At 35.2% G+C, this 72,089-nt stretch overlaps 1 long non-coding RNA gene across 3 annotated transcripts; it reads left to right on the forward strand.

Moving 5' to 3' along the window:
* The first annotated feature begins 15,015 nt into the window (after positions 1–15,015).
* LOC135970388 (uncharacterized) lies at positions 15,016–47,819 on the forward strand. Of its 3 annotated transcripts, XR_012434350.1 has the most exons (4): positions 15,016–15,172; positions 33,573–33,627; positions 40,068–40,199; positions 45,688–47,819. It is a non-coding gene; the product is annotated as an uncharacterized lncRNA (long non-coding RNA). The 3 variants fall into 3 exon arrangements; XR_010586065.1 differs by lacking the exon at positions 33,573–33,627 and having other exon boundaries at positions 45,688–47,813; XR_012434351.1 differs by lacking the exons at positions 33,573–33,627; positions 45,688–47,819 and adding an exon at positions 40,958–41,093.
* The last annotated feature ends 24,270 nt before the right edge of the window (positions 47,820–72,089 follow it).

Raw genomic sequence — 72,089 nt, forward strand, 5'->3', positions numbered from 1 at the left:
GACTGAATGGATACTGAAGTTTGGGAGAGCAATACATTTCAGAACCTTCCCACTGATCAAAATTGGACTCCTGATATACTCCTAGGCACTGCTAGGAATTTGTATCATCCCATTGGAATGGAATGAGTCTGAAGTTTGAAAAAGTTAAAAATTACAGGTGGATGGATTTGGCAGAAGGCAACAAATAAGATGTCCTGTAAAAATTAGTTGATGTGTTTGTATTAAAGTGATTAACAGAATGAGCAAATGTAATCCTTATTTCCATGCCCATTCAAGTCACAGAATCTTAAAATTCATTTAACAAGTATGTTTCATTACTTACATTTATTTTTCTTATTTTTGAATAGCTTATCCCTAAAGATAACTCAAAATTTTAAACATACCAGGAGACAATCTAATGAGAAATACATGCCACTCTTACTTCAATTCCATTCTTTCTTTTTTTTTTCTAAATGGAAATTGCTGTTTTTATGTATTATCCCAGAAGTATTCTACCAATATATAAGCATACACTTACAGCATTTATGTATCGTTAAGCATCTACACCCCAATAGTGTGATGCATGCTATTCACATCATGCTTTTTAAACTTACTATCAAACTCAGAGAAGAATCTATGTTAATGAACATTTTAAAAATGGGTACAAATGTATGAATGTACCATAATTTATTTAGTCCTTTTGATGGATAATGCAATTGTTTTTAATCTTTTGACAGTATAAAGAATGCTGAAATTAATATTATTGCACACACTTTAATACAGATGCAGGTCTATCTGCAAGATACAGTTTCTTAGAAGTGAGTGGCATTTTAAATTTTGATAGATATCGGCAAACATTTCTACTACATGATCTGGTTAGTTTATATTCATACCATTAGTGTATGAGGGTGCCTGTTTTCTACTTTCTCCCTGACATAGCATTTTATTAAACTTTTGGATTTTTTCTAATCTCATAAGTGAAAACAGCACCTTGTTTTAATTTCTATTTCTCTTATTAGGAATAATAGTTTACATTTGTTTAAATTCTATTTTTTATTTCCTTCCTTGGAACAATCTCTTCAAACTCATCATTAGATTGTTTTTTGTGTGTGGGACATGGGGTTGTTGATTTTTAAGAAATCTTTGTATATTTAAGAAATTTTATCCTTTTATATAATGTAAGTATTCTCATCTATTTGTAGTTCGTCCTTTAACTCTGTTTATATTCTTTTAAGAAAATGTCTTTAGTTTTATATATTTAAATTTATTGATCTTTTATGGTTTCTTTGAATATATGCCATATATAGACTCTTCCTATATTCATGCTATGAAATAATCTTTTACTTTTTATTAAAGTAATTTGATATTTTTAGTTTTACTTTATATATGTAATCCATCTGGAATTTATTTTAATATAAAGAGAGAACTAGATATTCAACTTAGCTATTTTCCAGGAAAAACTGGTTCACCTCAAATATTTTATTGATCAATCTATTTTTCCCTCAATAACATGTTGTGTTACCTGCTAAATTTCTGATACATTTACATTTGTTCTGAACTATTTTTATCACAGATTTTTTGCTTACTTTTTATACTATTATAAATCTAATTTTGGTAACTTTATACTATATGTAATACCTGGCATGGCTACTTCTTCATTATCCTTCTTAAAATATTTCTAAATATTCCTGTGTGTTTATTTTAACATATACATTTTGTTTTTATTTTTCCCATTGTTATTATTATGAGTTTTGATTAGGTGTCCATTTTGTGCTAGAAACTGAAAGAATACCCTGACATAAATTTTACAAACAGTTGTATTAATTCTAAAAACATATTTTTATTGTATAATAATTGTAAACATAATACATTTTATTAAAATATATTGAAGAATACACAAATGGAAAGATAGGTTATGTTCATGGATTGAAACATTTAATATTTTTAAAATGTCCATACAACCTGAAGCAATCTGTTCAATGCAATTCTTATCAAAATTCCAATGTCATTCTTTACAGGAATAGAAAACAAATTATTAAATTTGTATGGAACCATAAAAGACCCCAAATAACTAAGACAATCTTGAGCAAAAAGAACAAAGCCAGAGGCATCACACTTACTGATTTCAAAAAATATTGAAAAGCTATTGTAATAAAAAATCATGGTCCTGGCATAAAAACAAACATGTTGACCAAGGGAATAGCATTAGAAATTCATAAATAAACCCACACATTTATATTATAGTCAAATAATATTTGATAAAGTTGCCAAGAACACACAATGGGGAAAGGACAGATTCTTCAATAAGCAGTGTTGAGGAAAGGATATCCATATGCCGCAGAATGAAATTGGATGCTTTCTCACACCATACATAAAAATCAGTTCAAGATGCATTAAAGATTTAAATATAAGACCTGAAACTGCAAAACTACTAGCAGAAAACATAGGAGAAAAGCTATATAATATTGGTATAGGCAATGATTTTTTGGCTATGACTCCAAAAGTACAGGCAACAAAAGCAAAAATAAATGGGATTGCATCAAATTAAAACACTTCTGCACAGCAAATAAAACAGTTAACAAAGCAAAGATGCAACCCATAGAGAGAAAAAAAAAACTTTTGCAAATCATACGTCTGAATTTGCCTTGTTTTACATGATCAAGAATACACTTAACTTCTCTGAAGCTTTGTTTCTTTATCTGTAAAATTAGAGAACTTGGTTACTGGAGTTCTAATGCTCTGTCACATAGTAATTTGTTATAATCTATGAAAGTTAAATTGGTCAAAGATTAAATGAATTTTGTTAGGTAAAATAATAACTTTCTGGCATTAACAATTAAAGGCTAGAAGAGGTTACTTGAGGAGGCTGAAATGTCCCATTTTCAAAGTCCACGAAAAATCTATCATTTCATGTACTAGTATAATTTAAGATAAACCCTAATTGAAAATATCATATTTTGAAGGTAAAATTGCAGGTCTTTTGCTATTTTTCTCATTGATTTAAATTCATTTCTACTTTGAATGTAATTATAGGTGGTGGAATCTACACAAATGTATTATTATTATTATTATTAATAGAATGACAAAACTTTTTAATTACAAAAAAGCATCAGCATTTGTTATTGACTTACTCCGATCAAACTAGTAAGAAAATACCTCTTTCAATATCTTCAAAGATTTCATTTAGACATAAGTCAATTAATTTCATAAGAAGCAAATATAACAGAATGTCAGTGCTCTTGAGATTAATGGGCTGGCTGGAAGGAAAATACTACCAGAAGTATGGTTATTTCAAATAATTCAAAAGACAATAGTCTCTTTCTCCCTTGTTCCCACTTGTATTCTGTTCTATGACAACTGACTCCTCACTGACTTGTAAGCACAGCAGTTCTCATAAAAATACAAATCTTTAATTTCTCCTAGTTTTCTTGTTATTCTCTAGAGGTAAAACCAAACAAATTTCAATAAGCTAAAAAATAAAAAGAAAAAGAAAATGAACTTGCCAAATTAAGAGCTGCTTCATGAGACTGGGTTTGCTATGTGTTTAAACAAAGTCATGATTCATTAACTATGGACTGTAACAATCAAATAAACAAAACCATGCTCTACAAGGCATCCATTAGCACGTTTAAGTGCATAAATCACAACCATGTGACTTACGGCTTAACCATTTGCAGAAAACAGCTGTTTTCTCAGTTCAAATAATGAAGAGAAAAAACAGCTGAAGCCAATTAGTGGATAAGCATTGATTCTGAAATATCTGAGACAGTTGAGTGATTTGTTTTGCAGGCCAGATATGTTGTTATCCAGATCCAAGGAAGAAAGCTCCTTTTACAATAAATTGAAGGTTTTACATTAACCCTTGTTTGTATTAGGCTCTCCTCCAAACAGCAAGCAGAGCAACAAACAAACAAACACACAGCTGATTAAAATCCAGTGTCCTTGAAAGCATTGCAATGCATTATTTATTTAGGATTGTTTGTTTTGTTGTTCATGGAATATTTTAAGTATTCATGAAGACTAGGGCAAAGCAAAATATCTACTTTCAAGCAGAAATTATGTTTATCAAAGGGAAGTTATCTATCAAACCGAAATAGACTCTAGAGAAGACTGAGCATATTTTATATACTCAGATGCTGAAAGGAGACCATTTTCAACCATGGAAAAACTTTAAACATTGCATTTTAGGTTGGAATTGACACTATTGTCAGCAAAATTATTTATTGAGTTTTAAGTTGGAACCCTCCAATGAAAGATTTTATGCAGCTTCTCCTGCTACAGTAAGGGTATAATCTGGAACTTCCCTTGCTTTGACAGTCCTGAGAATTGAATTAATATCATTCACTAATAAAAATTCCAGAAACATGACAGATTTCCCTCGAAGGAGTCATCACCAGGCAAGGTACCAAGACACAATCTTTCTTGTGAAGACTGCCTTGTCACAGACAGGAAGGAGAGTTGGCTTTGCAATCAGATCAGCTGAATTCTGACTGGGCCACTTTAGTTGGGCAACGTTTGTTAACTTTTGGAATCCTTCTGAACCTCAGTTTCTTCACCTATGTAACATAGATAATTGCATCTCTCTCAAAGGCTTACGAGTTTGTATTGACATTTAAATAAGTCATTTACTTTTTGATGAAGTTGACATAGTATGAGTTTAATCCAAAGGTCAATTCTTGCCTAGTGAAATGTGAAAACATATTTTAAAAATGGTTAACATTCTGCCTGTTATAAAATGAGCATTCAAAATAAGTGGAAGTTATTTTCATTATTTCTCACGGAAGTCAAATGTCATGGGTTGTCTGAGAGAGACTGAACTTTTATAATTGGAGAAGAATGGATTGATCATTAAAAGTTCCAAGTTTGATTTTCCAGAATAAAGATATGATTTTGCCTTTCGGAAGGACACTGTCTCTCTGGAGGGATCTCATTAGTTATGCTGATAAAGACAGTACCTACCTACTATCTTTGGGAGGACTTGAGAATGGTGAGTTAACCAAAGTGCCATTGCGTCAAAGAAAATGTTAGGTATTGTATTAGGGTAGCTCGTCCTGGTGGAAGCCTAGGAAAAGTCCACCTTCAAAATATAGGGATGTGGGACTTCTGTGAAGAGAATGGATGGTCTTATTGCCAGTGATCTGAAAAGGACAGAAAAACAAGGAAAGGACTTAGGGGTGAAACAGGAGCATTCACTCTTTTGGGGTCTGAAGGGGTTAGGGAATGAACTGCAGTTAGGGGAGAGATGCTCATGGGCAATCCTACTGGAGGAAGACGAGTTGGCTATTGTGAAAAGGTGGCAAACCTGAAATAGGAAGTATTTTAGTAAGGAAGTAGAAGCCGAGGAACCCATTAGAAAACCCTGGGTACCGTATCTCACTCTCCAGCAGTGTATAGGAGTTCCCATTTCATTATGCCTTGACTGTAGTGATTATGCAAAATAAAAATTAAAATATTTGCAAACCTTACATATATATTGACTATAACCTGACAGTGCCACATAGATATGAGTGCTATGACCCTGCTTTATACTTGTAACTGCTTGGTTTTCTGGCAAATCTTTATTTTTTCTGAGACATAGGAAAACTAAATTTAATCCGGAGACTCAGAGCAATTGAGTTGTTCTTGATCTAGTTTAGTCACAAAACTTTTGCTCTCTATCTGGTACAGACTCCCCATCTTGGAACTTCCCTATTTTTCTGCCATATTTTTCTTTCCTCTTCCTCTAATTGCTATTTGCATTTCACAAGGTGTTATGTATGTTGGTTTTCACATGTCAGGAGTGGAGAGGCTACATATCTAATCTGTTTGTTCTGCCTTCTGGTTCTGGCCACTGGTGTCCTCTGGTCTCTGGCATAGTGTGGCTGAAGGCAGGGGGAGGAGAGAGGAGAAATGGAGAAAGGAAAGACTTACAACTATGTCACATCCATGTTGTGGGTAGGCAACCGATGATATCTACCTGCCTAAAATTTGCATTTTGATTATTGATACAAATGAAGATAATTCCACTTGTTAGCTTGAGTTTATTTATCTTTCGAAGATTATTTTCCTTTCTTCTGCTATCTACTGTGGTTTTGAGGTTTTCAGTTTCAATTTGTGCCAGAATTTGATATAGAAAGGATATTAATGCTTTATCAAGCAATTTCGTGTGAATATTCTATTTTTTTCGTTTGCCTTTCAATTTTATGTTTTCCAAGCAGAAGAATGCAATCTATTCTTTGTTATTACTTATAAATTTAAAGGCATTCTTTATGTTAGGAGATTAGAATATATAAATTTTAAATTTTCCAAATAAAGACAAGTAACAATTCTTTTTCTAAATTTACAATGCAATGAAACCTTTCCTAAAGATAAAGAAAAAAATTCTCATTTAACATTACAGATGGTGGATAAATACCATAATACAATTAATTCAGATTAGAAGTAAAATTCAATATAATTGGACAAATGAACTGAGAATATGAACAATTTAAAACAAAAATACATGGTTCTATGTATACAATAATCATAACTTCAATAATATTTGTATTCTATTTACTGTTTATTTGTATATATTTTTAAAATACATGAAAAATTTAGTCTTTCTAGAAAATTAAAAACAAACTCAATCTAAGTTAAAGAAAATGATATAGTTCATATGTAAGAAAGTAGACAAATTGTTTAGGGTGAGCATAATCTTTGTTGAAAATATTCTTGCAAGACTTTGCTCTTATTAATTTTCAGTAGAAGTATAATTACTAAACATTTTTAGAAAAGCAATATGGACATTTGTAATAAGAATGATAAATAAATCTCTTGGTGCAGAAATTCAAGATTGAGACGTTCATACTAGGAAAATAATTCTGAATAAGCCAAAAAGCTATAAGCTATGAATATGATTGTATTATTGATGGCATCAGCTATAATGGAAAGCAAGTAGTACTCTGTCTTATAGGAAATTATTTAGCACATCATTTTTTAAAAACAAAATGGAATATTATATACCTATTAAAATAATAAGTGTAAGAATTGACAGAAGTAGAAAATACACTGGCAATGTCAAGTGAAAATATCAAATACAATATACCATATACAGTCTGTGTCAAGCTAGGTATCATACTTGCACTGTTGCATAGTTGGATAGCTGAAAATTCATTTTATTACATTTACTTTAATTTTTTAGTTTCTTTTTTTAATTTAATTTATATTTTCCAAATAATTAGCAAAAATATAGTCATATTAACGAGATAAGTAAAGTAATAATTGTAAGATGTGTATGTTTGTTTATGACCATGGTATTCCTTGACATTGAAGGTATTTCCTTCAGTAATTAACTTCTCTCACCAATTTCCTTGTCTTCAGCAGAAAGTCCTCATAATCAAAATGCTAGGATTTAGAATTCACCAGGCCATTTAGCTTACTTTTGTAAGAAGTTTTCATTAGGGTAGACCCATTATGTGCATTTAAATGTGTGTTTCAAGAATAGGGGAGTACTGTCTGGGATTCTTGTTTTGGTTTTTGCATTAGAGAATAAAAGATTCAAAACAAGACTCTTTGTTTGAAAATCTTCTTTTGGATTCTACTTAAAAGGTGGAGAAATGATCAAAATAGCATCCCACAAGCATTCTTGGCAGGGCTGATATGTGTTGAAGTTTTCTTTATTCTCAGGATGGGCATTTGTTGAAGAGCTTTTCAAAGACAGTAGATACATTAAAGAAGAAAGCGCTTTCAGCTTCAACTAGTATACAGTTAAATTAATGAGTGATTTTCTGACCTCTGGATCTGTATTAGAGTAACATTAATTATCTATAAGACCTTTTCACATCCTCCACCACTGACCTCAGCCAAGGAAAAGACTTCCTTCTAATACAGCACCGGTGAATTTTTTGTGACTCTTTGCAGATTTATATCTGTAGCAAGGATACAATTTCATAAGATACTTTAAACTAAAATAAATAAAATCACTGTTATTTTAAACAAAATTATATTAGTCGTTGTTTTTTCTTGAAAGGGAGAGATGAAAAAAATACAAGAGCCTCTTTGGTAGACCTGTTGTTGGCTTTCCTCATTGGCTTTACTTTAAAGTCATTTCTCCGGTCTGAACTACTTTGATTTATGGTCACTTGAAGTGATTCCTAATGCCCCTCCTTTGTTCCCACTTCCTATCTAGTTGCCAACCCTCTCAACATAGTCTATTATTCTGGAATTGGTTTAGTTGTGCTTGAAAGGAAGTTTGGTTTATTTGGTTTCAGAGCTTCTCAGATCTGCTTTTTTTGTGTGTAATACACTTAGGAAGAGTTGGAGTTCACCATTGCAATGTAGTGTTTTTTACAATCCTCCAGACCCCATACTTTCCATGCAATATTATTTCTTTTAGTTAAACATACCAAAATAGCTGCACCCTTAATGGAAACTTTATAAGCCTAATAAATGTATTTAAATTTTTGAACTAATAATTTTTAACTAAGTTTCAGAGCATTGCAATAGTTTCTCTCATGCAGAAAAAAGTTTTGTAGGAAATTAGTTCAAATTTAATGATTTTTCCACCAAAATCTATAGGTCAAGCTGCTTTATTTCTTTATATAGTTTTCAATAGGTTGCAATCCGAATATGTTCTTAGAGAGGTAGTAGTTTCATAGAAGTAAAGTGGAAAAATGTCTCTTCCATTTCTTGTTAGAGGCACATGAGACAATCAATTGTAGACTAAGCTTCAGGCTTTTGTTCTTCAACTTCTAGAATACACAGGAGAAATCATTCACTGGATTGTATCCTACTTTGGGAGCATGCTGACCTAAGCATTTTCAAAAAAAATTTTTTAAGAAGTATAAATATTTACACAATAAATTCAGAAATCGAAGTCCCACCATGTATTTTCATCGTTTGGGAAAGATTCACCAATCGCTCTTCAACACTACCTTTCCTCATGGAGAGCCAGTATTTGATAGAGTTGCTCCTTTAAGGTCACTGCTATGCTGATTTAGTCTTGAGTTGTGGATCTTTTCATGGGTGAATATTTTATCTCTCTCTTCTGACTCCATATCTGTTCCCATCCAGTCTGGTGTCTCAATCAGCGCTTTTCAAACCTCATTGTATATACAAATCACCTGTTAAAATACAAATCTTGTTAAAACACTGATCATGTTAAAATGCAGATTCTGGTTCAGGATTCTTGGTGAGTCCTGAGATTCTACATTTCTATTACCTTCCAGGTGGTGACAATGCTCCCAGTCCATATTTTGAATTAATAACAAATATCTGGATTATCAGAGACCATTGACCACTCCCCCTACATACTACACATTACTACAAGAGAACTTGAGAGGTATGAGACCATGAAAGCTTCCTGATGCAGTCTTCCATTCTTTCAGTCCAATTCTGTAGAGCATCAGCTCTGATATTCAGATCTCACAATTCCTCTAGCTGGCTAAAGCTTAACCATCTCTAAATGTGTTACATTGCTAAAATTTGATTGGGAAAGCACCTTTTGATGGGGAAGTTAGCTGGGTAGCAAAATCAATCAGGAAGCAAAATTTAAAGCTACTTTGAGGTTACTGACGTAGAGCTAAGGTAACAGTCTAGAGAGTGACAAGCAAAAATGTAGGCTGAAGAAGATACCAATTAAGGCTAGAAATTGCTGAACAAAAGTAAATAAAACAAGTCACAGGTCACATATGCTTGGCCAAGGAACAGGAAAAAATGCTCTAGGTCAAGCCTAGCTTGGTATTCCCAAGAGACAAATTAGGGTAGACTACAAAGTTGTTGTTGAAGTTGTCATTTAAAATGCCCAACAGAGCTGGGCCTCTGTATGGGTCCATACAGGTAGCGCAGTGAACAACTCCAAGGGACATCATTTACCTAGATTATGATGTGAGTGGTGCTTCCTGGAATTGTACAATGTCATCTTTGGTCTCACTCTTCTGACTCTCAAAGCAACAGCTTGAGGATACAATTGGGTTATTATAGCTACTAACATAATTTCTAAAAGAAATCCTCTTGTTTTCTATTCCTTTGTCCTTGAGATAGTTGTTCCTAACCAGAGAAATAACCAATGTAATTTCTTGACTTGCATGAATTAGATTAAAGGCTAGACTGCCTAATAAAGATGCCCAACCAGCATTGACATCTAATGTATTAGTTAGGGTTATCTAGAGGGACAGAACTAATTGGATAGATGTATACATAAAGGGGAGTTTATTAAGGATTATTAATTCACATGATCACAAGGTCCCACAATAGGCTGTCTGCAATCTGAAGAGCAAGGAAGCCAGTCTGAGTACCCGGACTGAAGAACTTAGAGTCTGATGTTCAAGGGCAGGAAGCATCCAGCATGGGAGAAAGATGTAGGCTAGAAGGCTAAGCCAGTCTAATCTTGCCATGTTCTTCCACCTGCTTTTATTCTGGTTGCCCTGGCAGCTGATTAGATTGCACCCATCCAGACTGAGGGTGGATCTGCCTCTCTGAGTACACTGACTCAAATGTTAATCTCTTTTGACATTTGAGTCTTCACAGACACACCAAAGAACAATATACTCTGCATCCTTCAATGCAATCAAGTTGACACTCTGTATTAACCATCACATCTAAGAACCTTGAAGTTTCCTTCTGCCTCATATAACAGTTCTGAAGTGTACTTTTCAGATGCGTGAGTACCGTGCCCCATACGGTAATTTAGAGATCCAGTCTGGTGGTGGATCTGCTACCTTCAACAGAAGGCCTTCAAGACTGTTCCAGTCATTGCTTTTCCATCCACAGAAAAGTAAGCTTGGTATTAAGCCAATCAGAAATTGCACACTTATATCCACTCATATTTTATTTGTAAGAAATAGTCACATGGCCATAGTCAGCTGCAGATTACTGCTCTAAATGGGGGCTGTGGATGGGCTACTTCTCAAGTACAACTACTATTATCGAATAAAGAAAGAATTCATTTTTCTCGACAGCTAGCAATATCTATATGCCCTATAAACCCACCTTAGTGTCCCACTGTTACCAGGGGTCCTTGATCCCAGAGCTCCCAAGATGGTGGCAGGCTGCTTCTAAAATGGTGGCAGGCCACTTCCAAGATGGTGGCAAACCTCGTGCTCTCTGACTTGGGGTTCTTGGCCTCACAGATTTCAAGGAATAGAATCTTGGGCCATGCAGTGAGTGTTATAGCTCTATTAGAAGCCGAGGGTCATGGGAGAGAACTGTGGAACCCAGTGAACACTGGACGAATCCAGGTACTTAGCCATGCAGGAACAATGGCAAGCCTTTAGCCTGATTGGGAGCGGCAGTGGGCGCCTCACTGGATCAGGAGCACAGCGGACACCCTGCGGATCCGGAGGGATGGATGTCAGTGATGGGTCTGCTACTGCGGCAAACAGCAGTGGTGGATGGTGAGCGAAAGCTCAGCTTGAGCCATAACAAAACACAGACCAGAAGAGTGCAGTTTGCAAGATTTAATAGAGTGAAATAGAGTGAAGACAGAGCTCCCATATAAGGGGATGGGACCCAAAGGGGGTTGTCCTTGTCGGCTCAAATGCCTGGGTTTATATCCTGATCCTTATCCTTCCTGCTGTGCTCTCAGGCAATAGATGATTGGCTATTTCTTTACCTCCTGTTTTTGCCTAATTAGCATTTTAGTGAGCTCTCTGATTGGTGGGGTGTGGGCTAAGTTGCAAGTCCTGTGTTTAAAGGTGGATGCGATCACCTTCCCAGCTAGGTTTAGGGATTCTTAGTCGGCCTAGGAAATCCAGTTAGTCCTGTCTCTCACTATAATGAGTAATTTTTTTACTATTTATTTATTTATTTATTTACTTATTTATTTATTTTTCAGAAGGAGTTTCACTCTTGTTGCCCAGGCTGGTGTCCAATGGTGCGATCTTGGCTCATTACAACCTCTGACTCCTGAGTTCAAGAGATTCTCGTGCCTCAGCCTCCCAAGTAGCTGGGATTACAGGCATGTGCCACCATGACCAGCTAATTTCTTTGTTTTGCATTTTCAGTAGACATAGGGTTTCACCACGTTGGCCAGGCTGGTCTTGGACTCCTGACCTCAGGTGATCTGCCTGCCTCAGCCTCCCAAAGTGCTGGGATTACAGGTGTGAGCCATCACACCCTGCCCATACAATTCTTATCCTTTGCATTCTATACCTTAATGACTTATCATTTATTTCTGCAAATATGTATGGGCAAGATCACCTTTTCAACTTCAAAAAATTTTTGGTATGTGTTAATTTTACATGTTTATTGTGCCATGAATGCCTTTTTGTGAAAAGTGCTAAAATATTGGCCAGGCGTGGTGGCTCACACCTGTAATCCCAGCACACTGGGAGGCCAAGGTGGGTGGATCACGAGGTCAAGAGATTGAGACCATCTTGGCCAACATGATGAAATCCCATCTCTACTAAAAATACAAAAATTAGCTGGGCGTGGTGGCGAGCACCTATAATCCCAGCTACTCTGGAGACTGAGGCAGGAGAAATGCTTGAATCCAAGAGGTGGAAGTTGCAGTGAGCTGAGATGGTGCCACTGCACTCCAGCCTGGCAACAGAGCAAGACTTTGTCTCAATAATAAAATAAAACAAAACAAAACAAAACATTGGTTGAAGGACCTATGGCCGTTTAGTACAAATAAAAAACCTACATTTTTTTCTAAGTATATAATAAAAATATTTATTTGACAATTCCAAGCTAAATTATGATTTAACAGAAAAAAAAATCTCTTGCTAGTAATTGTCTTTAAAAATCTGAATTTGAATTAAAATTTATGGTATTTTTATATAATAGGATCTCTATAGGACAGAGTACTTTCCTTGGAAAAAAAGTACCCTATCATTGTTAGAAAAATTAATAAGGAAGAGTTGGAATAAAGCCAAAGTTGAATTATGTGTGCCTCTATGAATAAAACTAGATCCCCACCAGAAGTGTTAGTATTTTCTCCCAAGTCCCAGTATGATTTATATTCACACTTCAGAAATATGTGTCTAGAGAGAATTTATTTTCTATCAAAGGGTGTCTTCTTTTCAAGAAGATGTTTCTGTTGCAAAGTAAATTAGTTATCTTGAAGGTTGCTGGTATATTGAGGTTGGGATGATTTATTCAGCCTTTTGCAATTCAAACTTGGAGTAGCATAAGTAAAATATACATCACTAACCTGTTTGTGCTCAGTAATGACGGTACAGAATTGCTTTGAATATTATGTCTGGTTTCTTGCCAGAGCCAGGTGTTGGTATGCACAAAAATGGAGCACGAGATTAAAGAACATGTGGATGCAAATGAATCTCAGGAATTTCAAAGTGTATTTGCATATTAGGTTCTCGATAGCAAGATACAGCTGTAGTCCTCTAAAATGTAGCTACTCACTATTTGGTCCAGGTCCCAGAAAATTTCTAAGATGCACATTCTGTAGAATTTATGGGCAGGCTCTACCTTTCATTTTAAATCTGACTGTCTCTGAGTGATTGATCTGATGCATCAAAAGAATAGTTTGCATAAGTGAATTCACATGTGAATGCCTCTCATCCTTACCCATCTTATCCTGTAGCATGCTTCCATGTCCTCTGTCTTATCAAGGTTATCACGTGCTCTCTTGGTCAGAGGTCATGCTTGTCTGTCACTTTCTTGCATAATCCCTTCATCTGAGAAAGAAGTGGGTGGGGACACCTGGTTTCTACTTATTGAAGGACATCCATCTTTCATAATAGTAGAAAGAGGAGAAATAATGCCCTCATACAATGTGGGTTTTTAAATGATTGTAAAGCCTTTGAAAAAGTTCGATAACTCCTAAACAGTGGTAAACACATGTGTAAAGTTTGGTGGGTCAAATTCAAATTTTCGCCAGTTAAAATACTATCACAATTTGAAAGAAACTTATAGGCTAATGTGCAAATTGTGTGTGTGTGTGCGTTTGTGTGTGTGTGTGCATAGTGTTTTGTCACTGACTCTGCTATTATATGACTTACAAAACCTAAATTGAAGAAAATAAAAAGTCCTTTTAAGACATAATTGGCTGGGCCAGTGCTCACACCTGTAATCCCGGCACTTTGGGAGGCCGAGGTGGGTGGATCACTTGAAGTGAGGAGTTCGAGACCAGCCTGGCCAACATGGCAGAACCCCCTCTCTACTAAAAATACAAAAATTACCTGGGTGTGGTGGCACACACCTGTAATCCCAGCTACTCAGGAAGCTGAGGCACGAGAGTCTCTTGAACCTAGGAGGTGAAGGTTGCAGTGAGCTGAGAGTGCCACTGGCCTCCAGCCTCCAGCCTGGGTGACAGAGTGAGACGCTGTTTCAAAAAAAAAAAAAAAAAAAAAAAGATTTTGTGCATCATAGCATTTACCCAGGATTAGTGAACTATGCTTTCTAAAAAAAAAAAAAAAAAGTAAAATTTCTTCCTGAGGTATTAATCAGTATTTCATTCATTGAGTAGATAATTCTCAATCACTTTTTAGGTGATAAGTACTCTTCCCAGCACTAAAAATACAAAGTTGAACCAAACAGACATGGTCCTTGGCTTTCTGGAGCTTCTATTCCAGTAGAAGGAGACAGTCAAGATCATTTCAGTGTTAAATGCAATAAAGGAAAAAAAGAAACGGTGTCTAGGGGAGAATTTTCTGGGGATTACTGGAGTTACGGTGGTCTGAGAAGGACCTTGACAAGCTAATTCCTAAAGAATGAGAAACATTCAGACAGTAAAGAGCCAGGAGAGTGTTTTAGCAGAGGGAAATGAAAATGCAGAGGTCTTTAAAGGGGATCGTATAATAGTTAAAGAACCAAAAGAGAGCATTGTGTGTAGTACTGAGCAAGGAGAGAATGAATGAGGTAAATTGGAAAGATACGCAGAGCTCAGATTATGTAGCTCCATGTAGGCCATGGTCACAGTCCCAGGTTGAATTCTCAGGAAGTGGTTTCTCTCCGACGGAAATTAGCATGTGAGGCAAATTAGGGAGTGCTGTTAGGATCCACTTTGGAAGGTGGTGATGACGCAGGGTGGGGCAAAGGGAGAGGAGGAGCTGCACTGTAGTCCAACCAAGTGTCAGCAACTCCTTGGGAGCTCTGGATCTGGGATGGCTCTTTCGGGTTGTCCCAAGTCATATTGCAATGGTGGTTACTGGATATAGGCCGCTCCTGAGAGGAAGTGTGATTTTGGGGGAAGCAGTTTTCCTCAGCCAAGACAATCCATCAGGAAGTCTGATACCTGAGAGCTGACTTGGCAGCATTCCCAGCAGTGAGTGAAGTAAGTCCTTCATTCCTGGAGGGAGATGGGGGCATGTGGATATTATTTCAAGCACAATGGGGAGCCACTGCAGAGTTCTGGAAATGAAGCCTTGTAGTCTGATTTACATTTTTGTATGGTTACTCTGCCTGTTTTTGAAGAATGGACGATACAGAATACAGGGTTAGAAGGGAAATGAAGTGTAATATTGGTGTAAAAGCAAGAGATTCAGTCAAATTTGGCCCATATTATTTTTATCTTCTTGATCAAAAGTTATAAAATTTGGAAAAATCAAGGGAAACAATTTTTATTCAGACTTAGTGATATCAGTAGTAATAAGAGGACTAATATAATTGAATTGAATGTTTCTTTGCTCATTCTGTCCTGAGAATCGTTGAAATGAGAAATTATCTACAGCTATGGTTTTAGTGAATGCATGAATGTGTGTGTGTGTGTGTGTGTTGTGGATGTGTGTTCATAAGAGAGAGAGAGTTTTAATTCTTTTTCTCTTCTTTATAATGCTAACCTAAATTTTTGTCTTTCAAGTTTTTTCCCTGCAAATGTCCGCATTTTGGCATCTAACTTCAGAGACCCAGGATGGGTCACATATGATAGATCCTTATAAAGAACCATTAGACTCCCTTCTTGGAAAGAATATCAGAGTTTGTGCTAGTCTCACCATGAGAGGTAAATGCTTACCGGCTGATTAATCTATTGATAAAAGTGGTGGTAGATGTGGCTACACGACCGCTGCGCAGAAGCACGAGGGAAATCTTCATGGTAATGGGATAGGTCTACATCTTGATCGTAATGCTGTCTGCACAGATCTATATGTGTGATAACTTGGTATAGAACTATCCATATAAATTGTACATGTATCAATGGCCTGGTTTTGATATTGTTCTATAGTTATGCAAATGTAACCACTGGGAGAAACTCGGTGATGAGTACATAAGACCTCTTTGTAACTATCTTTCAAACTTCTTGAGAAACTATAATTATTTTAAAATAAAATGTTAAAAAACTTTCTTTTCTGCATGACAAAAATGCTAGGCATGCCACTGTACACTCGTCTTGGATCATTGTACCCACTATGATGACTTAAACTATTGCAGGCACATTGCAGACCCAAGAATCTTTATTTTAGTCAGACATGCTCCCTGAGTTCCAGACTACATAACTCTCAGGCTGTCCCATGGGTACCTCAAATTCAAGATGTCCAATGTGCATTCTCCCAAACCACAAAATAAATTTCATCTTAAAAATAATATTGGAGATATATATATATATATATATAATTTTCTCAAAATACTTTTAAAGTCTTATTTAATGCTCACAATGTCCTTCCTAATTGGTTAGCAGAAATACTATTATCCTAATCTAAGAGTTAAAGAAATCAAAGAGAGTTGTTAAGTGACTTGTCTAAGGACTCTGGTTAATATAGCAGAAGAGTAAATATTAAACCCACATATCTTGATTTATATTCCTGTACTTTTTTCAAAATACTGTTATTGCCATCTCAAGTCAAATGCTAGTGCCTCTTTAATATATTATAACACATGCAAGTAACTTAAAAGTAGTGTGTTAATACTTTTTTTCTAAAATACCTGGTTCTCTAAAGAAACTCACATAAAGTAGGTCTATATTTTTGGGCATTTTAAATGGGGCACTGAATGTAATATTTCTCGTCAGTCATTCAGCCTATGATTACTCTCATTTTTGACTCTGTTTCTTTGTGTTTTAATTCTGGATGATAGGTGCATTTAATATGATAGGATATGGTATGAAGCTTTTTGCTTTCTTAGGGGTTTAAGACCAATAGAAAAAAATTAACCTTCCTATAGAGGAAAAAATTCTGGAATACAAAGTCTCTGACATCTGTTTCCCTCGTTTATTTGGATCTTTTAAGATTAGCTTATCTCTTCTTGGCTCCTGGAGTCTTAAATTGAAAACACTGCTTTGATTTATGTGTGTCACTATGATTTGCACACTGTTAAAATGAATATCAGATGGTTTTACATTTTTGCAAAGGCAATAGCTCAAACAGGTAAACTTTATCTTATGATCTGAAAACCAAGATGTTGAGACATGGATATCAAAGAATATTGCTTAATTGATTTAAATATCTTAATATTTTAAAGACTTGGCCTTAACAAAAATTAATTTAAATTATGTTGTACATTATAATATGTATATCCAGCACACACTTATTAAGTATCTGGACACAGACAGGAAACTAAGAAAGGCCTTTCACCAAGGAAGTTAGGCAAAGCTACAGATAAATTCCATTTTAAAGAGAAGCAGATGACTGGTGGAAAAGGCACCACCAAAGAGAAAGATATACTTGGATTGTATGAACTATGAAATGGACTTTGCAACAGCAAGAAACCCTCAAGAGAGAAACAATAATCAAATAAACACTAACCATTAAGTAAAATGCCTAGAAAAACTCTTGTAAGATGTTTTCACAGGAAATTCAAACATGGTAAAGCATAAGGAAATCCACAGAGGTTGCTAGTAAGTCTTGATTTGCAAACTTATTCATGTTTCTTTCAGATGAATGACATGATGACAAAGTCAGAAGACACAAGAACCGAATTGTCCCTTAATCCACTGTTCCAATAGCATATGTGCTCCTGCCTCACTTGACTAGTGAATAGTAGATTAAATTGATTTCAGCCAACCATTACTTTTATTTAATGAATGTCACATCTGAGGTCAGGATGCCATATGTGTGTGTATTGCAGCGGGTAGCTGTAAAATGGCATTGATGTAAGTTTTGTTGTTGCACCCCTAGGTGGTAAATACCCAAAGTATCATTGAATCCTAAGATTTTATGTTTGCTTGTTTCATGCTACACACAAACCTAAATTAGTGAACATGAAACATTGCAGGAAGGTCTTTCTAAACAACATAGTGAAACTTGTGGCTCCACTAACTCTTCAACTCAACAATTTGCAGCTCTTTGAACTAAACCTTATAATTTGTGTGTGTTATTACCCACTAGAGATATGAGGCTTGTTGATGTGAAATACATACTTTCCACTCAGATTGTAAGGCCTTGAGACTGTGTCATGGCATAACTAGATTTAATCATTGAGAGGCCTTAATGACTATCCTTTCTCTTCCTTCAAAGCCAGTCCAGTTAAATTTTTGTATAGTGGTGGTGGTGAGAGTAGAACAAAGCAAAAAGGGAAAGGTACAGGAGGGAGGAAGAAGTAGCCACATTCTTAGCCTTACAGTTTTACTCAAAAGTTTCTAGAAATAGAAGAAGGTTTGAGCATACTACTCTGTAAAGGGGATGGAATGAAAAGAAAGAGGCCACGTGGCTCTAATAAAGTCATCTGGTGGGATACCTGTTCCTCACACGTTTCTTCTGTTCCTGTGCCTACCACATGCCTGTCTGTGTGTGACTGCGTGGTGACTCTGTTCTAAACAAGGGTATGGAGCTAAGAGGAATCTAGGATATGAACATTTCTCACTTTCGAATAATTTCAGTCTTGAAAAACAGGCTACAAATTTGACTCTGGTACTTTACTTTGAATTTTCTGATTTAAGGCAAACATATTTTTTTCTTATGATACAGAAAATAAGAGAACAGAAAGATAAATCGAGGCCAAAAGAGCAAAACAAACAAACAAAAATCCCGAAACAGCAAAGCCACTAACATTTGTAAGTATCTTCATAATTATGTAGGGAAGTATCACTTGAAAATCTATATGGATTTTTCAATAAAAACAAGAGCAGGCTGGGCACGGTGGCTCACGCCTGTAATTCCAGCACTTTGGGAGGTTGAGGCGGGCAGATCACCTGAGGTCAGGAATTCAAGACCAGCCTGACCAACATGGAGAAACCCCATCTCTACTAAAAATACAAAATTAGCCGGGCGTGGTGGAACAAGCCTATAATCCCAGTTACTCGGGAAGCTGAGGCAGGAGAATAGCTTGAACCTGGCAGGCAGAGTTTGCAGTGAGCAAAGATCGTGCCATTGCATTCCAGCTTGAGCAACAAGAGCAAAACTCCATCTCAAAACAAAACAAAACAAAACAAAACAAAACAAAATGAGAGCAAAACAATTATGATTCCCGTTGAAGCTGGTTAATATGCACATACGGGTTAGCTTCATGAAAAATATAATTTGAACATTACAGACTACAGGATGATAACATTTTGTTACATCATCTGGATTTTATTTTTCAGGATGGGTGAATAATAATAAACTTAAAATAATAACAAAGCTTGCAGTAACATTACATTTGTTTTTTAGCTTATTTTTGGTGATGTATTGATTAATGCATGTACACAAGAGAAAAATGATAAAAGCTTAAGGAAATTTTTTTCTAGCAGCATTAATTCAGCATTATGACTATATGATACTAGTAGACAGATGAAAATAAAGTTTTTAAAAAATCAAATTTGAATAAAACAAAGACATTTTGATATTTTTGTTCCAATTTTGTCATATTTACTATTATCACTTATAACCTGAAAGCAAAATTCAGTAGTATTCCTGTTTTTCTGCTTCCGGAATGGACTATTATTTTGAGTTCTATAATTTCAAAATTAATTTGATTTTAAAATTGAGCTAGTATTTTGTCCTAAATGTTTTTAACATTGTGACATCAAATACCTACGAATAAGCTTCAAAATCTATTAATTTAATATGGTTAATATAAATCACACCAAATATTGCTGTTAAAATGAAAAGACTACACTGTGGACATTTTTTGATACCCAACTCTTTGCTTTGTATGTTTGTTTTGTATATTTTCAATTATCTCATAATTCACTTGCATGGTTTATACTTATTTGCATTTTATTTAAATCTCTTGGCACAGTGTTGATTTTGCTTTTGTAAGTGAGTTTTTCTGGCATCATTGTAATAAACTTTTACAAGTAGGTATTACAATAATTTCTTTCATACTATCAGTGCTGTACATTTTATTCCTCGCCATCAATATCAGAAGTTACTAAGAGAGAGGGTTGAAAATGAGTTGTCTGAATATTATTTCAAGTTACGTGGAATACACCCTACTCTCATTTTTGACATATAATAGTACAACTAAAATGATACAATGTTTGACTTTTTATACTGTTGCACAAAACACTGAAATGCAGTAAGCAGTGGCACAATCTTCATTTTAAGGAAATAATAGACGATTTTCTGACCATCTATTTGAATTTAAGCAATGTAGAGTGAGAAGGCAGTGAATCTTTGTTTATATTTAAAGTGCTACAATGATTAAAAAAGTATGGGGAAGGGCATAGATTTGAAGCAAATACGTTATCTGACGATACCTATTTTAATACAGCCTACTTTCCATGGTATTAGGAAAAGTATAATAAAAAGAAAGAGTGATTTGAAAGGCCTCTGATCAAATCCTCTCTGAATTATTCCATGAAACACTTGAAAAACACAATTATTGTTTAGATGTTAGGCAGGCCTGAACTGAATTACTGCGTTAGTACTCAATCTCTTTGAATATCATTATTTTCCAAAAATATGTGAAAGTAGGGATAGATAGAAATTAATTGACTGAACATTTAATCATCTACACTGAATGGAGACAAATAATGTTCTTGAGGGTTGGGAGAGTAAAGAAATTGTTCAACTTCCTTTTTTCACCCATGATGATTTAGAACAACTAATGGGAAGAGATATTTTACATGAGAATCTCTGATTCTGGGAGGATTAGTCTCCAAGCTACAATTCAATAAATATTTCTGAGGCAAATGTTAATCTTGAGTATTCAAACCAGCTCAAGAGAATTAATATCAATTCAGCCTCTGTTCATACCTTAAACTATGACCCAGATTGATGAATTTGAATCTCATTTCTCACAGAAAGAGCACCTTTTAAAAAATGTAATGCCTGTGGAAGAAAATGGATTAAAAGAGACCCTATTGCTATTCCCATTCCTTTACCAGACTATGTCTTTTATTACAAATAGCTCAGAAATAACATTGTGATAAAATTCACACACACACACACAAACACACACAGAGAGACACGTCTAGAGCCTGAAAATACTTTCATTTTTCTTTTTAAAAGGTAATAAAACCTAATTACATGAAAATAATAATATTAACAGCATTCGTACAATACAGTAGTTCCTCTTTTATCCTCGAGTTTGCTTTCTGCAGTTTGTTACCCGTGGTCAACCAATGTCCAAAAATATATAATGGGAAATTCCAGAAATAAACAAGGCATATAAGATGTAAATTCAGTGCCATTCTGAGTAGTGTGATGAAATCTCAAACTGTCCTGCACCTTTCTGCCTGCAATTTGAATCATCCCTTTGTCCAATGTATGCACAATGTATTATTCACTCTCTGCTCATTGGTCACCAACACTGTCTGCTCCTGACATCCAGTGACATCCTCATGGCTTAGTGATGTGGGATCACCTGAAGCAGACAATCCGTCTTCTGATATAGCATCAGAAGCTCAATAGTAGCCTAATGTTATGTCACAATGCCTCCCTTTATCTCATCACATAGGCATTTTATTGTTTCACATCATCAAAAGAAGAAGAGTGAGTACAGTAAAATGAGATGTTTTGAGAAAGAGGTCATGTTCACATAACTTTTAGTGTAGTATAATTATTCTATTTTGCTATTAGTTATTGTTAATCTCTTAATGTGCCCAACTTATAAATTAAACTTTATCACAGGTATATATGTATAAGGAAAACCATAGTATATGTAGGGTTTGGTACTACTCGTGGTTTCAGGGTAGTAATTTTGTGTAGAAGGAGGGGGTACACTGAGGGGAAATCTTAGAACATATCCCCCACAGATAAAGGGAAATGACTATCGACAGTAGTTTACTAATCATTACTGTTTATTTGATTTTATTCTTACAATTGAATTTCATGCATACTTTATTTTTCATCACTAATATCAGGGGCTATTGATAAAATTCATTCTCTTAATAGTAGCCACGAATTCTAAAATATAAAGTTTATGTGATACGTGACTATTTCAATTCATAGGTTTGGAAACTGGGACTATGAAATATGAGGCAACTTTCCAAGGCCACTTTTGCATCAAGTACTATAGTGACATTAGGCTGGGCCTTCTTAAGTCACAGTTGTTTTCTTGCCTCCTGTCATGCTATAGTGTGGAGTTCTCCTTACTATAGCATGACAGGAAGCAAGAGATCTATATTTATGGAGATCTCCAGATGTCAGTAGATAACACGTATGCCTATACTTACATCCAAAACCCTGTCTCCAAAACAATCTCAGATGAGATTCTCATGAGAACACAATTTGTTTGGAGAAATTAGCATAGGAATATAAGTTAAAATAAACATTTAAAAACTGTATTTTTATTTTATTTTTAAATAAAAATCATTTTACTGTTAGATCTATTTTCAACATTAGAAGTATACACAAATGTATAGAAGAATTCTAGTAACATAAATTTTATGAAGACCTTTAATTGTCTTTATGAGGATTACAAGTATCCTGTGATTTATTTAACCAGTAACTCTGTATTTAAGTAAAAACTTGTTTATTTTCAAATGGAGAGGTTAATATCACCTTTATTTTTTATTCTGATTTTCATGTATATTGGCCTAAGGTAAAATTACATCTACACAGAAAGTAAGATTTAATGACTAATTCATATAAATAATTAAATAATTTTGCATCAGGAGCTACATCATTAGTTTTAAACAACTGTTCAAGAATCATAAAGCCATTGAAATCAAAGCCAGAGCGGTTTGTGTGATCATTCCTGTTTTTGTCATGTTACTCAATAGTAGATGCCAAAAGTTCCTGGAATGTTTATTAGCCAAATAACTAGAGAAATAATATAATCATTTTAAAACCCAATGTCAATTATTATTCAAAAAAATGTTATTCCGCACCCAATTATATTCTGATTCACTTTGCCAAAATCCTTAAGGGTCAAATAGTCATTCTAGAAGGATGACTGAAATTACAGTAGAGCATTTAGCAAGGCTTTGTTGATGCATGAATGGATGAATGAAATGAAAGAACAAATGAATGAAAGGACCCCTGGTAAGTTTCCTAACACTTTTTAGTTCCATCCTGCATAAAGAGATGGAAGTAAACATATTGAATGAAGCTTCTAGTATGAAATCAACACAACTTTCCTTTCACCAGAAAGAATAGGGCAGACTGGAAAATAGCATAATTTTTGAAAAATGAGTAACTCTAACTAAAATTCATTTGTATTTTACTTCTTCCAAGTGTTCCTGGGAATCTATATAATGAGCATACCTTGGTCTCTTGTGGGATTCTGCCAATAGTTTAACTTCACCTACCCCTCAAAAGATAACACCTGCATGCTGCCCAGTTACGGAATCAATTAATGAGAGCATTTCACATTGTGATGCAGAGAAACATGGCAGGTCCTATATGGAAAATATCAGTGTGCATATATCATTTTAAAGTTACATGTTTTGCTTTACTCTAAATTCCTTCCTGGTAACTTCAGCTAGGCTCTTTTTTTGGGCTTGTCCCTTCCATTATACAACTATATAAGTTCTTGCAGCAACCAGCGCCCAATAACTTGGAGTCATAGTCATTCACAACAGTTCAGGACTAGCTATATAATTTGTCAGTCCCAGATTGCATGCTACCTGGAGAGAGGAAACGGAAGTGTTTATATAGGAACTCCAGTCCATGACAGAATGAGGGCTTCTCCCAGAATAAGGGCTGCTCCCAGGAGCGTTAATTCCTTGACTGTTCTGATCTGCCATGTTTCTGGAGGTGAGAGAACATCCTGAGGCCGAGAAGTGCAGTATCTGGCAGTTAAAGGTTGGTCTGTGTGCATTCCAGTGTTGAGGGCAAGGGACCTCTGATGGGGCACAGATATATTGCCCACTGGGCCCAGAGTCAAGCCTCCTACATGGAAAATGTTGAGCTGGTGATCACACAGAACTTTCTCTGTTCCCCTAACTTTCTCCTTACCAGAATTCACAGAGACACACTGGAGTCAGACTAGAGGTATGGGGGATTGTTTGGTGTATACACAGCTCCTACCAGTTCTTCAAATCAATCCCGCTCAGTTACCTTTATCCAGTTTGGTCAGCTTTCCTGGACTTCTTACCTATACAGGAAAATATGTATAGGTATCTGAACACAAATAATGAGCTAGATTCAAGTTTTCTCCTCCAGGATACCTCTAGGGATGTGACTGTAAACTGTGCATTACTTTCCCTAAGCCTTTCACGACTATTGAGCATCTGGAACTTTAGGTAGGGGTGTGATTTATGCAAAATATCTAAAATGCTTTTGATAAGCAATGTGATAAATCTATGTATTCGAGGTACCATTTACTTTCTCTTCCTAACAGAAGAGTAACAGAATTCTGAGTTGACTTGGTGTAGCCATGTGCCTAGCTAAAAGACTGTATTTCCTGGTCTCATTTGCAGCTAGGTGTGATCATGAAACAAAATTATGATTAATGAAATAGAAGTGCAAGTACTTCTTGGGACTTCCCAGATGACATTTTAAAATAAATAGTGTGTTATCCTCTCCCTCCCTTTCTCTTTTTTACCTTGCTAGAACATAGAATAATTGGAACACTAAATGTAATCTTGGGCCAGGTGTTGACCTTAAGAATGCAAGAAGTATTCTGTGGCTGAAAAACAGACAGAGAGGAAACTAAGATGTCAACTATACTATAAAGTCAGTTTACCAGTCTTAGACCATCTTTCTTAGGAATTATTTTTATATAAGAAAGAAATTAATGTTTGACTTGCTTTTGCCACTATTATGTTTCCTACTATATGTAGTTGAGCATATTTTTAACTAATATGGAAGATATTATCTATACTTCCACACCAACCTACCCAGGTCTAATCTCTACCTAGCTACCATGTTGTTATACAAAATTTCCATAATACTATTTTGTATTCTGATTTTCATTTCATGGTCCTGTTATCTCACAAATAGTTTTCTTTAATTGTTATTTTTAATGTTTTTCACAAGTTTTCTTGATCATCATTTTTTAACGTATATATATAAAGTCATCTGACAAATTGGTGACTTTCTAATTTATTGAACTGTTACCCCAATGTTGGACACAAAGTTGTTTCCATTCTCTCATAGTTATAGATAATACTGTTAATATCTATAACAATAAGTATATCTATAAGAATAAATTATTATGCACAGATTTGTGCATATTAGGCTCAATTTTATTTTTGTTGATAACTTCTCTCTAATGAAAATGCCATGAGTAGAAAATTTTGGAGGCTGCCCTTTATATTGTCATTTTAAGTCACCCAATCTCTCTTGTCCTCTCCTTTCCATTTCAGGGTCACATTTCTCTTTAGATTACACATGTCATCTTGTGATGCTGCTCTGGTCAGCTGATTTCTCCTTGCCTCATTCCAACTTCTATTGTCAGAAAATTCTTCAATATTACCACATTTTTTCACAACAATATGCTAAGGAAGATCAATTATCTATACAAGGCTTTGGTTTTAAATTTATATTACTTCATTGGATCAATCTTAAGTATCTTTGAGGAGCACTCATACATAGACCGGTTTCATCTGCTGATTGCATAAGGAAAGTAAGATTTTGAATATCTTCAACTTCAATTAATGTCACTTAAATCACTGAGCTGGAATGGAGTTGAAATGGGTCACCTAGACCAGCAGTTCTCACATCTGGCTGCTCATTGACACCAACGGTTGAGTTTTGTAAAGTTACCAGTTCCTTAATCACATCACAAACCTACTGAATCCAATTTTCAGGGGAAAGAGTGAGAAAAAGTGAATGTTAGGAAATCACATTACTAAAAGCATCGCAAGGTGATGGTGATGGATAGTGGACTTTGGGAATCACTGGAAGACACAAAAAAATTACTCACATACCAGTTGGTTTCCTTTGTGTTAAAAAATAATATTCTTTTTATTCTTCTCTTTCTTTGCAGTTCTACTGTCATCATGCCAGATCAGATTTTCATTGGCACTTACCTGGATTATTAAACAACTTCCTAACTGGTTTCCTTTGGTCCTTCCTCCACTTGGCCTTTAGCTACTGTGGTATCACAAGGCTCAAGTGCTAGACTTCTACTCTTCTTTAAACTGTCTCCCTGCGAGATCATACCCACTTATACACAGATGACATACACATTTCTTTATTCAATCCAAATCTCTCAATTGAGTTTAAAATACAGCTTTACAATTGACATTTGATATCCCCTGTTGAACGTCTTGAAATTCAATGTAACCAAAGTGTTATCACCATCTTCTCTCCAACTTCCTCCATATTTTTAATTTAAAAATTGACACATAATAATTGTACGTATTTAAGGTACACAGAGGTACATAATGATGTTGTGATACATTCAATGTCAGTAATCAAATCAGGAAAATTAATATATCCATCATCTGAAATATTGATCATTTCTTTGTATTGGGAACATTCAATATCCATCTAGTTATTAAATGTATATATTATCATTAACTATACTTATCCTTCAGTGCTATAGAACAGCAGTCCCCAACCTTTTTGGCATAAAGGACCAGTTCCAGTGAAGACGATTTTTCCATGGATGGTGTGTGTGTGGTGGGAGGGTAGGGTTTAGGGATATCAGGTGCATTACATTCATTGTGCATTTTATTTCTACTATTATTACATTGTAATATATAATGAGATAACTATACATCTTACCATAATGCAGAATCAGTGGGAGCCCTGAGCTTGTTTTACTGCAACTAGACGGTCCCATCTGGGGGTGACAGAAGATAGTGACAAATCATTAGACATTAGATTCTCATAAGGAGCACACAACCTAGATCCCTCGCATGCACAGTTCACAATAGGGTTTGCACTCCTAGGGGAATCTAGTGTGGCTGCTGATCTGATAGGAGGTGGAGCTTAGGCGGTAATGTGAGCTATGGGGAATGGTTGTAAATACCGATGAAGCTTCGCTCACTCACCTACCGCTCACCTCCTGCTGTGTGACCTGCTTCCTAACAGGCCACAGACCAATAGCAGTCTGTGGCCGGGGGATTGGGGACCCTTGCTATAGAACACTAGAACTTATTTCTCCTACCTAGCTGTAACTTTGTATCCTTTAACAAATCTCTCCATTTATTCCCACTTTCCCTTACCTTTCCCAGCTTCTGGTATGCTCTGTTCTCGTTTTTACTTCTATGAGATCAACTTTCTTTTTAGCTTCCACATAAGGGTGTATATTTGGAGTCGAAGTTTCTGTTCCTGGTTTATTTCATTTAACATAATGCCCTCCATTTCCATTTAACATAATGCCTTCCATCCATCCATGTTGCTGCAAATGACATGATGGTATTCCTTTTTTTGGTAATCTGTTGTGCTTATATACATTTTCTAATGCAGCTAATAAAGCATCATATTGGTCGTAAATATCAATAGTTCTTCTTCTTCTTCTTCTTTTTTTTTTTTTTTTTTTTGAGACGGAGTCTTGTTGTGTCACCCAGACTGGAGTGCAGTGGCATGATCTCAGCTCACTGCAAGCTCCGCCTCCCGGGTTTAAGCCATTCTGCTGCCTCAGCCTCCCCAGCAGCTGGGACTACAGGCGTACACCACCATGCCTGGCTAATTTTTTTGTATTTTTAGTAGAGATGAGATTTCATCGTGTTAGCCAGGATGGTCTTGATCTCCTGACCTCGTGATCAGCCCGCCTCCGCCTCCCAAAGTGCTGGGATTACAGGCGTGAGCCACCGCTCCCGGCTGTAAACACCAATACTTCTGAGAATATGTCTGAGAAATATTTTTGATATTTTAAATTATACCTATTTCCAAAAATGGAAAATATTCTATAAAGGTCCTATGATTAAGTAGGTGAATAATTTCATTACCAATTGAAGGGATTGGCAAAAAATTGTACCATGACTTTTCAGATTATCAGAAGAAAGGTCTATTAGTGTGCTGATTCTAATAATAGACATTCATTCATTCACTGAGAATACTGTCCTAGGCTATGGGGATACAACAATGAACCAGATTCACGGATTGTATGCTGTCACGGAGCTCATGTTTCAGTTAAGGAGATGTAAAATTCATAGACAAAAATTGGATGAATTCATTTTAGATTCCTTATTGATTACCTAGAATTCCATGTCCTAGGAAATAATTTAAACTAAAAAAATGTGGGTTTGAATCCAGGGTCACAACTTACTTGGACTTATTACTTGATTGCACAAATCTTAGTTTCCCCATCTATGCTATGGGTTTCTTTGGAGGAATAAAGGATCTAATGTTCTTAGCAGAGTACCTGTCACTTAGGAAGCCCCAGAAATTATGTTAACTAAAATAATAGCAATGATAATAATAGACAATTATTGTCAATAATATTATTAATTATATTATTGTTCTTGTGAATACATTATTTATCATTATTATCATTATCATCTTTGGCAGATCCTGGCTCTAGGAGTTTGAGCAATATCGTTTGTGAGTCACCTTCCATTTTCACACACTCCGAACTTTTCACTGTTTCTCAAAGTGTTCTCTGGACATGAAGTCATGCATTGCTAATAATTTCTTAGACGTACGGTGACAAGTGCTCTTTCATGTGACATTCATTGCCTCCTTCTGGTATATTTATAAAGATCCTGTTTTTAGATGGTAAAAACATGGTTCAGAAAGATTTAATATCTTACTCAAGGTCATATAGCAAATGCCACAAACTTTGTCCTGTATTATTCTAAACATGACAGGTAATTTTGACTTCAGTCTTTTTCCTAGAGGTGGGGTAGTCCTAAGTAGAAAAGAGGAGTAAGTCATTTAAAAAAAAAAATGAGGCCGAGTGCAGTGGCTCGCACCTATAATCCCAGCACTTTTGGAGGCTGAGGCAGGCAGATCACTTGAGGTCAGGAGTTCAAGACTAGCTTGGCTAACATGATGAAACGCCTTCTCTACAGAAAAATACAAAAGTTAGCTGGGTGTAGTGGCTGGTGACTGTAATCCCAGCTACTCAGGAGAGTGAGGCAGGAGAATCACTTGAACCTGGAAGGCAGAGGTTGACAGTGATCCAAGATCACACCACTGCACTCCAGCCTGGGCGACAGAGTGAGACTCCCTCTCAAAAAAAAAAAAAAAAAAAAAAAGTGAATACAAATATCCTCATGAGAATGGATTAATAGCCTTGCTATTTATAGGTCTCCCTATTGTTAAATGCACACACAACTAGAAAGTTGAGACTATGAAACACACAGCAAAAATAGCAATTTAATACATCTCCTACCTCAGATATCTTGAGTATTTCACTGTAAGAGCTTTTCTTTTCTTTTTGGTATATCTTGTATATTTGTTTTGTTAATTATTTCAATTTTTACGGATGCCTATTTTTATGAAAGTATTCAAATTATGGCTCTGTCAGTCAGAGTGAGCTTGTAGAGGTTGTACTTAAGAAGAACTAATATGGAAAATTTTTCTAGTCTATACTTCCCAAAGCATCTCTATTTCCCCTCTGAATCAGTGGCTGATCTGATTAGAGAAGATAGAGTTGGGTGGAGGAGGAAGACAGCTTGTGCAGCAGGAACAGTGAATTTGCTCCTTTAATATACCTTTCACCTCACTTTTCTTTTGCCTCTAAAATAAAAGACAAGCATTACTTTCTAAGGCAATTTGCAACTAGGAGTTTCCAGGTGACACTGTTTTGCCCAGAGTCTGCTGATGGGTTCTTTCCCTACTCTTTTCTTTTTGTATAGAGTGAACAAATAATGCCTGGAAGCAGCCATTTTTAAAATGATACAGCAAAAAAATAGAAAGTAGCTCATATGCTGTCTATCTCTGGAGAACTTACATGAAAGGAAGAAACCACAATGTGTTGGAGTTGCCATTAAGCAGCTTTTTTGTTACTTGCAGTGAACTGAAATGTTTGGGAAAGAGACTGCTTGACTCTCAAACCTCCCGTATAAAGATGCCACGTTTTATACCTGCGTTCAGTGGGAGAAGTATCTGATGGGTATTTTTGTAAGTATTCAAAGACAGTGCATTGGAAACATGAAAAGCAGACTGACTTTTCATGAGCTGTGATGAATAAATGATTACATTTTATTGCCCAAAGCCAGGAATTTCTCTTATGTAGTGGAGCGAGAGGTCAAGGGCAAAATATCAGTTACTTCTTAATCAAGAATAGAATATCTCCTCCACTGGCATTTTTTTTTTTTCTTTTTTGACAGAGTCTTGCTGTGTCACCCGGGCTGGAGTGCAGTGGTGCGATCTCAGCTCACTTCAGCCTCCATCTGCCGGGTTCAAGCAATTCTCCTGCCTCAGCCTCCTGAGTATCTGGGACTATAGGCTCGCACCACACATCAAGCTAATTTTTGTATTTTTAGTAGAGATGGGGCTTCACCATGTTGGCCAGGATGGTCTCAATCTCTTGACCTCATGATCCGCCTACCTCAGCCTCCCAAAGTGCTGGGATTACAGGCATGAGCCACCATACCTGGCCCACTGGCATTTAATAAAAGATGAATTTTTTAAAATATGTGAAGCCTAAGTAATCATCTTAAATGACAATTACAGTGAAAGGAAATATGATCTTTGGTTAAAAAAAAAAAAAGTTCAATAGAAAAGGCTGGGAATGTGAGTGCCAGTTTTCCGCTGAGTTCTACCACTTGCTTTGTATGCATCTTTAGATAAATCAAGTAAGTTTTTTTTGCTTGAATTTCTTTACATTTTAAATATGATCAATAACACTTGGTCTCTCTCAATTCTTGCTCTTAGGATGATAAATAGGTCAAGCACTTTGAGTATCTTTGAAAAGAAACAGTATTGAAGTGTCATGGATGTGTGTATCATTAGTACTATGCTTCCACTTACATTAGGATAAGATAACACTGCCCTTTATTGTCAACACAGGTTAGAACATTGACCAATCATCACAATGATATTTAGAGAAAATAAAATTTGTTCATTTGAAATCCAAGTTGTGGTCAAAGATCCTTTTGCTTTGAGTGACATAATTACTTGCTAAATTTAATCAAGGATTATGCCAAAACTATTGTAGATGCATCTGCCAAAATAGTCGTTCGTATTTTGTTAGCTAGCTAAATGAATTCTAGAGATGACAATTACTAAACAGTAAGAGTAGAACTGTAATATAGTTGCAGAGTTTATTCAGGGATTGTGGCCTCCTGCCTCCACTCCCAAACTCAGTCTTGCTCAGGGTTCTTTGCCTCAGCCCTAACATCCATTCAATCTGCAAGCCAGCAAAAGTAGTCATGATAAAAATGGCATTACTAACATATCTGGAGGTATTTTTAGCTTATAAGGTCTTGTACAAATATATCTGTCCACTTGACCTTTAGAATCTCAATGAATTGTAGGTTTGAGAATATAAGCCTGATGATAAAAACTCCCTCATTTTCCAGTACAACAGTCTAACAGACTACAGATTACTGAAAGTAAGGCTGAGGGAAAGGAATCAGTTGGAACTAGTTTGGAATAATGTGAAAAATTGGGTTCATTCTTGATCTGTTTGATTTTGTTGTTCATGAATTTTAGCAGAATCATTTTTACTGGTTTCTGTGGTTTTGCCTAGCACAGAAAAATAATGTTATTACGTTGATATAAGACCATGTTTTTTTTCTGATCCATGTGCCAAAAAGAAAGATGGTCAAGGGAACTTAGCATAAAAGCAAAAAGGTTTGTGAAATAACAAAGCCTAAAATCTCAGCCTAATATGATATGGAAGTGAAGAGAGGGGAGAGCTGTTTGCTTCGGAAACAGTTTAGGAGTCACTGGCTAGGGTTTCCTTCTGTGGTCAGTAAACAGAGCAAGAAAAAATGAGCAAAAAGTTGAATGGAGGATACAGTCAGAGAACTGGAGGTTTGAATTAGTGATTTTGGAAAATGAATTTTATATTAATGATATGGTCAAAGATATCACTATGGGAGCCGAGTGTGAGTACGATTCTGGACTGGTTGGTCATGTGGGTACTGATGACAGCCAGCATGATGAAAGACTGTGGTTCAGATGACAGTGTATCCAGTGAATCTGCGAATTTCCTGTTTGTTGGTAAATAAGGGAAAATAATTTCATAGCTGATTAATACTGATAATATCTAACATGTTAGATATGGCATAATATATGAAACACAACTTTAAATGATTTCCAGGTATTATTTCATTAATGTTCTCAATAATCCTATGAATTAGGTAATATTATTTTTCGCATTACAAAATGAAGACATGACGGTACAGGGTGGTCCAATAATTTGATGAAGGTTTCAGGGCTAATAAGAGGCAGAGAGCTTGGATCTGAGTCCAGAGAGCTTGGATCTGAGTTTCAGAGCCGCTCTTGTGTTTATCCAACTATGGTATAATGCACAAACCTCCAAGGAGGCTTTTTATTCAAAGAGCCTGTAGGAGTAATGATCTGACAGTGAGAGCCATCTGATCCTGGCTCTCAGGTATGTGGATATGAGAAAGCCAGGCACAAATTGGAAGAAGAGGGCTACAGGAAGGTGGTGTCCTCAGAGAGTAAATCAAGTTTTGGAATAAAAACAATAATGTAGAGGAAAAGATTCCCCAAATTATGGGATATAGAGGTGTTTGCTTGTTCCTAGAGACATGTAGAAAGGGTATGGAATGTGGAAGATGTATAGGTCCTAGGTCAAGGCTTGGACAGGGCACTGGTGTTGTGATTAAACAGTTGTGGGTTTTACACTGATGTATGACCAACGGATGAGGGATAAAATCCACTCGCTCATGGAACTGCATCCACCCATGAAGGCACTTTTTCCGAATTCATATAAAAGTTCTATAGAGGACAGCAGGAACCCTGAAGAATTTGCAATTTGTGCATTAAATGATGAAAAACAAGACATGTGTTTTAATGGGTTTAAGCTCAGGTGTCTCTTTGAGGAGGGAAGATATTGGGCTCAACAGCCAAGGGACTTGTCCCCTTGGAGTGAGATGCTGATGGGCCCGGACACTGCTCATTCCCTCTACTGTGCTGTGAGGCTGATGGTGGACCAATTGCTGAGAATTCATCTGAGCCACACTAGTCCAAAGCCCAGAACTCAACCTCTACGGCTTCCCCTCCCTTCCTGCTCTGTATCTGATCCCTTACCAACCTGAAATTTTCTCCTGTGTGTTCCTTTCCTTCATCTCCTCCTACTGCACTAGTAAGCTTCTATATCTGTCCCTCTCCAATCCATCCTTTATGTTACAGTCAAAGGTATAACTCACACGTTAATACTCCCTCCTTCTTAAATAGCCTATTGGTACTGACCCTTTTATTTCTGTGACCTTCATATTCCATCTTGTGAGGGTGATGAGTATCTCCTTCCCTCTTTCTACTCTAGCCACTCTGCAACTCTCAGTCCCTCACATTTGCCATGTTCCTCCCACCACATTTCCTTTGCATATTCTGTTCTGCATATGAGAATGTACTTTTTTCCTCTTTTCACTTAGGTTATTCTTACTTATCTTTCAGATGTCAGTTCAAGATTTACGCCCTCCAGGAGGCCTTCCCTGACTTTTCTGAACAGGTCAAGTATCCTATTGTAGACTCTCATAACCCCTCTGTACAGTACCCTCATAGCGCTCATTACAGTTAACATTTGCTTTATGTTCCCCCCACCACCCCCAGTAACACTGCTAGCTCCACTAGGATAGTACCATGTATTATTGCTGCTTATTCTGTCACCAGTGTCTAGTACATGGCCTGCCATACAGTGAGCATGCTTATAACACATACTTGTGAGAACATAATTTAAAGTTGTTCCATTCCACTGGGATCTAATTCTCTGTGGGATACAGAAACTCATTTGAAGAAAAAGCACTTCACCTGGAGCTCGTCATCCTTCACCGTTAAAATTGTGCATCTCTTCCTTGCTGTGCAGATAAATGAGATCTAGACATTAAACACCTTGACAATTCACTGCATGCATGGCACGCACAAAAGCATGCATGTTAATAAAGGCCAATATACTCCTAAGAGGCACAAACAGGAAAATTAGTAAAAGGCAACCAGCTTCCTATGAGAGAAGTCAGACCACAGCAGCTTTCTCTCATGTGTAAGCATCTTGCACAGAAAAACTGTAATCATGCAAAGACGTGGCAGAGCATGGTTACCCTGTACTTGACATAATAGACTCTGATTGAGTGTAGCATGCATTTCAGTTTAACTAGATTTTTGAATGGAGAATGAGTCAACCATGTGGAAAATGGTACTTGGTTTTGGAGTCAAGAAATCTGGATTTGAATTATGGCTCTGGCATTTATTATTTGTGTGACCTTGGGCAAGGAATAGAAAAATTCATGTGCATTGGGCATCTATAGGCATTTTGATAGGCCTGTTATTAACTTACTCCTCTCTTCAACTGTGTAAAGTAGAGATTATCGTTATTCTCATTTTGATGAGGAAATAAGAAAAAAAAGCAAGAACCAGGTCAGAAAATGAGGCTTGTATCTAGGATTGTGACTCAAAATTCAAACTCTGTCACATTTTGTTGGCTAGGATGCTTGAGATCTTAGAATCCACCTTCCATTGTGTGTAAACAGGCATGATGATGATGTCTTTAGGAGAATATGGTTTTGCCATTAAATCAACAGAGCTGTCGAAGTGTAGTTGTTGCTCAGCAAGTTTTAGGATTTAATGAACAAGTAAGGTGAAGTGACTATGAATTATCAAATTTCAATTGCGAAGTACCACCTTCCAAAAATTGTTTAAAATTTGATGTCATTTGTTCCACTACCAAAGTACTGTAAGTATATTATTTTTTCATATATACATATACTTAAAGCAACACAAATGAAACAGCACAGCACAAAAGAATAGGCCAGAGTTTTTAACAATTATTTTTTGAGCTTCTATTTAATCCTGGTCATAGAATTAAAAAATCTGAACTTCAAGAATAAATTTAGTAATTTTAGGACATTTTTAAGGTCTTGGAACTTTTTCCACTTCTTCTTTTCTTTAATGCTAAATTATGAGATAATTTATTTGTCAAATGAGGATTTGCCTTGATATTATTCATTGAAAAAACGGATAGCCTCGTATTTTTTAAAAATTGTTTGGAATTAAATACCTCAGTCAGGAAGCAAGCAATGATTTCTCAACAAAAGATCTGAAATGTTAATAATAATTAATATATATTACTATAATTTATCCTCCATATTAAAGATTTTTTTCCTTTACCTATATTGAAGGCATTAAATACTTACATTTTGGAACCAGGTTCATTGTATTTTTCTAATATCAGCAGTATGAAATTTTGCTAACAATATAGTGTTAATACATTGCAAATATCACATTTCTATATAATACTTTAAATGAACATTTCTACTGGTAATCGAAAAATTTAACCCCCTGATGTAGACCAGTGGCAAAGAAACTTAAAGTAAAAAGTCTGAACTATTAAATATTTTGAAAGAATTGTAATTGTAATATTTTCAAGTTCATATTTTGCACGTCAGTCCAAGGCCCTTAGAAAACAAGTGGAGGACTGGTACCTGGTTTCTGAATTGTCCTGGAAGGGAGTTTTCATATTATAATGATCCAAAAATGTAATGCAATTGTAATTCAAAATAAAATATTCACAGTGCATGCCTCTCTAGGCATTGTTAGAGACAAGTTTCTATACTCAGTAGACCCAAGTGGATGATTAGAGATGGGGCTCTAGTGGCCACAGAATTCAAAAACAGCACCCAAACAGAGTGTAATGTGGACAGCTGATATCTGCCTCAGTTGCCACATATGGCCCACATCATCTAAGATTATTTGATTTCAGCCTTAAATCAAGCAAACACATAAAAAAAAAATAAATGAGCTGATATACCACATGGTAAGGGAATGTGTGAAACAAAAACTTTATCTTTTGTAGATTAAAATCCAATTTGGGTAATTTTTAAAACATGATAACACAAAAGCATTCATAATTAGTAAACTCATTTGTAAACCTTATCACACATCTCTAAGTTTTTAAGACTGTTTCTTATAACAGCCTATGTTTATCAGTTGACAAAATACTTTTTACATTTAATTATGACAACTATTCCTAGGAAATGGATGGTGGGTGTTAGGATATCCATCACATTTTCTCTAATTCTTTTTAGTTTTCCAATTGAAAACAGCCTTTTCTTGATATCTTTTAATCAATTTTTTTTTTAAAAAAATGTGCCTAGGAATACAGAGGTTATCTGGAGATACGATTATGTGATCTGAATTGGATTCACTATACTTATACTAACAATTCCAATGTTTTTACAATTTTTTGCTCATATTTAAACTGCCTTAACTGACGCATGTCTTTGTCAGTATCTCTTTTATAACACAGTTACAGCATGATGATAAGTATTATGAAAACAAAATGAATACACTGTTAAGAAGAATGACTACTCAATTTTGATTCTTAAATTCCTTTTTATGATATTGCAAGTCCTAGTCTTTCATAGTTGCTCCTATTGCCTATATATTTATTTTATTGACTTTGCCATGTCATATACGATTGTTTTCTGTTTAATTATTCATGTTTCTAGTTTATAATCTATTCATATTATTTCTTATGAGACATAAAAATGATTATTACATGAAAAATGATATGGTCATCTAGCTTATTGCAAGGTACTAGATTTTTTTCAAGCATTATCTTACTTTTAAACTCCATGGGAGTCACCTTAAAACAATGCATATTGAAATATAAACACCGTATTTGTAGTACCATTTATTGGCCTGGGTACAACAAAGAGACAATAATGACTTAGTAATTTAAACATGGAAAATTTAACATAAAAATTATTAAACAATGATAAGGGAACAACTATAAACATGAAAACAGGGAGAGTAGTTAAGGAAGGACAAATTTGGAAAGAGGCTTATGACCACACTGAAGAAGGTGTAATTGCTGACCACTGGATGGCAGAGACATTTGGTAAGTTGCTTCCTGCAGAGCTGGTCCACAGTCACCAGGCGAAGTAGGCACAATTCTCTAGGACACAGGTGATCTTAGGCTAAGAAGTGGGAGTGTAGAAAGTCTCAGCATCAAAACCCAGAACTTTTCTATTTGTGGCTTGGGTTGGGTGGCTCTGGGCTATAGAGGAAGGTCACGCCACAAGCTTGCTGATTATCAGCTCCACAGTACCCCCTACATTCATACCACTCAGGGTTAAAGTGACCTTGTGGGCAGCAGTTAATACAGCTAGGGCGCAGGTCAGATTTTTCTGGGGCTTCCCACTATGCCATTGTTTCCTGTAGAAAACACACTGTGAAAACTGTACCCTCTAAGCCCTCGACACTGGTGAAAATCACATGGAATAGACAGTGGGAAAAAACGTGCACTACTAGGAGGGAAGCCTCTGCCTTCTTGAAGTGTCTTTTTACTGCCCTCTACTTAGCTTAGCATCATGATAGCCAAAAAAGAAAAAAATAAAGATGAAGGGCCTAGATTTATTTTCACAGGGAAGGCAACCAGGGATGAATTTGGAGCTATGAGGCATTATCAATAACTGCCACATGCCACAATTAGTTTTAAATTTATTTTACTTGTTTACATTTTAGAGATAGGGTTTTGCTATGTTGTCTAGCATGAAGTGTGTTGGCACAATCATAGCTCATTCTAGCCTTGAACTTCTAGGCTTCAGTGCTATTCCTGCCTTGGCATGAGAGAATAGCACTGGTCTTGAGGTTGGGCAAGAAGCTTACCCTTTCTCAACTTTGGTGTGTTCCTTTGTAAAATAAGATAGTTTTATAAAATCAACAATTCCACATTTCAATAGAAGAACTCCTGATACTCCATGGAAATTATACCGCTTTTGGACTTTCTACCGATTCTTTAACCAGACTGCTTCACCACTTACCATAGTGAGGTCCCTGTGAGGGAAAGTGATCATGGAGGTCAAGTTGTAACTTTGAGTTGGGTCTAGCTACGCATGGACAGACTATTGACAAAAGACTCTCTCTCTCTTGCTTTCATACAGCTTCAGGAGCTATGGTTCTGTTCCTTATAAGGTTTTGTTTGAAGAATATTTCTTCCAGATATAAATAAATAAGAAACAATAAATTAAAAGACATCTATGGCTCCTTCCTACTGCGAATTTCTACAGTTGCAAGTTTCAATTGTATTATATAGTTAATTTGTACGATTATTTTTATTGCACTACTTATCCTGTTAGGCCTGACCTTAGCCCAGAGTTTGTGTTCTTCCCGACTTTTCTCCAAGCATTTGCACCTCCACTACCTGCACAAGTCATGGTTTTGTTTGCTTCCTTGCTCTTGGATGTGACTCTGATCTCTGATTCTTGGACATCTGGTTAGTTCTGGTCAGTACCCACCCTGGACCAGCCCCAGAGATTACATAGGAATGGATTCTAACATCTGCTGTGCTTCTATGCATTCCTAGTTGGCTATGCTCCTGAGGACAAACAGAGTGATGAGGATAGAACAGAAAGTTACGGGCATTATATTAGATTAAGAACCATTAGATAAAACAAGAGATTATTGCAAATTAGGATGGTGAAGATGGGACAGGCACTGTAGCTCACGCCTGTAATCCTAGCACTTTGGGAGGCCAAGGAGGTTGGATCACTTGACGTCAGGAGTTCAAGACCAGCCTTGCCAACATGGCAAAACCCAGTCTCTACTAAAAGTTTGAAAATTAGCCAGGCATAGTGGCCCATGCCTGTTGTCCCAGCTACTCAGGAGGCTGAGGCAGGGGAATTGCTTGAACCCAGGAGGCAGAGTTTGCAGTGAGCCAAGATCATGCCACTGCACTCCAGCCTGGGCAACAGAGCGAGACTCCATCTCAAAAAAAAAAAAAAAAAAGAGAAAGAAGAAGATGGTGGAGATGGGTTTAAGAGTAAGGAAAGCAATAAGCAATAGATGCCTATAATCTCTGAACACTCTTCATTACCATAGATGCCCCTTGTTTAACCTTGTCACTTCTCGTGTACACTGCACTGGTCATCAGCATACCTTTCAACCCTTCCTATAGACAAATAACTGCCCATACAGCTCATTTAGGCCATGGACAGTTTTGGCAGCCTTGGATGCTAAATGCAACTGAATTCACCTACCTTTCTACACCATCCATGGCTTCTGAATCTCCCCCATGAAGACACTCCATATCTTGCATGCATCTTTTTCATGTCTGTGATGGGACTGCAGTGGTTAAGAATTTGACTGCAACAAGATGTGATCCCTTATCATAACAAGGAAGGTATTTACTACAAGTTGATAGCAGGACCCACCGCTTATCTTTCAGCTAGAAATAGATATATTTGACAAAACATCTACGTAATACTCCGTACCAGATTATAGTCATGTGCTGTATAACAACATTTTGGTCAATGACAGATCACAAATATGACAGTGGTCCCGTAAGATTATAATGCCATAATACCATATTTTCATTGTACCTGTCCTTTGTTTAGATATGTATAGAATATATACATATCTAAAGAAATTTCACAAATAAATACTATTGTGTTACAATTGCCTATAATATGTAGTACAGTAATATGCTGTGCAGGTTTGTAGCCTGGGAGCAATAGGCTATGCCATATAACCTAGGTGTATAGCAGGCTGTACCATCTAGGTTTGTGTAAGTATGCTCTACGTTGGTCACAGGCCAATGAATTACCTAACAATATATTTCTCAGAATGCATCCCCATCATGAAACAATACATAACTCTATATGAACATATTAGGTTTGGTGGAAATTTTGCTTTTTAGGAGGTATTATTTAGGGTCTTTTCTACCTTTTATAGGAGGTATTATTTAGGGTTTTTCAGAAGAGACTCCACAACATTTATAAATAAAATAGAATGCTTTTCTCTCTTACCTAATAGTCCGGGGTGCCAGGTAGACATTTCTCCACAAGGCCATCTAGGGACTCAAATGTGTGGTGCATTTCTGCTGCTTCTGCCACAAATGCTGTGAGGCTTCCATCTCTGGGTCTAGGGAATTTATTCCAGCAAATTTCTTTACAGGATGAAAGATATCTCATCGGCGCCAGGGAGGTGGGAAGAGAACACGGAGGTGAGGCACCATTTTAAAAGATTTGAAATGGAAGCTGTGACGTGACTGTGGATCATCCCTCTCATTCATGGCTACGTACAGTTGTAAGTCTCTACACTTATGGCCACACAGCTCAACTAAAAGGGATGGATGTGGGAAGTTCTGTTAATAAAAAGAGGAAGGGGAGAATCAATAACTTAATAGTAGGGGACAATAACATTCAATTTAATATATACATTGAATCACGGAATACTTCACCATAACCACTAAAAGATACCCACACATGCACACATACCCACATGCATACTACTCATATCGATATCTATCTATATAAGATATATATTAATATATCATGTGTATATATAATATGTATCATAGCTGAAAGTAAAGGGAAACATCCTAAAGTACTGCTCAGCTCCATGAATGCCCTAAGCACTTCTTATAGACGTAGAGAAGAGCTCAGAAGACTAAGACTAGCATGATGTTTAGAAGGCAAACTAAATATATGGAACTAGAATAAAAACTTATTTTGAGAAGACAGAGCTAAATATTCTTGTGTAAACTTTTTGAGGCTGTTTTAGTGAGGGTTTCTGTTTGTATACAGCAAACTCTAACTGCACCTAGCACATGAAAGCTGATTAGAATTATTAAAAGACTCTCCAGGGCTTGTAGATGTAACAGCACCCTGGGAGGGTTTGAAAATAGGCATACATTAAGAAGACAGTTTCAGGTCGAGATATAAGAAATACAGCAACCATCTTCACCAGGAGAAACATGGCTAGCTAGGATGAAGTCTCCGCTGTTGTGGGACTATTGTAAATGAATTATAACTTTCCCTTTGTCTTTGGCTTATTGTCTCCAGATGTAAAGTCTTAGGTGGGAGTATATGATTAGCTAAGACTTGATGACATGTCCTGTGGTCTGGGTGCCTCTGTGACACAACTGGGGCAATTTCTCTTGCCAAGACTACACATAATGGAGACTCCCCAAAACTCAGAAGGGAGGTAAGAGGCAAATTAAACATTTTTTTAAGTCTACTACAGATCCTGGCAAAGGCTTTCTAGTTTGATTTTATAGCCAGGGGTGATCTGGCTCCAAATCCTATCTCTCTGGAATTATGGCTTCTGCAGGTTTAATAAATCACCTCTTACTAGTTTAATTCAGGAGCCTCTTCTCTTACACCAAGAAACTGACATGTCCATAACCAAACTAAATATGTTCTCACAAATTGTTTTATTCCTCTTATTCTCTATCTCTATGAAAAAACACTATTTTTAATTGATGCAAACAGTTATTGAATCTTCTCTTTCTCTTCCTCAATCTCATAACTGCCATGAACATCATTTTGGTTGTCAAGATCTACTAATTCTATGCTCAAGTCTTGCTTCTTTCTCTCTGCTCTTTTCTACCCTTACCCTCCCTGTCTTAGCTTAGGCCCTACATATTGTGTCTTTTCATGAACTGATGATGGCCTATGGATCAGTTATGTCATACCATATTTGTCTCCTTGGTGTTTAGTAGTTGGGATGTAGTATCATTATTGAATAGACATATTTTAAAATTCCACTGGAAAGGAGACACAATCTTGGATAGATGACTTTAAATATATGTGCATCTGTGCCTGCATTCACTATAATCATTATGACTTAGATAAGATGTAAAATAGATTTAATGACTAAAATATATGAGCAATATATGGCAATTTATATGTGAATTACTGTTTGAAGTATAGGTGAAAATATCAGTGGGACATTTTAAAATCTTCTATACACAGTCATGTGTTCAATATAGAGCCAATATTTGAATGAGTCAAAGTAGCTGTGGCTACTTGAGCTGGTTACTCAGCTATTCCTGTGCTTTCCTTCTTTTGCCTTTCTTTGTTCCACCTTATTTTACCCCAATTTTAAGACTCTTGATAATTAAGTATGCAAAACAGAGTTCAAAATCTAAGTTACATTTTCTGCGGATATTTTAAATTAATAATGGGAATGGAAATGTATCACTCAATACACTCTAATTTCAGTATTTTTTTTTTTTAAAGTTAGCATTTGCAACTATTAGGTCAATGTTAGTTCATTAAGAATAACCTTTCCAAAAACAATGAACTCATTTCATATGAGTGTGTATTAGTCCATTTTTATAATGCTGTGAAGAAATACCCAAGACTGGGTAATTTATAAAGAAAAAGAGGTTTAAGGGACTCACAGTTCCACATGACTGGGAAGGCCTCACAATCATGGCAGAAGGCGAAGGAGGAGCAAAGGCACGTCTTACATGGTATCAGGCAAGAGAGTGTGAGCAGGGGAACTGCCCTTAATAAAACCATCAGATCTCATGACCTGTATCCATTATCATGAGAATAGGATGGGGAAAACCTGCACGCATGATTCAGTTAACTCCCAGGGGGTCTCTCCCATGACATGTGGGGATTAAGGGAGCTACAATTCAAGATGAGATTTGGGTGGGACACAGACAAACCACGTCAGAATGCAATGACAATTTTTGTACAGTAAGCTGGAGGTAATCTAGAGGTACTTATCTGAGGCTTGGTTAAAAAAAAAAGGGCTATGGTTTATTTATATTAAATAATTTTAACAAACAAATTAACATACAAATAATTAGGAAGGTATTACACACTAAATTTATGTGCAATTTTTTAAATTAAAGTTTTTCATGAGTTTTCATTCATGATCACAGCTTTCTTATTTTAAATAATGGATGTTATATTTGAAGTGACTACACGCAATTGCTAATCAGGACTTTCATTTTGCTTTCTTAAAATTGTAAAAGACCATGATTGTATGGTTCAGTCCAGAAGGTGATAAATAATTTAAAATCATTTATTAAAGTGTTAAACATTTTACAAACGGGATTATACTTAAAGAATATAAAACTCTCCATTTTTTATTGATAAAGGTAATATTGAAAATTTTCAAAACACAAATGGATTTCAAATTCAATATTGCCTTTAAAAAATTTAAAATACTTTATTTCCAGCTTCACTGAGATACAACTAAAGTACAATAAGCCACATATCTATGAAGTATACAACTTGAAAAGGTTTTTATATATGTATACACCAAAAAAACTATCACTACTATTAAGAAAATGAACATATCAATGACTGTAAATCCTATTTATGCATCTTTATAACCCATCTCTCTTTCCTCCATGTCTTCAGGCAACCACTAATTTACTTTCTGTTTCTACAGATTAGGTTTCATTGTCTAAAATAAAATCATACATGAAAGTAAAATCATACAGTATTCCCTCACTCAGCATAACTAGGGATTCATTCTTCTTGTTTAATCTATTAATAATTTATTACTTTTATTGCTCAGTAGTATTCTATAGCAGGAGTATATTTTCTTTATGCATTCACCTGTTAATGTACATATAGATTATTTCTAGGTTTTTGTCTACCACATATAAAATTGTTATAAACATTCATTTACATATCTTTGTGTAAATATATGCTTTTACTTGTCTTGGATAAATGTCTAGATCACATTATAGGTATATGCTTAAGCTGCCAATTATTTTTCAAAGTGGCTATACTATTTTATATGTCCACCTGCAGTATATAAAAGTTGAAGTTCCTCCAATCCTAGGTAATATTTGGTATGGTAATTCTTTTTAATTTTATCAATTCTAATAAGTATATAGTGTTTTACCATTGTGGTTTTAATTTGCATTATTTTAATGATTAACGATATTCAGAATATTTTTATATTCTTATTTGATATTCACATAATTTTTCTGAAGTATCTGTTCAAATATTGAACACATTTTTATTGGACTCTTCATTTACTAATTATTGAGTTTTGAGCTTTCCATGTAATCCAGATACAAATCAATTGCTGGGTTTATATTTTGTCAATATTTTCTTCTGTGCCTTTCTTTTTCATTTTCTTAATACTAATTGGATTTGTAGTTAAAAATTTTGTCACAAAGGAAATGCCAAGCCCAGATATCTTCACTACTAAATAGAGTTAATAATGCATGTAGAAGTAAAATATATGAAAACAAAGGAACAAAAGCAGGGGGAGAGGAAGTGGAAGAATTCTGTTACAAAGGTCTTACACAATAGGGAAAGTAGAATGAAATTACTTGAAGGTATACTTTCTTATATAAGGCATAGTTTTTGCTTCCTGTATTTTAAATAAAAGATACAAATATGCTAAATGTGAAAGTTTGTGAAAAAATATTTCATGCTTACATTAATCAAAAGAAAGATGGAATGTCTATATTCATATAAGAAAATGTAGACTTTAGAACAAGGAATGTTTTATGGGATAAAGAGGGTCTTTTATGACAAAGTCATTAATTCATAAAAAATCATTACAAATCTAAATTTGTATACACATAATAATAGAGCTTTAAGATTTATGAAAAAAAACATGACAGAAATGAAACATAAGAATAAATTCACAGTTATAGTCAGATACTTCAACACTCCTCTCTCAATAATTGATAGAACAAGTAGACAGAAAATCAATAAGAATATAGGAGATTTGAACAAGGTTAACAACATGACATTTATAGGACACCCCACCATAAAACAGCAGAATAATATCTTTTCAAGTGAAAACGGCAATTTTTGAAGGCATAATTTTATGGGTCATAAAATATAGGTATCAATAAATTTAAAATAATTCAAGTATGTTTTCTGAAAAAATTGAATTAAATTAGTAATCAACAGCAAAGTGATTTCTAGAAAATCTATAAATATTTGAAAACTTAATAACCTACTTCTAAGTAACACAGGGACCAAAATAAAACGTACAAAGTAAACGAAAAATTATTTGAATTAAACAAAAGTGAAAACACTGTATAGCAACATTTGTAGGATATAACTTAAGCAGTGTTCAGAAAACTTTATAGCATTAAACACTCAGAAAAGGTGAAAGATCTCAAATCAATGATCTTAGCTTTAACCTAAACTAAAAAAGAAGAGTAAATCATATCCAACAAAAGCAGAAGAATAAGTAATAATTATAAATATGTAATAGTAATTAATAAATATAATAAAGATGAAAATAAAATATACAGAGATACCTTGAAGATATTGCAGGTTTCATTCCAGACTACTGTAATAAAGTGAATATTACCATAAAGTAAGTCTCATGAATGTTTTGGTTTCCCAGTGCACATAAACATTACATTTACACAATAGTGTAGTCTATTTAAAGTATACAAAACATTGTATCCAAACACATGTGCATACCTTAGTTAAAAATACATTTTTTTTTTTCTGAAAATGGCTACCAATCATCTGAGACTTCAGGCAATCCTGATATTTTTGATGGTGGACATTCTTGCCTTGATGTTAATAGCTACTGACTAATCAGGGTAGTGGTTGCTGAAGGTTAGAGTGGCTGTGGCAACTTTTTAAAATAAAGGAACAATGAAGTTTGCTGCATCAATCAACTTTTCCTGTCATAAAAATATTTATGTACCATGCAATGCTATTTGAGAACATTTGACCCACAATAGAACTTTTTTCAAAATTGGAGCTAATACTCTTAAACCCTGCTGCTGATTTATCAACTAAGTTTATGAAATATTCTAAATCATTCATTGTCATTTCAGCAAGGTTCAGAGCGTCTTCTCCAGGACCAGATTCCATCTCAAGAAACCATTCTTTGCTCATCTATAAGAATCTACTCCTCATCTGTTCAAGTTTGATCACGAGGTTGAAATACTCCAGTTGCATCTTCAGATTCCTCTTCTAATTCTCTTGCTATTTCCACCAGGCCTGCAGTTATTTCCTCCACTAAAGTTTTGAACTCCTCAAAGTCATCATAAGGGTTGAAATAAACTTCTTCCAAACTCCTGTTACTGTTGATATTTTGACCTCCTCCCATGAATTATGAATGTTCTTAATGACATCTAGGATTGTGACTCTTTACCAGGTTCTTAGTTTATTTTGCCCAGGTCTTTCAGAAGAATCACTATCTACGGCAACTATAGCCTTCTGAGTTTCTTTTTTCTTTTGTTTTGGCAAGGTCTCATTTTGTTCCCAGGCTGGAGTGCATTAATCCTCAAACTCCTCGGCTCAAGCAATCCTCCTGCCTCAGCCTCCCCTGTGCTAGGACTACAGCCACATGTCATTACACCTGGTACATTAGTCTGTTCTTGGATTGCTATAAAGAAAAACCTGAGGTTGGGCAATCTATAAAGAAAAGGGTTTATTTTGGCTCACACTTCTGCAGACTACACAGGAAGCATGGTGCTGGCATCTGCTTCTAGTGAGACCTCAAGGAGCTTTAATTCCATGGCAGAAAGTGAAGCGGAAGCAGGCATGTCACATGACAAGAGAGGGATCAAGAGAGAGAAGAGGGAGTTCTTGCACACTTTTAAACAACCAGATCTTGCATCAACTCAGAGTGAGAACACACTCATCACCAAGTGGATGGTGACAAGGCATTTGTGTGGGATCCCTGCCCCCATGGTCCAATACCTCCAATACCTTTGGATGTTTGTGCCCTTCAAATCTTATGTGGAAATGTAATCTCCAATGTTGGAGGTGGGGCCTATTAGGCCACCATAAGATTGGAAGGGGCCAGGCATGGTGGCTCATGCCTGTAATCCCAGCACTTTGGGAGGCCGAGGCAGGTGGGTCAAGAGATCAAGAGATCGAGACTATGCTGGTTAACATGGTGAAACCCCGTCTCTACTAAAAAAATAAAAAAAATAAAAAAATTTGGTGGCACAGGCCTGTAGTCCCAGATACTCAGGAGGCAGGAGGCTGAGGCAGGAGAATCACTTGAACCTGGGAGGCAGATGTTGCAGTGAGTGGAGATTGCACCACTGCACTCCAACCTGGGTGACAGAGTGAAACTCCATCTAAAAAAAAAAAAAAAAAAAAAATTGGAAGGGAACAAGCATCCAAACCATATCACCCAGCTAACTTGTTTTTATTTTTTGTAGATGGGGTCTCCTTATATTGCCCAGACTGGTCTTGAACTCCTGGGCTCAAGAGGTCTTCCTGCCTCAGCCTCCTAAAGTTCTGGGATTTCAAGTGTGAGCCCCATTATGCTTGGTCTGAAATTTATTTCTTAAAGAATAAGACTTGAAAGTTAAAATTACGCCTTGATCTATGAGTTGCTTAATGAATGTTCTGTAAGCAGGCATAAAAACAACACTAAATTCTTTGTACAGCTCCATCAGAGCTCTTAGGTAACCAGGTGTTTTGTCAATGAGACATAATATTTTGAAAGAAATATTTTTCTCTGAACAGTAGTTCTCAACAGTGGTCTTACAATATTCAGTAAACCATGCTGTAAACACATATACTGTCACCCAGACTTTTTTTTTTGTCTCATTTATAGACCATAGGCAGAGTAGATTCAGCATAATTATTAAGAGCCCTAGGATTTTCCAAATTGTAAATGAGCATTGGCTTTAATGTCAAGTCATCAGCTACATTAGCCCCTAACAAGAGAATCAGCCTGTCCTTTGTAGCTTTGAAGCCAGACATTGTTTTTGCCTCTTAAGCTATAAAAGTCCTAGATGTGACCTTCCAATGTAAGGATGTTTTATTTAGGTTGAAAATTTGTTGTTTAGTGTAGCCACTTTCATCAATGATCTTAGCTAGATGTTCTAGATAACTTGTAGCAGCTTCTACCTTAGCACTTGCTGCTTCACATTATATTCTAATGTTATAGATATGACTGTTTTCCCCTAAACTTCACAAACCAACCTCTGCTAGCATCAGACTTTTCTTCTGCAGCTTTTTCACCTGTCTTAGCCTTCATAGAATTGAAGACAGTTAGGGCCTTGCTTTGGATTAGGCTTTGGCTGAAGGGAATGTTGTGGCTGTTTCATTTTCTGTTCAGGTCACTAAAAATTTCTCCATATCAGCGTTAGGGCTGCTTTGCTTTCTTATTACTCATGTGTTCACTGGAGTAGATTTTTAATGTCCTTTGAGAACATTTCCTTTGCATTTATAACTTGGCTAATTGTTTGGGACAAGAGGTACAGGTTTTAGCCTATCTTGTCTTTCAACATGTTTCCCTCCGTAAGCTTAATCACTTCTAGCTTTGGATTTAAAATGACTTATATGGAACTCTTCTATTCACTAGAACACTTACAGGCCACTGTAAGGTTATTAGTTGGCCTAATTTCAATATTGTGTCTTGAGGAATAGAGGGCCCCAAGGACAGGGAGAGAGACAAGGAATGGCCAGTCAGTGCAGCCAGTGTGTCAGAATACACCCATTTATTGATTAAGGTTGATGTCTTATATGGGCACAGTTTGAGGTGCCCCAAAACAATGACAATGGTGACATCAGGGACTACTAATCACAGATTACCATAACAGATGTAATAGTCATCACAATGTTTGAAATATCATGAGAATCACCAAAATGTGACACAGAGACATGAAGTGAGCATACGCTGTTGGGAAAATGGTACCTTATGAAACACAAAGTATCGCCACAAATCTTTAATTTGTTAAAAAAAAAAAAATCTGCAAAGTGCAATAAAGTGAAGCTCAATAAAATGAGGTATATGCCTGTAATTATATATAATAATAAAAATAAAAGCAGATAAAAAGAAAACCAATGAAGAAAGTCAGTCAAACTGAAATTTTGATCCCTAAGAAAGTCAACTAAATTAATAAACTTCTAGCCAGACTCATTAGGAAAATTAAAGAATAGACATAAAAGACCAATATCAGAAAAAAGAGGTGATATTAGATCCAACAGACATTGAAAAGATAAAAAAAATTTATATATGAACAAATTTATGCTAACAAATATAACAAGATAAAATGGTTACATGCCTTAAAGACACAAACTACCAAACTCAGCAGAGCTCACTCAAGAAAAAAATAACCTGGATATCTCTAACTGAATTTTAAAATCTTCTCAGAAAGAAAATTTCAGGCACAAATGTCTTCACTGCTGAATTCTACCAACTATTTTCAATTGTGCTTTAACTCTTCCAGAAAATGGAAGAGGAATGAATACTTTCAAACTCACTTTTTAAAGGACTACCTTTCCCTAACACCAAAACTAGATGAAGATATCACAAGAAAAAAAAAGCTACTGATCAGTATCCTTCGTGAATGTAGAAGCAAATATTTTTAAGTAAATGTTAGTAATATGGTTCAACAATATGTTAAAAAATAGATCATAATTAAATGAGTTTTGTTTTTTTTTTGACGGAGTCTCGCTCTGTCACCCAGGCTGGAGTGCAGTGGCGCAATCTTGGCTCACTGCAAGCTCCGCCTCCCGGGTTCACGCCATTCTCCTGTCTCAGCCTCCAGAGTAGCGGGGACTACAGGCGCCCGCCACCACCCCGGCTAATTTTTTGTATTTTCGGTAGAGACGGGGTTTCACTCTGTTGACCAGGATGGTCTCGATTTCCTGACCTCTTGATCCACCCACCTCGGCCTCCCAAAGTGCTGGGATTACAGGCATGAGCCACCGCGCCCGGCCAGTTAAATGAGTTTTATCCAGGAAATGAAAATTCAGTGTGAAAATCAATGCATGTAGTTCCCCATATTAACAAAGTAAGTAAGAAAACCTGTATGGTCATCTGCATAGATGTAAAGAAAAGATTTGACAAAATTTAACGTTCATTAATGATTAAAATAAAAATTATCAAAAAGCTATAAGGGGCATCTTTGTAAAACTCTTTTGTCAGTGTCCCACAAACCCTTGCAGGCTTCAGAAGTGGATGTCTGGTGGAGAACTTCCCCAGTACCATTCAACAGCTCATGAGGACCACAGGAAGTACCACTAGGCTTAGGGTGATCTCCAGGGAACTCAAAATAAGACTGCTTACAGCTGAAGTTATTGGCCATATGTCTCATCTTCTCCAAGGCATACATGGCTCCCCAGGGCAGAGAGGCTCAGTGTTTTTTTCACAGCCTCTGCTAACCCTAGAGTACAAGCTTCTCATAACGGAGATGATGTCTTAAACTTTCTTTTGCTCACTAATTATGCCAAGCATAACACCATGACGTAGCATTTTATCTGTACTTACTTACTACATTATTATGTTTTTGGAGTGGAAGGTGTTAAAAGTGAGAAATTAAAATTAAAATGGTTTCCCTTATCACCGACATATCAATCCCTCCTGCCAACTCTTTTGTCTAGGATTGTAGGATTCTTGGACATCAGGGAGGAATAAATGAGGAATGTCTTGGAAGGAGGCCCAGATCACCATTTTCTCACTGAAATTAAATTAAGCTGTTGAAAGAAAGAAAACCCATGATCCAGGGTGTAGTCTTTTTTCATCTCGCCTTTAAATACTGCTCTTTTGTTATTAACTTACTTGTTCATTTGATTGTTAAGATGAAATGTGTGTATTTTTTCTTCTAAAGCATATAACAATCTAGATGATGATGATGATGATGATGATGGTTTTTCACTGGAGAAAACACCTCTTCTTTTGACATGTATGCTGGAACTATCAGTGTCTGTTGACACATTGGATAAATATCCTGATGGGGAAACACTGTGAAAATACTTTGGTGATTGACTTGATATTCACTTTTCATTTGGCTGTTTTTTAGCACCAGAAGATTCTTATTTTATTAGAATTAATTCTGTTTGGTGACCTTTCTGCAAGTATACTCTGACCCTTTACAATAACAGTCAAATACATTTTTAGCTCATTATCTGGTACATTTTATCATGCCATTGGCTACATGAAGAGCTGATATACTCCTACTGACTTTCACATAGAATTGAGTTTAGAAAGGTACAGAAATGGCATAAGGCTAATGCTAAAACAAAAAAAAAAGCATATACATATATATCTATACACACATACATACATATATGCACACACACATATAACAGGCTTTTAATGTATTGAAAACTTGGAAAAATGGAAACTGGATTTTAATAAATTTCAGTAAATAAATAAACCTTCCTTTTTGCTAACTTCAAATCTATCCTCAGGAGATCTTATTATATGATTTAGGGGAAAAATACATACACACACACACATTCACACTCATATTTGGGATAAAAATACAACCTTTGAAGTTTCCTATTTGAAATAATAACGATTCTTGAAACTGACTACTATTGTTCATCCCCTCCAGGAATGACCTCCCAGGTTGAGAAAACAAAGCCTGGAAAGAAGTCCAAATAATCTACAATAAATTAAATCCTTGCATTCTTGAGAAAGTAACTCGAGATCAGGGAGCAAATTAACATATAACTTCATCTCCAGATGTACCCTCTTGCATTTTTAAACCTCTGCTGAACCAGCTTTCTAGTTTTAAAAAGGTTGTTTATATTAAGAGCTCTTAAATTATTATATTTAAGGCAGTATTTCTTAAATTCAAAGTTTTTTATAAAAAAACCTAAGTTCCGTTATATTTAACATTGATCAGGCTAAACTACAATTGGAGCCCTAGGTAATGTTTCAAAAATTTAGACTACTTAATGATCATCATCAGCAGGTACTAATAATTCTTGGAGTCCCAAAAAATGTCCCAGGCAGTTTCCATGTTGCATTTCTCTTGGTCTATGGAAACAAGTGGCAAGAGTAGTTGAAAGTAAATGAGCTGTTCTTTCAATTTAATTCAAGATGTTTTCAGTACTCTGAATAAAAGACTTTAGAAACTGTTATTTTTTTCTTCTGATCTTTATAATGCCCCTTGAATTAAAAGCTAAGCTGACACTTTAATTGTGGTCAGGCCAAAGCAGTGTATTCATAGACTGGATAAATGCTAATTTGTCAGCCAGGCTAAATTATGCATGTCCTCCTATCTTTCCATTTCCCATGACTGTTCGCAGTTGGGGGTTGCTTCTCTATCCCTGGTTTCTCTAGACGTCTTTGCAATTGAATCACTAAGATGCTTCCTGTTAGTGAGAACTAACTCTCTCTCTCTCCGTCTTCACTATTACCTATCCTTATGCTTCTGTCTTCTACCGGAATATTTGTTAATATTGTGCAAGAAGAATACACTATGTGGATTACTTTTAAAATCAAATGTTTGATATTAAGGTAAATTTTATTTTTATAACAAAGTTCTCAAAGGCACAAAAAAGAAAATAGACAAAACAGTAATCCACAGTGAAAAACATAGGACTGTTGTTTGTTATTGGAAAGGGTAGAGACTTGAATAGATTTCATTTGTAATTTGTTATAACTTTATAATGAATTTGTGCAGAATTATATTCTGAGAGAATTTTTAATACATTGCCATTTCTACATATGGCTGGGGAAAACCAAGACACAGGTAAAATAGTAAGTTAATAAAGATCATCAGTCATCAATTTGTATTCCAAAGAGCCTCGGGAGTCACTGAGTTAGATGAGGGAACTCCAAGCAATGGATCCATCCAGAGTCAACTTGATGACTCTTCTTTGAGTGTCTCCAACTGATTTATATCTTGAGATTTTCTGTTAGTTTCTTAATGTTTCTGCTGCTTTAAAAAGAAAAGTTTTGAAAACCACTGAATTCAACTATAGTTATGCCTATCATAACTACAGTTATGAAGATTACATGAGGATTATACCAGAAGAATGACTGATGCAAATAAATTAATTTTTAGTCAATTCTGAGCCTTCCAGCAAGATAGCTAGCATTTCTTGAAGATGAGGTTTCTGATTTGTTGGTTTTTCTATTGCTTACTCTGCAGCATAGTGAAGCCTCCAGAAATACTTTCTTTCCTATATAAATTCATTTTACTGATCTTAGCCAATATCTTCCTAGATAAAAGGGCCATCAAAATTTCCAACAAGGGCCTTTACCATTTGATTTCCCATCATAGGATGACTTCAGAGCACAGAACACAGCCTGAAGCCCCATGATTCAGGTCTCTAGATAACAAAGGACTGGACAGTATTCACCCCTGAAAACAAAGGTCTTTTTCTTTAGTACTGTAGTTTCTGGAAGAAACAGTTGTTTAGAGATAAAAAAATCAGGAAATCCAAAATGAATAAATGTGTGAAAATGTAGAAATTGACTGTTGGTGAGGACTTGAAGATTCTTTCCATATTTTGAAGATGTGGTTAAATATTAAATATAATCAAAATGTTTCTACAATTGCGTGGCCATTTCTTTCTGGCGTTGCCTTGATGATTTTACCTCTGTGCCCCAGACTCTCACTGTTGGCTCTGAAGGAGTTAATTTACTGCTTATACTCCTTGCTCATCCTGTGTGGATCTTGTATCATGAGACGATGAAATATTTGACTGTACATGCCACTCAGACTTGACTAAAATAAGAAACATCACCTTCTTTTCCTAGTCACACATTCACTTAAAAATATATCTATTCACATATCATGTACATGACTCAATAAGAAATAAAACATTCAGGGCACCCTAAAGTGAAAAGAAACTTTGATATAGCCCTTTACCTGGTTAAGTTTTTAGGACAATATAAAGGTTGGCAAATTCTGGCCTATGGACCACATCTGGTTCGTAGCATGTGTTTGTATACCTTGGGAGCTAAGAATGGTTTTTACAGTTTTCAATGTTTGAAAAAAGGAAAAATATTTTTTTATAGATGAAAATGATTCAAAATGCAAATTTAGTGCTTATAAAAAGGTTTTCTTGAAGCTACACTTATTAAGTTAGGTATTGCCTATGAGTCTGCTTTCACATAATAATCAAAATTGATTAGTTATAACAGAGACCATATGGCTCAGAAAGTCTAGAATATTTACTACTGGTCCTTTACAGAAAACATTTACCAACCCCAGGAATAGTGAATTTCTTTATTTATAGCTGAATTTCAACCCGAATTTTGCATCATTTACTCAATTTCCCAATTTGGGTGTCAGTCTGGGTGCCATGTTTTCTCTGGTGGCTCTTCTTCTAACTTCTTGATAAGATTATCTTTTTCTCCCTAGACATGATAGCCTCCAAGTTGGCTTACGCTTTTTGTTCTGTCATTTTAAAAAAGAAAAAAAAAACGTATGAATAAAACAAGAGAAGGAATACCAGCTTCCTTTGCTATTGGAAGACGTGGATTTGGAGCTGAGATTTAAGAATATACCCAGATTTAGCCCTGGAATAGCCTAATATTTTCTGTTTCTCCCTTTTTGGAAAAACTAAGACATTTTCTCTCCTTTTCCTGTTTTATAGTTCATGTGCAACAGCTTGTCAATTGCTCAATACTCTTTTTTGCTTCAGAGATATCTGAAGTTACACCTTGAAGGATATTTAGAGAAGAGAGAAATCAATTTGGCACTGATTTAAGAGGTTCCTTAGGATGCAGTGAGGCCCATCTTTTTTGTTTCTTGGTGGCTTAAGATACAGTTTTGCCATCTGGTATAGGACTACTTACTAACCTATGATTTAGTAGCAGATATTTTAGAGATATATATATTTTTTGTCATCCAGACACTCCCTGTCCTAAAGTAATGCTTGATTAAAATGAATCTTGTTTCCTAGAGAAATCAGCATGGTACTGCAGATTGGCTATTTGTAAACTCCTGAATCTATCTATAGCACAGTGAAACAGGAATTAGAAGCAACATGACTACACTCTGGAGCATTTTCTTTAGGTGTTTCATCCACAGAAACAGCTTTGGAGCTGTGAAAGCACTTCTGTAAGGGTTTTGAATTTAAATTCATGCAATGTGCTAATTATTTACTCTGTTTAGAGAGTGTTTCTTGGCTCACATACTTTTTTGTATGATTTTATATACGTACATTATATAGAGAGATATATAGCATTCTGGATAAATATTAGCTAGTGGATCAAGCTTTATAGTGCAACTAGCACTTATTGTTTTCCTTAAATGGGATAGTATTCATAAACTTTATATATGTGTCTTATTTTTATTTAAAGGATTATAGAAATTCCTGTGTTCATTGCAAATAAAATATTTGTGATGGTGAAGGATTAATTACTGAAGTGTTTTATAGTACTCTCCACAATTGATTTTACATTACATGTTTATTTGTTTGTTATCAGTCTCCTTCATTAGAATGTAAGTCCCATGAGTAGGGTGTTCAATTTGTTCATCACTGTATCCCCATCACCTAAAACCATGCCTGATACATAGGGTGTGCCCAATACTTATTGAATGAGGAAATTCTGTGGCACCACTCAATCTGTGAGAACTGGAATAGAGAAAATAACATATCGTGGATAATATGAATTATCTGCAGAAATCACTTTAAATGTCTTCATAATTGCAAGTTGATGAAAGGACAAGAAAATCTAAGCCCATTTTGACAACAAGAGGGATCTGTAGCTGTATCACTGATAGTAACATCTGAACAAAGAATATGTTTCTGATAGTAACATCTGAACAAAGAATATGTTTACATAGAAGTCAAGAAAAGGGAGCCTCTAGGGTAAGACTGTCACAGTATTTTACTTCGCTATGAGGGTGAAATTCAATGGCCAGGAATCTTGAATAAACAGACCCTTCTTCCCACCAAAGGAAGTAAATTTCTGCAGCCACTAAGATCATGCAACCAAATCTATACTCTGACTTTATTCTCATCACTAGAGTTTTCATTATAATTGAGCTTGCTCTTAAATAAAGGGACAAGTCTTACCAGTAGATTTGGGCTGAATTGGCCAGTCATCTTGATATCACTACAAATACATAAATCAACATTCTTTTTAACTCTATGTGAGTTTGCTTAGTGTTTCCTGAAACTCACCACTCCTGGGTACTCTGAGCGTAATGTTTTGATAGTTGTCCCTTTGCTGCTTTAGAGACTAATCAGTTTTCACAGGTTAGAGAAAACTCTCTCCAGTTTGCTATTCTCTATCTCCTGGAGGACAGAGATCTCAATAATACTAGAGTTTAGTATGTTACTGGTATTATCTTGGTGAGATTCAGCTACATTAGGCTGGGTTAACTAAAAAACAAAAACACCACCACAAAGTCAAACAAAAGGAAAACAAAAATTTTTGAAAAGACACGTGGCTTAAGCCAATTCTAATTCTTCTCTCGTTTAAGCAAATTCATATGTCTAAGAGACTCTGTGGGTAACTGATCTCCAAGGGACAACTTAGTGATTTGGCTGAGAAAGGCTGAACCATCCTAAAGCCACAAAATCTGGAGCTTGCTGGCCAGCCAAGTCGGGAGAGAGCTCATATGCTGGCTTGAAAATTCTGTCATACAGGAGAAAGACTCATTACATCAACTCATATTTCATTCACCAGAAAAGAAGGCAAATTGGCCATCTATATCTAAATGTGTTCAAGAAGTGCAACTCTCTTATGGAAGGCAAAGGAATATTGGAAAAGTTGGTGAACAACACTTATATCTACTACATGTTAAAAGAAAGAGTTAATTCAAATGTGCAATTTAAAATGTCAGCCTGCAAGATATTTAACAGTTTAACATTACTATTTTGAAAAAACACGGGATTTTTATATTTATATATATACACACACGCACATATATACACATAGACATATATATCCACACATATATGTATGTATGTACATATGTATGTATGTAGGTATGTGACATTATATTCACTCTACTGGTAACTTCTCAATGATTTATCACCCACTCTACTGATACCTAGAACTCATAAGGATCTCAGTAAACTAGTTTAATCAAATACTATAGTTGGGAACATTTTAAAATATTTTTTTCTTTATGATTTTATAAAACATCCTTAATCTCTACTTAGAATTTGAATCACTTGAATGTGGCAGAATGACTGAATTCCTCCCCCTGTAGTTTCATCTTCACTAATGAGAAGTCATTTTCACTTCTCTTAGCAAAAGGACAAGGCAGGAACATTGGTTCCTAAAACCCAAGGCTTTAGGTCTTCCAGAAAAATATAAAGACACATCTGTTTTCCCAGCTTTTAGAGAATAGGAGTTGGTTTATTCAAGAGAGGAAAAGTTGTGCCTCAACACTGAGAGGAGGAGCTTAAACTCAAGTGTTGGGAGCCATGGTGGTTTTTCTTTGCTGAGATATATAGCAGGGATTGCAGGTTGTGAGCAACAGACCACCATGCCTTAGAATGGACAACACGGACTTGGACAAAGATGATCTCAGCATCAAAAATGATGAACTAAAGACCAGAGCCCCTCCCTTCATTTTCTTAGGAGAGTATGTCTCTTAAAACCCTCTGTAGGGATCTCTGTGCCTTATATTACACATTTCATCATAAAGAGTCAAAAATTTTTACTTGATAAAGAAAAATAAAATAATTGGATACTTTTAATGAGAAATTGTAAAGGAACAAATGCATAGCATTGCAAAATAAGCAGGCTTAATTCTTTGTGTGAATGTAGTTTTCCAGAACTTGTGTGTGTTCTCTTAGTAAATAGAGTGTTTAAGTCATTTTACTATCCTGTGTTCTAACTCTACTCAACTATTTCCAAGAGGTGAGACATTTTAAATCTCTTCGAATTTATTTAGATTTTAGTTGTCTTCTAAACAGCATAGTATGTGTGTTTGTGTGTGTGTGTGGGGGGGTCAATTTTAAATTTTTATTTTTTTCCTAACTGTATTTTAGTGATTTAAGGAAGCATCTTCAATGCATATCAATAATGAGGTTCTAAAAAGCACTGTTATTGCTGCACAAAGGGAAACATCGAGGGCTAGCAGAATTAGGGAGTTGGGCTAGACTCTGGCTGCATCTAATGATGTGGAGACTGGTGTTGTTCCTTGATTATCAACTTAGTATAAAGAAAACCTGTGCTCAGGTTTGACTGATGCTGCTACTTTCTATTCCTTTTCCCTCAGACCCCTCATTGGAGACTTCACATAGCTCAACTGCAGAATTTATTCTTTATTTTATTAATGGGAAAGGAATAGTTTGAGGCCTGTAATTTCTAATGTGGTTCATTATAGTACTGGGAAGATGGGACTTCATGAAGACTGGTCTGGCATTGATCAATTCTTAACCATCAAAGAGACTTGATTCTCCAACTATATCTGAGTGACATTCTGAAGTGTAAACCACAGACAGTCTTCTTGGGATGTATGAAACCATCACAAGGACAGATGTGAAAATTGATAATGAACTTATTCAGCCAAGAAATATGTATTCACAAACTACTTATTCAGAACTATGTGGCTGCTGAGGACATGATACAAAGCAGGTCCTATATCCATTGGGCTATGTTTTAGTTGCTTTTGCTTTGAAAAACAGTGAATATGTAAAATTTTATAGATAAGTTTTATGAGAGTGAGTTGACAGATATAGTAGTCAGGGTTCTCTAGAGGGACAGAACTAATAGCATATATGTCTATTAGTATTCTATTGGTATATATGACATATATACAGAGAATTGACTCACACAATCACAAGGTGAATTCCCATGATCAGCCTTCTGCAAGTTGAGGAGCAAGGAAGGCAATAGTAGCTCAGTCCCAAACCTCAAAAGTAGGGAAGCCAACAGTGCAGCCTTCAGTCTGTGACCAAAGGCCCCAGGAGCCCCTGGCAAACCACTGGTGTAAGTCCAAGAGTCCAAAAGTCAAATAACTTGAAGTCTGACATTCGGGGCAGGAAACATCCAGCACGGGAGAAAGATGGAGCCAATTGGATTGTGCCCACCCACATTGTGAGTGGGTCTTCCTGAGGGTGAATCTTCCTCTCCCAGTCAACTGACTCAAATGTCAGTCTCTTCTGGCAACACCCAGAAACACCCAGATAGACCTGAAACAATACTTCGTGTCCTTCAATCCAATCAAATTGACACTTAATATTCTTTTAAAATTAGTGAAAGTGAGATGTAATGGGTAGAGATCAGATAAGGAAGCTCATCTAGCCTTGACTTTGCTAAGGAGCTGTGTGATCTGAAGAACTTAGCTTAGCTTGGATGAATATTTCTTATCTATAAAATGAGAGAGCTTGGCATCATGATCTGTACAGGTACTTCTCTTCTAAGACCATGTAAGTCCAATTTTAAACAAATTAAGTTAATATATGTAAATCTCTTAGAACCAAGTTTAGCAGAATGTAAGCGCTTTCAGAGTTAGTTATGATATGAAAATGATTATAATTTGCCTTTTAATCTGTATTCCTTTCCCTGTCTTGCATAGTTTTAATGTAAAGTAGACCATTCTTCCTAAAACTCCCGAAGATGTTATCTGTGAGATAATAACAGAAATATAATTAGCTCTTGCATGTTGAAATTAGCCAAGGACTTTTAGAAAATCATTGAAGGTATTTTTTTTTTAATAAGGGGTAATTCTTTCTCAATGATGCCTATAAGTATAGAAATGATCAGATTTTAGGTTGATTAAAAAATTCTCATTTTATTGTTGCATATTTTGTGTCTAGTATAATGTACAATAGGTCAAATTTTAATATACTAAGTTTTGATATCTCAAATATAACTGTGCTATGTATAGTAATATAACGTTTATTGAATGATTCTATTATTCTGAGGGAAGATCCTTTATCTTGTATTTAGCCTTTGTGATTTTAACACAATTTTAACACATTTTAAATGAACTATATATATATATATATATATATATATTTTTTTTTTTTGAGACAGAGTCTCGTTCTGTCTCCCAGGTTGGAGTGCAGTGGCGTGATCTTGGTTCACTGCAAGCTCTGCCTCCCGGGTACACACCATTCTCCTGCCTTAGTCTCCTGAGTAGCTGGGACTCCAGGCACCTACCACCATGATCGGCTAATTTTTTGTATTTTTAGTAAAGACGGGGTGTCACCGTGTTAGCCAGGATGGTCTTGATCTGCTGACCTCGTGATCTGCCCACCTCGGCCTCTCAAAGTGATGTTTTTAACAATAATAAATAACAATTAAATAATAGTACAAATCTACCATAGATTTAGTGTTAAATATGTAGCAGAATAGTACTAAGAAGCTTACTCACATTATCTCATTAATCCTGAAAGGTTGTTATTGTGTCAGTTTTACAGACTCTGAGATGATTTACTAATTAAAAACTTGGCCAAGGTAGCAGAACTGGGAAAAAGAAAGGCCAGGTTCCTGGGAATAATTAATGTGCTGCGCTGTGCCTCTGTTCTAATGACCAGAATAAAACTGCCTTGTTTAGGTGAAATAGTCTGTTGAAGCACTGTTTTATTAAAAACACAAATATTTAAGATTTCTACATCTATATTCATCAAGTAGGCACTTCTCTAATTTTTAATAAGCTTTTTATTTTAGAATAGTTTTAATTCTAGTTTTAGACGGAGAAGTTAACAAAAATTATACAGAGATTTCTCATACACCCAACACTGTTTCCCCTATTGTTAACATCTTACATTAGTATGGTATATTAGTCACAGCTAATAAATCAATATAAACACATTATGATTAACTGAAATCCATACTTAATCTATATCTCCTTAATTTTAACCTAATGTCCTTTCAATATTTCTGTTCTAACATCCCATTCAGCATACCAAATGACATTTCATCATCATGTCTACTCTGGCTTCTCTTGGCCATGGCAGTTTCTCAGTTATTTCTTGCTTTTGTTGGCCTTGATACTTTTGAAGAGTACTGGTTAGGTATTTTGTAGAACATCTCTTCACTGGGTTTATTTGATTTTTTTTTGTTTGCTTTTTATGATTTGACTGTTTTATGGGTTTGGGGGAGGAATATCACATATCACAGAATTAAATTTACTTTCCCATCACTTCATATTAAAAGTACATTGCTAGCAACATGACTTATTGCTGTCGATGTCAACTTTAACCATCTGGTGGAGGGAAGAGTTTGTTAGGTCTCTTCAGTGTAAAGCTAGTAATTTTTCTCTGTTTCTATAGTCTCCTTTTTGGAAGGAAGTCATTGTCAGCAGTCCATATTGAGGAAGTTTTGCTTCACTTCCTGGAAAGAAGAGTACTTACATAAATTATTTGGAATTCTTCTGCATGGGTAATTTGTTCATTCTATACCATTGATTTATGTACTTGTTTGTTGTTTGTTCATATCAGTATGAACTCATGGTATTTATTTTATATATTGTATTATAATTCAATAGTATATACATTTTTCTTGCTCAAATTATAATTTTATTCATGAGAGCTTTTTCAGTTGTCTCAAGTTTCTTTGACATACACTCATCATTGTATTTATTTGTTTTAGCATTTGCTTACTTTCTGGCACTATAAGATGCTACAGGCTCATCTTGTGTATTTCTTGCCTCAGTTGTAGAGTAAGACATTTCTCTGAGGAACCTGGTTCTTTTTACTGAAGAATTGTATTAGAAACCAACATCTGAGTGCTATGTGTGCTCGTTAATATTGGGGTGTTGTTGCTTTTCAGCCCTCTCAACTGACAAAGCAAGGAAATATGTATATACTGATCCAATTATATACACATATCTATAAACATTTTCTGTATATAACCTTCTATATTTATATTAAGCTCAACATGAGTTCATGCTCACATCTCCAACTGTAATCATTATTACATAGATCATTTTAACTTTGTCTTCTTGCTTTTCTGTAACCTCCTACTTCAACAGTGATAAACCTGACTTCCATTAATTTACTTGTGTGATTCCAGCATATGGAATTCATATGTGTATAGCTGCATCTCAATTCATATGTATATAGCATAATCAGAACGTTTAACCTGTACTCCCATGGGAAATAACTTGATCAACTAGAGAACAGAGCTTATGGATAGTTGCTTTTGTCTTTAATCTTACAGACTACTCATTTCCAAAATTACTTAGGACAGCATCCTTTAGTGAGGATATTTTATACATTTGTAATAGTTAGATTCTTTCTCAGAGTTTATATTCCAGCCTGGAACTTCCTGACCTCTGAAATAAATTTTAAAAATTTGAATAAATGTAGGTTTATTCTTTGTGCAGTAAAGGACTCTGGGTGTCATAAATGCAGAGTGTTAAGTATCCACCCTGACATTTTCAAACCAAATAGTTTCTCGGCTCTCAAAAAATCTCCTGTGTTTTACCTATCCAATTCTCCCCTATTCCCTAAACTCCCTAAACACTGATTTGCTTTGTGTCTCTAAAGTTTTGTATTTTCCAAGATGTCAGGTAAATGAATCACGTAGTGTATTTTCTTTTCAAAATTTCACTAAGCAATGTGAACTTAACATTTATCGATGTTTTTGTGTGGCTTGATAGTCCATTCCTTTTTGTTATTGAATAGTATGGATGTAGCACTCTTTGTTTATTCTTTCATCAATTGAAGAACATCTTGCCTCTTTTCAGTTTTTAGTGATTATAAAGATACTGTAATCTTTTGCATGCATTATTTTGTGTGGTCACTAGTTTCAAACCAGTTGGATAGAAACCTAGGAGCATAATTGGCAGAATGTATGCTAAGGCAATGTTTAGCCTTGTAAGACACTGTCCAAATTGTATTCCAAAGTGAATGTAAATGCTGTAAAGGAAAAATTTTTGTCAGGGAGGGTATCTGGGATAGAGATAGAATAGGTTTAAAAGAAGATGCATATACCATTCTATTCTGTATAACATTATAAGAATATGAATTACCTGTTTTTTGAAAAGATGAAAGAACTGAAATAACATCTCATTCCAGATAATTTTCTTTCTTTTTCTCTTCTCCCTCTTCTCTTCCTCCTTATTTTTCCTCTGCGCTTGTTTGCTATGTATTTACAATTTCTTTGTTCCAGTTCAGATATTGGCGCATATGTTGTGTCCTTCAAAACATCCTTCTCAATTCATGATGTAAGTGGTTGAATTATGGTTAACCTCTGGTGTTTGAAGTTCCTTTTCTTTCTTTTTTTCACAGTGGTGTTGCTGATTGTTGAGTTGCTTTTGATTTTCCTGACTGTTCAGTGATAATTTAAGTGGGAACATGAGTGTCAGTCTCAATCAGTTTCTGCCACATTCTGATACAAACTGTATACCTGACCAAGCAGAGAATAAAAAAAAAATGTATCTTTTTCAATACATTCTATTTTGCCATGATTTTGGGCATACATGATATAAAACAGTTTTGGACATGTGTGAAATATGACAGCTTAATTATACTTTTTATCTTTGATTGATTATCATTTCTTTTATGATGTCATTATATAGATCTTATTTGATCTTTTCCTTTTTCTGTATATACTTTTTCTCTTACTTGCTTCTTCTAATATGTGATGGGTGGAGATATGGCTAAACAAGTATCAATATTAAATAAGAAGCACATAATATCTAGTCATCTTAAATGCCACCATATACTATCAATGTTCATCTCAACTGCACTGAAAAGTAGGAATTTTTTCTCCAGTCTTACAGACAAGTAAATTGAATGAAATTCATAATACATTTTCAAATGTTATAAATAAGAAGTAGCAGAACTAGAAATCCAGCAGAGATTGTGTTTTTCCAAAAGCTGACATGCTGCTCATTTCTCCCTGTGTTTTTCATGCAAAAGACCTAAAGAGTGAAGTACAAAGCTTTAATATAGAGACTTTTGAAAAACCCTGTTATTTAATGGCTTCTTTTCTCTATATTCTTTCTGCTAAGAAATCCTGGAGGATGGAATCTACCAAATGTTTGATCTTTGAAATGTAGGTTTAACTGAATTTTCTTTTTCTGCACTTCTTTACTTGCTTTCCCATTTACGAACATGTAAAATTCCACTTCCATGCAATTTTCACTGAAGAAACAACTACTGTATTGGATTTCTGATTTATAAAGGAAGTTTTTTATGTTCTTCAGAGAGCTTACTACAAATGACCAACTGATAACATAGCTCTGATATAAAATAATTTATTATATAGGTATGAAACAGGAGCTTTCCAGCCTATCACCTAGATGTATGTGCCCTAGTGATATAATCCCTCTCAGGAGGTTTTGAGCATCTTTGGTTCATTTTGGTCTGTAGCTTTTACCACTCAATCAGCTTTTAACATGCAGGCAGTGTTTTCATAACTGCGTCGGACTATACTACTGCCTCCAGAGATAATCTCAAATTCGAAAAAATGTGTTACTAAAAAAAAACTTCCCACTCTCTGAGTGTTTCTTATTTCAATGTGAAATATATCTGCTTTTGGGCAGTTATGTTTGACTTATCAAGTAAGAAGATGACAACCTTACTTATCAAGTAAGAAGATGCATAAACCAAAATTCTGTAATAGTATTGTACTTCATGGGACTATAAACTTTAGTGAAATTTCAGAGAGGAACTATTATCACTTTATTCTGGATGCAAAAGCTAAATATATCTAAAGACTGCCTTTCTTTGAAGACATTTTAATTATTTAAAAATATTTAGATGTAATGAACAATAGCATGTTTTTAAAAAAACAGCTGTGGTAAAATATAATATATAAATAGCAAAATTCGTCATTAAAGTATGCAAGTAGATGTTGGTAAATTTATGTAGTCAAATAACTATCACCTAAATCATTGTTTGGCAAATTTCCATCATCTAAAAAGTGTTTCTGGCTATCTTCCCCTTACCTCACCCTTGGCCTCTCATCTACTTTCCATCATTATAGTTTTGGCTTCCTGAATTCCATAAAATGAAATCATACAGCATGTAGTATTTTGTGTCTGATTTTTTTCACTCACCAAAGTGCTTTTGAAATACACCAATGTTGTTGTGTGTTTCAGTAGTTCATTCTTTTTTATTGCTGAGTAGTATTCTATTGTTTGAGTCTGTTTATTCATTCACAAGTAAGTGGACACTTTGTCTAGTTCCAGTTTGGGGCTTCTGTGACTACAGCTGGTATGAACATTCACAAACAATTTTCTATGACCGTATGTTTCATTTTTCTTGAGAATATCTAGAAGTGGAATGACTGGGTCATATGATAAATGTATATTTATCTCTGCATATTAAAAAAATACCTGCCAAAGTATTTTCCAAAAGGTTTGTACCATTTTGCACTCACACTAACACCAGTGTGTTTTAGTTGTTCCGTATCCTTGCTTTCATGATTAATTTTACGTGACAACTGGACTGGGTTAAGGGATGCCCACATAGCTGGCAATAATTTATTTCTAGGTGTGTCTGTGAGGGCATTCCTGAGAGATATTAGCATTTGAATTGATAAACTAAATAAAGATTACCTTATCAATATGGGTTGGCACCATCCAACCTTTTAAGGGCCTGGATAGAACAAAAAGACAGAGGAAGGATGAATTGGCTGTCTCTTCTTGAGCTGGAACGTCCATGGTTTCCTGCGCATGGTCATCAGTGCTCCTAATTCTTGGGCCTTTGGACTCACACCTGCACTTGGACCATTGGCTTTCCTGGTTCTCAGGCCTTCAGGTTGGGACTGAAACTACATTACCGGCTTTCCTAGTCTCTAGTTTGCAGATGATATATGATGGGATTTCTTACCCTCCACAATCTCATGAGCCAATCTCTCACAATAAATCTTTTTCTACATATCTATATATTTTCCTTTTGGTTTTGTTTCTCTGAAGAACCCTAATACCCTTGCCAACAATTAGCAATGTCGTTACATTTAATTTTAACCTTTCTATTGTATATGTGGTAGTATCTCATTGCAATTTTAATTTACATTCTGTAATAACAAATAATATTGAACATTGTTATATACTTATATGCCACTCACATATCTTATTTTCTAAAGTATTTGTTCAAATTTATGCCCATTTTTAACAAGCTCATTAGTTTCCTAATATTGAGATTTAAGAATCCTTTGTGTTCTGAATACAAGTTCTTTGTCAGATACATAATGTGCAATTATTTTCTTCCAATACATCGGATGCCTGTCATTTTCTTAATGAAGTATATTGAAAAGCATTTAAACAAAATTTATGAAATTTAATTTGATAATTATATTTCTTTTATGGTTTATGTTTTTTTAGCCTATTTAAGAAATATTTATGAAACCTTAAGACAGAAAGACACTCTGCTCTTTTTGTTCTAGAAATTTTAAACGTATGGTACATTAAAGTTAATATTTATATATAATGTGAAATAAGGGCCATAATTCATGTTGCCCCCCGCCCCCTTTTTGTGGCATATAAGTTCCAGTGGTCTGACTATTGAAAACACTCTCATCATTGTATTACCTCAAACTTGGAATTTTCTTTGTAGGATGGCTTCTAAATAAGAGTTCAATTTCCTTATACATATAGCTTTTTCACATTACTTTTCCTTCCTCAGTGGACTTCTAATTTATGTTTCATAAGGTTTTTGTCCACTTCATCTACGTTTTCAAGTTTTGAGGCATAAAGATGTCTATGACATTTCTTTATTATTTGTGAGTTTTTCTGTTCTTTCCTGATACTGCTAATTTGTGTTCTTTTTTTCTTAATCAGTCTGACTAGATATTTATTAATTTTATTGACATTTTCCAAGAACCAACTTTTGCCTTCAGCAACTTTTTTCTATTGCTTTTCTGCTTTCTATTTTATTAACTTGTATTCTTTTCTTTATTATTTATCTTCTTCCACTTATTTTGTGAATAATTTTCTCTACTTTTTTCAGTTTCTTATGTATAACTTTACAACATCTATTTGATATGTTTCTTTTCTAATATAAGCTATGATACTATTAATTTCCCTCTAACTACTGTTCTTTGTGTGAAAAACACATTTGATATTTTTATTTTCATGTCATTCCAAATATTTTCTAATTTGTATTGTGATAGCCATTTCAATCTATGATTTAGTTGTGTATTTTAAAATTGATACAAATATATTTTTCTTATTAATTTCTAATTGAATTTGATTATGGCCAGATAATATCATATATATGATTTTAATAGGATTAAACTTATTCAGATTTGCTTTATAAACCAAAATATAGTATATCTTGGTGAATATTCTGTGTAATTAGAAAGTATGTGTATTTTTTTGTTGTTAGGTAGAGTGTTCTGTATGCTGATTAGATAAAATTAGTTAAGAGTGTTGTTAAACTATTCTGCACTTTTATTGAATTTTTTTGTCTAGTTTTTCTATCACTTGTATCATTGCTGAGAACAAGCTGAAATCTTCAACCGTAATTATGATTTTGGATGGGGCGCACTGGCTCATGCGTGTAATTCCAGCATTTTGGGAGGCCAAGGTGGGCGGATCACCTGAGGTCAGGAGTTTGAGACCAGCCTGGCCAACATGGCGAAACTTGTCTCTACTAGAAATACAAAAATTAGCCTGGTGTGGTGGCATGGGCTTGTAATCTCAGCTACTCAGGAGGCTGAGGCAGGAGAATCACTTGAAACCCGGGAGGCAGAGGTTGCAGTGAGCCAATATCGCACCATTGCACTACAGCCTGGGTGACAGAGCAAGACTCCATCTCAAAAAATATTGTGAATTTGCCTATGTCTCTTTTAGTTCTTTCTGTTTTTGTTTCATTTATTTTAAAATTACACTATTAGGTGCAGGCGTATTTAGGGTTTTTATGTCTTGGTGAATCAACTCACTTAGTATTGTGAGATGATTCCCTTTACACTGGTAATATTCTTTATTCTGAAGCTTTAAAAAAATTTGTGGGTACATAGTAGGTGAATATATTTATGAGGTACATGAGATATTTTGATACAGGAATGCAGTGGAAAATAAGGGATCATGGAGAGCAGGGTATCCATCTCCTCAAGGATTTATCCAAATGATATTTTGCATTGTATATATTTCTGCATTTTTAAAATATTAACTTATTTATATCTGTACTCTTAACTTGAGATTCATGTAGACAACATACAGTTAAATCTCTTGTATTCAGTCCAACAATTTCTCTATTTTAATTAGAATGCTTAAGACATTTAAATTTAATGTGATTATTGATATATTTAATTTTAAACATACTATCTTACATTTATTATTTTTTTAGTCACTTTTTACTCTTTTCCTGCTTTCTTAGGGATTAACCGTTGTTTTATGATATTTTGTCTCCACTATAGGCTTTTTAACAAATATCGCTTTGTTTTATATTTTAGTTGTCTCTATAGGTTTTGCAACTATGCATCTTTAACTTGTCATTACCACTTTAACATATCGCTTCAAATAGCATTTATATAACTTCCATTTCTACACTCCCTGACTTGATGCTAATATAGCCATACATATTAAGTCTACACATGATATAAACCTCTCAATATGCTGTTATTATTTTTGCCTTAAACAGTCAGCCATCTGGCACTGCTCACTCTTTTGGGAAGATTCAGATTCCCATCTGGCATCATTTTCCTTCTTTCTGTAGAGGGTCTTATGGCAATAAAGTTCCTCACCTTTTTTCTTTTTTATTTTGGTGTTAAAAGTCTTCATTTTGCCTCATTTATGGAAAAAAATATTTTCACTAGGTATAGAATTGAAGGTTGGCAGATTGTTTTATCCTATTAAAGAAATGGCACCATTTCTTATCTTGTGGAAGTTTCTGACAAAGTTTCTGCATAGTTTCTGATAAAGTTGTGTGGATTTGATATCATTTCTGATGTTATCATCATTTCTTTGGTTTTCTCTATATCATGTGTTTTTCTCCAGCAGCTTTTAAGATTTTCTATTTGCCATAGTTTTTAGAAAGTAATTTTAATGCACTGTGGTATACTCATATGTTCATTTTTCTTGGAGTCTTTTGAGATCCTAAGGATCTGAAGGTTTATATTCGTTATCACTTCTGGATACATTTCAACCACTATTTTTTCAATCTTCTTAAACGGTCTCCTCACACCTTCCCCACTTGCCAATCATTCTCTACGCTTTTGGAGTTCCAATTGCACATTTGTTGGCTTAATATTGCTCCACAAGTTGCTGATAATCTGTATATTTTTTTCAATGTGTTTTTGCTCTAAACTACATTTTGCTTTGTTTCTATTGATATGTGTTCATTAACTAATCTTTTCTTCTATATCTTTTTTCTTCTTTTCTTTAATCTGTGTTGATCCTCTCCAGTGTATTTTTATTTCCAATATTATATTTTTCAACTGTTAGTAGTTCCACTTAAACAAAAATCTGTTTCCCTCTTTATCATGTGTAAATTTTCTTTTATAATCCTGAGCTTATTTATGGTATTTTCAATTTTTGTTTTATAGTCTCTTCTAATGATCCCCTTCATTGCTAGTTCTGTTTATGTTTATTGATATTATTATATTCCACATGTCATATTTTCTTACTTCTTTATATTACTCAAAATTTTTGATTGTATGTTCTATCTAACACGTTTCATGTTGTAGGTTACTGGATTTTGTTGTATGCCTTTAAAGAGTGTTGAGTTTTACTTAGCATTAAGTTGAGCTATTTGGGATCAAGTTGATCCTTTCAAAGTTTTCTTTTAAGCTTTGCTGAAGTTAACCCAAAGCAGTTTTTAGTCTTTTGTTCTTTTAGCCCATGACTAGAGTAAACCCTTTTTAGACTCTACACAATACTCTATGAGTATATTATGAGATTCATCCCTTCTGACTGATTGGAATGCAAAATGTTTTCAGATCTGTGAACCTAGGGAATTATTCAGCCTGTTTCCTGGTGTCCCTTTCACCTTCCCAGTCTCAGTGAGTTTCATTCCACATGTGTTCAGACACACAGTTGAAGACTTGAGGGACCCCTCTACATATGTCAATAACCCTTCCTCTCTCTATCAGGATCCCTTTCCTTTTGTACTCTTAATTATTATATATTTCCAAATTGTATCTGAAAATTAAGATTGGCTTCCTAAAGAATTAGAGAGATGCTACACACATCTGATTATCTCTTCATTTGAAAGTTATTACAAAAATTTGATTTTATATGCATATGTTCATGTGTATGTGTACACTGCAGGCACACACTGTATGTGCATATGCACACTCTCTCATGCTTACATAAAATATTTTACAATCCAAAGCGATAATAAAATAAAGGAAGAATTACTTTTAGAGATGATTCTTTGCAACTTAATTTTGATTTTAAGGTTTCAGTGGAAATATATTAAAACATATGAATGAGCTATAATGAGCTCAGTTGTGAATTGGCATATTTCTGATCTGTAACTTTTATGAAATGAGGAGGATACACAGGGTAGAGTAAATGCGGACACGTGCGTATCGTGTAGATGAATATTGGGCTTTCCAACATTAATCTGCAACCTCCTCCAGTAACCTTTCCCCTGGCAAAATATGGGTGAATTGGTCTTAAATCTCAGTTGCAAGGATGTAGGGATTGCCAGAAGCATTTCTTCTTATCTTTAAATACAGATTCTGTTGATATACTTTGACAGGCACTTATGTGTGTTTCAAAATATTGAAAAGGGTAATTCTCAGCTAAACCAGAATTTGCCTAATTGTTCTTGCTTTCTGCCCCGGGGATTTGAGACAGCAACAATGTGTGGCTAAGCAGCATAAAGCTTTCCTAACAAGTTCTGCAACTTAGTGACCCTGCTGACAAATGACCTTTCAATGCTCTATTGTCAAATTCCTAAACAAGAGCTTTTTCCCTCAGTGTGAAAAGTTAGAATCATTAGGAGTGTGAAACTTTGTGGAAATCTCGAATGGGGTTTTGGGTTTTCAACAAAATAAATTATCACTTAGTTAAACATTATCTCCTCTCATACTCCTTCTCTACTGCTTTAATTGTGTTTTTTTTCTAAAACCATAATACTCAAGGCAACACCTACTTACCTATAGCATTTTTTCATAAGACTCACTGTATATGAAATACCTTCTTACCTCACTGCTATGAGGTGAAAGTAGCAGACATAAGTGCATGGATCCTTTTAAATGCAAAGAAGTACATTTAATACCTACTATTTAACTACTTCCTAAAAAACAAAGATGATGAACTTCATTGTGATTAACAATGAAAAGAATACTGGTACACAAGTCCCTTTGGTCATACATACAAATAGGACTACAATAACCTTTGTAATTGATACACATGAAACGATACTGTGCATACACATACACACACACAAAAAAAATCAAAATTTCACTAATTCATTCTAGTAGCAGCAACAGCCAGATTGAGTTCATAAAGTTAAAATTATAGAATATTCTCAAAGTAAATTGGATTTATTAATTTAATTTCATAATAAGAATGCAAATTTACTTAATGTTGTACTAGACCTCTGAAGACTCAATAATAGTAGTGTTGTTGCTCTTGTTGCTTTCAAGTGGTTGTTTCTGAGCTTATATATTCTTTTAGGTAGGTTAACGTTTTTCTTACAATATCATTAATACTATCAATTTGTTTAATGTCTCTTTCTTTTAATAAACCTATTCCAATAGTGTGAATGCATTTGCTTCAGATGAATTACCTTGACCATTTTCACAATAACATATGCCCTGAAAAAAAAAAAACCTGTGGTTGTTTTTCTTAAAATGGGGTTTATTTTCTCCAAGAAATGAATAAGTTTGGTAGAAGGGAGAAAAACAATACCTTGTAAAATAGGAAAGGAAAAGGAAGGAAAGAAGAAGCACCAACAACTTTAAATTTTGTAGGTTAATAGATTAATCACTTAAACAGAGAAAACACTAAAATGCTAATTGATATATACATTTTTGAAGGACTGACATACAAAAACTTGCAGCTGCCTTATATATATAATAGTTATTTTATTTTTCCTGTTGCATTTATCAATATTAAATATAGGTCCATAAATTAAATTTATGATAAAAGGCTGCCATTCTTGGTCTGGGAGGTAACTATGTTATGAGTGTATATGTGTGTACATATATATGTTCCTGTATGTATACATATACACACATTTATACATATATACAAACATACATACACACACACACACACATAACATAAAGCATACAGTAGCCCACTATTGGTTCAGTTAACCATTCATCATAAGAAGCAAAGCATGCATTTTAATGTAAGGTATTACAGATAATGGAGTTCAGTTAGGATTGGTCTCTTAGTATTCTGTGACAATACTGAAATTGAGTTTCAGTGAATAAATGCTACATCTGACTTTTATCATCACTGACGTGTATAAAAACAGTGCCCAACAACCCACAGGTCTTCTGCGTTCTCTATCACTTGCCTTGTTTTCTAAGCATCCTTCTGTTAATTTACAATAAACAATGATACCAGTAAAATAGATTTGTTTCATACAACAGGGAGTCATTTCTTCTTAATTTACGGTTTCATGCCTTGACTAAGTTATAAAATACTCAGGCCACTGAACTACCATTTACATTTCAACCAACCCTGTAGTTATTGATCGAGGGGAGAAAGGGGAATCAAAATAATAGGATGTTTAATGATTTTAG

The sequence above is a fragment of the Macaca fascicularis genome, chromosome 4 (assembly GCF_037993035.2).
Source record: "Macaca fascicularis isolate 582-1 chromosome 4, T2T-MFA8v1.1".
NCBI lineage: Eukaryota > Metazoa > Chordata > Mammalia > Primates > Cercopithecidae > Macaca > Macaca fascicularis.